The sequence below is a fragment of the Nelumbo lutea genome, chromosome 1 (genome assembly GCF_056320005.1).
Source record: "Nelumbo lutea isolate HS-2025 chromosome 1, American lotus-T2T, whole genome shotgun sequence".
Lineage (NCBI taxonomy): Eukaryota > Viridiplantae > Streptophyta > Magnoliopsida > Proteales > Nelumbonaceae > Nelumbo > Nelumbo lutea.
This window is the reverse complement of record NC_142684.1, coordinates 171,019,569-171,091,657: the sequence shown is the minus strand read 5'-3', so window position 1 is coordinate 171,091,657 and position 72,089 is coordinate 171,019,569. Positions and strand designations below refer to the sequence as shown.

The following is a 72,089-nucleotide window of genomic DNA, read 5'->3' as shown; positions in this document are numbered from 1 at the left end:
GGTGTTGGGATGGTTGGTGGGTGAGAGGTAGTAGGAGGGAGTGAGTTTGGTGGTCATCAAACCCTTTCGCACCTGCCGGAGCGGCTTCCAGGTGATTCTGCCATTTTCAAGAAACAGTCCCAGAATGAGGTGTGGGGGTAGACGGGTGACAGAACCGCCTCCATGGGGTGGGAAGAGGTCCCCTAGACATCCCAAGAGGAGGTAGAGATGCCCCGGGCCAACGGTGGGAAACAATGCTTTAGCAGAACCACTGTTGGGCCAATGGGTGACTAGAAGGTGTTAGGATGCTTAGTGAGAGAGTGACAATAGGAGGGAGTGGGTTTGGTGGTCATCGAACCCCTCCGCACCGTCGGAGCAGCCTCCGGGTGATTCTGCAATTTCCAAGAAGTAGTCTTGGAGGGAAGTGCAAGGGTAGATGGGTGGTGGAACCACCTCAACGGGGTGGGGAGAGGCCCCCTAAACATCCCAAGAGGAGGCAGAGATGCCCCAGGCCAATGGAGGAAAATGATGCTTTTGCAAAACCACCGTTGGCCCAGGCCGTTGGGCCAATGGGCGACTGGAAGGTGTCAGGATGCTCAATGGGTGAGTGGAAATAGGAGGGAGTGGGTTTCGTGGCCATCAAACCCCTCCGCACCCTCCGGAGTGGCCTCTGGGTGATTCTACCATTTTCGAGAAAAGGTCCCGGAGGGGTGCCGGGGTAGATGGGTGGTGCAACCACCTCCATGGGGAGGGGAGAGAACTTCTAGATGTCCCTAGAGGAGGCAGAGATGCCCCAGGCCAACGGGGAAGGTCAATAGTGGGAAATGGTGTGTGGGAAATGGTGCTTTTGAAGAACCACCATTTCCTACCGTTGGCCCAAGTTGTTAGGCCGATGGGCGACCAGAAGGTGTCAGGATGCTCGATGGGTGAGTGGTATTAGGAGGGAGTGAGTTTGGTGGCCATCAAACCCCTCCGCACCCACTGGAGCGGTTACTGGGTGATTATGCCATTTTCGAGAAGTAGTCCCGGAGGGGGGTGCGGGGGTAGAAGGGCAACGGAACCACCTCTATGACATGGGGAGAGGTCTCATAGACATCCCCAAAGGAGGTGGAGATGCCCTGGGCCAACGGGAAAGGCCGACGGTGGAAAACGGTGCCATTGCCGCCTCTCACTCTCTTAGTTTCAGTCTCTCTTCTTCTTCTTCTTCTTCTTCTTCTTCTTCTTGATTTTGGGTTTTTCTTTGTCCTTTGTAAGGCTGAGCTGAGTTTGAAGTTCGAAGTTGGCTCTCATCAACATTAATAATTGCATAGTAAACTCTGTCCCTATTCATTCTAATATCTAGTTTTCTTCTTTTCTCTGTATAAAATTTCCTGTTTTGGGTAAGTTACAGACTTACAGGGTTGCAACAGTCCTATAACCGATAGAGGTAACTTTTCACTCTTAATGTCATTCAGAGGTATGATCCTTTGAAAATATCCGCTTTAAGGCATCTTTTTGAAAAAAATATCAGATAAGGACACTAATATATGACATGTATTCACTGTATGACATATACATTGAATTTATACCATATACATTGAATTTATATCATACAAGACAAAATTTGAAAGGATGAGATATTTATCGTATGGATGCCTGAATCTTGCGGAATAGAATGGGAAAATTTCAAAAATTTCTCTCCATCCTACTGGGAATCGTATTCCCTATTTTAGAAAAATCATATTTTTCAAGGATCAATCTTGAACCAAGAATCGAACCAGATCTGAACAAAAATAGTAGGAGAGGGATATACCTAAAATGGAGAAATAATATCTCCCAACGAAGGTGTTCATGCCCAAGGAAGGATCCAAAGACTGCTCCCATTGAAGATGGCGCAATGGAGGTTGGAGCAAAATCAACAGTGTTCTTCCCAAGAACCTAATCCTTCGCAATAATTAGTAGGATGACACGTGAGCGCAGCTTCCTATCAATCCCTTCACAGGAAACTGATATCAAGATCTAATCTAGATTTCTCCCATGTAACTGGAGATCGAACTGGCAGGTGAGGCGGCAAGAAAGAATTTCGCAGGGTTGCTTAATTCTTCCTTCTGCGATTTCAGCTCTGAAGAGGATGTGAATGTATATCTTCTAAAGGCTGCAACCCCCTCCTCCTTTTATAACCTTAAAGGGATAAGCTCCTAATCCCATTAGGAGTTGATGATCCAAATCATATTTGGATAAGAATTCCCTTTAAGTGATAAAGGTAAACCCTTATCTTATCTACAGATTAGATCAACCTTCTCCTAATCTCATTAGGAGGTTTCTAGATCTGAATCACATTTAGATCTGGACTCTCTGAGTAGATAGGGTTAAGACCCTATCCCATCTGCTAATCCAATCCCAAAATTTGCCCCTTATTTAACTGATCAAATCAGCCCAGTTCGAAATGGGATTTAGGCCCATTAAAGTTATATGCTCACTTAGCCTACACATCAGCCACATGGGTTCAGTCCAGCCTTTGTTACAAGGCCTGGCTGAATACACTATTATGGATAGTGCACCCCCTGAAACCCATCAAATGGACTCTATGGGCCCAACACTTACCCTAAGTGGTCCCTGGGCCAAGCCACCTTGTAACACACAAGGACTATGGGTAGATGCAAGATTAGCCCATCAGGTATTACCCAAACATTGATCTACACATCAGGCACATGGGTTCAGCCCATCCTTTGTTACAAGGCCTGGCTGAATACACTGTTATGGATAGTGCACCCCCTAAAACCCATCACATGGGCTCTATGGGCTGAACACTTACCCTAAGTGGTCCCTGGGCCAAGCCACCTTGTAACACCTAGGGACTATGGGTAGATGCAAGATTAGCCCATCAGGTATTACCCTCAATGGTCTTACACTTAACCTCTCAGCCCATAATGATCAAACACTGCCCGACAAGAGATGACCTCTCCCTCGGCTGCAAGGAACAATGTTGCACTCTCTACTCACATGGATCCCGGGAATTAAAACCTTTTGCAAACGTTTGGAAACCATAATATATATACTTTTATATCTCATATAAAATATATTTTGCAAAACAAATCTCAATGATTGAAATTGGCTGCCAACAATCTTGGTTTCCATCAGAGAGAGTGCATCCCCGATCATTACCTTTGTCCGACAAAGGGGCTGATCCTATCACTATGATCATCCACTCAGATGAATTCTCAGACAGTCCCAACATACCCAGGTTTTGACCCCTGTTAAGGATCTCACTGATTGGCATATCAAAGACAACCAAATCCGATACCTAGTGCAGTATCATAATCGATTCTAGGGGTCAGGTGTAACTTTCCAGTTTTTCCCATCAATCTCCATGGTCCAGGGCAGTACTGGAAATTTGGCCCAGTTCAAAGATTCAATTAATCCTACACTGCATGTGCCTTGGGTCTCACCCTGGTGGCTGAGACAGGCCACCCCAACATTTGGTAGCACACTAGTGTCAGCCTTGGCAGGATAAATCTCCCCAGACTTATCCAATGGCTGTGAACATTCTAAACTAACACAAGTCTCATAAGTGTCCAGTTTAAGGGTATTACACAGAAACACACCACAGGAACATGAATCAAATATGTACTTTATTCATTTACAATAAATTCATAATGTATATCATTTTGATTGGAGCTAAGGGCATACAACTGTCTAACATCTCCCACTTGCACTTAGGTCCACTCTGGTACAAGTCGGAGTTCCATACTTTCCACGTGTCTCTCACACACTTTCTGTGTCAGTGCTTAGTCAATGGGTCTATTACATTCTCCGCTGACGCTACCTTCTGAATTAGGACATCCCCTCTACCAATAATCTCCCGCAATATGTGGTACTTCATCTCGATGTGCTTCGACTTCGAGTGGGCTCGTGGCTCCTTAGCCTGATCAATCGCTCCATTGTTGTCACACAACAATGGGATGGGTGATGTGCTGGATGGAACTACTCCCAATTCGTGAATGAACTTCTTCACCCACACAGCTTCCTTGGCAGCTTCACTTGTGGAAATGTATTCGGCTTTGGTTGTGGAGTCTGCTGTGGACCCCTGTTTGTTGCTTTTCCAGCAAACAGCACACGATCCTATCGTGAAAACATACCCAGATGTAGACTTTCTATCATCTGGATCCGATTGGAAATCAGCATTAGTATACCCCTAGATCTGTAGTGAGCTACCATCGAATACCAGACAAAACTCTTTTGTCCTTCGAAGGTATTTAAGTATGTTTTTCACAGCAGTCCAATGCTCCTGCCCTGGGTTGGCCTGAAATTTGCTTATCATACTCACTGCCTGAGCAATGTCAGGACGAGTGCACAGCATGGCACACATGATTCTCCCTACGGTTGAGGCATAGGGAATGTCCGTCATGCCCTCAATCTCCTTAGAGGTCTTGGTAGACATCTTCTTGGAGAGAGTGACTTCGTGCCTAAAAGGAACATTTCCCTTCTTGGAATTCTCCATGCTGTATCTCTTGACAATTTTGTCAATGTAAGCAGATTGGGATAATCCTATTATCCGCTTCGATCTATCTCTATAGAGTCGAAGACCCAGTATATAGGAGGCTTCTTCAAGATCTTTCATGGAGAATTGCTGTGAAAGCCACACTTTCGCCGTAGTCAACATTCCTACATCATTCCCAATTAGTAGAATGTCATCTACATACCGAACCAAGAACATAACCTTGTCCCCACTAGTCTTCTTGTAAACATAGGGCTCATCTGGATTCTGCTCAAAGTCAAACATTTTGACAGTAGAGTCAAATCGGATGTTCCAACTCCTAGAAGCTTACTTAAGTCCATATATGGATCTATTTAATTTACATACCATGTGTTCATAACCTGTAGTGATGAAGCCTTGCGGCTGCAACATATAGATATCTTTAGTAAGATCTCTATTTAGGAATGCAATTTTGACATCCATTTGCCAAATCTTATAGTCATGGTATGCTAGTATAGCTAGCAGGATCCTAATGGATTTAAGCATGGCCACCAGACGAGCTTTGTAGGTCTCAACCCTGCCATCGGGGCCTTTCTTCCACTTGTAAATCTATTTGCAACCAATCGCTTATACCCCAGGGGGTGGATCTATTAGAGTTCAAACTCCATTGGTCTCCATTGAGTCCATCTCAACTCTCGTGGCATCTACCTACTTAAGGTAGTCTATGTCCAACATATCTTCCGCATAAGTCACGGGATCCTCCTCACTAGTCAAGGCTTCCACCATGTAACTATCTTGGTCATAACCAAAATGGACTGGTGGTCTGGATACCCAGGTAGATCTTTCTGGTTGGTCACTACCTGGAACTTGTGGGACACCTCCCACTACATCTGAACTCTCCTCATCAAGAACAATTTCCTAACGATGATTGTCCAGGATGTAATTATTTACCAAGAATTGTGCATTTTGACTACAGAACACCTTTTGCTCACTTGGATCATAGAATAGATAACCTACAGAGCATTTTGGGTAGCCTACAAATAGACAATGACTGGTCTTGGATTCTAATTTGTTCGGACTTGTTCTTTTAACGTGTGTCGAACAACCCCAAATCTTCAAGTGTCGTACACTTGGTTTCTTTCCGATCCAAAGCTCATAGGGAGTCTTTGGAACTGATTTGGTTGGAACCTGGTTTAGCACGTATATCGCAGTCTCTAATGCATATCCCCAAAAGGATGTGGGTAACTCTGAACGGACGAGAAGTGACTGGACCATATCCAATAAGGTCCTATTCCTCCTCTCTGAAACACCGTTAAGTTGTGGTGTAGCAGGAGGAGTCAACTGTGATACTATCTCGTTGACCTTCAAGAAGTCCCTGAATTCGTCAGATAGATACTCACCACCTCGATCCGATCAAAGGGCCTTAATTTCTCTCCCTAACTGTTTCTCGACCTCTTGTCTAAACTCTTTGAACTTTTCAAAGGATTCAAACTTATGTCTCATTAGGTACACGTAACCATACCGAGAATAATCATCGGTAAATGTAATAAAGTACATGTGCTGGTTACGGGTCCTAACGCTTAGGGGACCACATACATTAGTATGTATAAGGTCAAGCGTGCCTGTACATCTTTCAGGCTTACTGTTAAATGACCTCTTTGTCATCTTACTCTGAAGGCAAGGCACACAAGTGGGAAGATCTTCTGCAGTTAGAAAATCCAAAGGACCATCCTTCATTAGTCTTGTGATTCGGTCAATACCGATATGGCCAAGTCGGTATTACCACAAGCACGTGGGATTAACTGTATCACGCACACTTTTCTTGGGGATATCAGCCGACGTAGTTTCGGTTATGTTAGTTTCTAGAGAGGGATTTAGAACATAGAGACCATTCTCCAATTCCCCATATGCGATGAATCTGTAGTTTCTTTTAATATTTATCGTATTACTGAAAAAAGATAGAATATTCATCCGCACACAGTTTTGAGATAGAAATCAAATTTAATCTTAAATTTTGCACAAAAAGACAATCTTTAAGTACAATATATCATTCTCTAAAAAATAACTCTACGGTTCCTATCGCTGTAGCTGCAACACTTGCAGAAGTCCCCAAGTAGAGCGTCACTTTGCTTTCGTTCAGCCTTCTGCTTACCTTGAACCCCTGCAATGAGTTACACGCATGAGTTGAAGCCCCAGAGTCAATACACCAGGACGCAGAAGCCACCAATAAATTGGTTTCTATGACACAAGATTCGGAATTACCTTTCTTGGATTCTAGGTATTGAGGACAATTCCTCTTCCAGTGGCCGGTCTGTTTGTAAAAGTGACACGCATCCGATGCCCTATCCTTCTTCTGCTTCTTGGGCTTGGCAGATTTCTTCTGAGGCTTCTTTGCCTTCCTCTTTTTCTTGCCCGATTTGCTAGCTTTAGCAAGCATAGCCATAGGCTCATCCTTCCTAATTAAATCCTTGGCCCTCTGCAACATGTTGTTGAGTTCCTGGACGCTGACATTCAGCTTGTTCATATTGTAATTCATTATGAACGGGTTGAAGGAAGGAGGCAAAGAGTTAAGGATGGCATCCACTTGCGTGCCAAGATCTAGCCCGGATCCAACGGCTTCAAGTTCGTTGATGTAACCCATCATCCGAAGACAATGATCATGAACCTGTTGCCCCTTGGACATTTGAGCGGTCATTAATTGTTTCAAGACCTTCTCCCGAGTAGAACGATTATGCTCTTCATACATTGTCTTCAAACTATCCAATATGTCCTTGGCTAGTTTGATCTGATTGAACTGCCTCTATATTGGATTGTTTAGAGAGGCAATGACATAGTAGCGGGCTAGGGAGTTTTTATGCTCCCAATCTTGGAATTCCCTCCTTCTGGCCTTAGAAACCCTGTCGCTTGGACGCTCCGGGGTAGGATTTTTAACTACCTTATCCAATTTTTCAGATGTTAAGACCAGCATGAGGTTACGGTACTAATCGGCATAGTTTGGGCCCTTAAGCTTGTTGTCGTCAAGAAGCTTTGCAAATTGTCCGTTTGCCATTTTTTGTTAAAACAACAAATATTAGTCCACAACCTAATTTGATTCATGTTCTTTACATAGATATGACTTTTAATCTATGTTCCATTCCCATTTATTCATCTCTGATATTTCCCTCCCATCTCAGTGACGGAGACAATGACTTGTCTCTAGAAATGTGGGAAACCACATAGGGTGCATGGCCCAGATCGGCTAGGGTTTCACACATATTCTCTTAAGGAGGTATGGAGCTCATCATTGAGGGAGCTCATCCAATGACCATTAGGGACACCATGGCAATGATGTGCATTCAGCCATGGTGTGCACAAGATCCACTATCGAATCAGCATGGGCCAAGCATTTATGGCCCATGAACGTAGCACATCACACATCCATACATCATATGCATGGAAGAATTGATCCAATCAATTAATATCTGTAAAGACCATTTTAAAGCCCATAATATCAACCATTAATATTATCTAGGTATATGGGCCGAAATTAGGGTTGATCAATTTTGGTCCATATAGCTTTAATTGCGAAGTGGGCTTTTAGCAGTTTTAACAAATTAAAACTAGGCCTTTACAGGTTGGGCCGAATTAAACTTTTAATTAATTATCAATCCTTAGGCCCATTAGTGGGAGAAAAAGGGTTGACATTCAGCCTTGATCGAACCCTAGATTCAGTGCAACTAGTTTGGACCAATTTGGTTCGAATGGGTCTAGGGTTTGATCTTTAATTAAAGATTTAATTCAAGAAATTAATCTAAAATTAAATACTGATAAAAGAAATTCAAGAATCAGTCAGATAGGGTTGTTCGTACAATCCATCATGCAAAACAGGGGTTAGATCACAGTTTGCAGTTTCATAAACTGCAAATCGCAGATAACGATTCTCCCATCTGCGAAATCTCCTTCCTTGCGCCACCATCTTCAATCCAAAATAAAAATAAATATAAAACCTAATTTCTATTATAATTACAACAGATCAAATGCCTATACATTCAGTCTAAAAAATAAAAAAAATATATTTTACAAACCAAATGTAATAAAATAATTAAGAAATTACAAAATAGCAGGTTCCCTACGTCAATCAAGATTTCGATCTCCAAGTGTACGAACATACCATAAATTAAGAAAATCATATAGAATAATTCTAAATAATAATTAGATTTAAAAAACTTAATTTCAGATTAATCGCCCATTAATTGGAAATAAATTTTCCAGAAAAACCTTATATCTGCACAAATCGGGTAGAACGCCTTCTGCCCATTTGTGTAGGTTCAGATTTGATCCAATTTGGTTCAAGACTTGAACCTGGCTCTGAAACCACTGAAGGGATGAGATATCCATCGTATGGACACTTGAATCTTGCGGAATAGAATGGGCGAATTTCAAAAATTTCTCTCCATCCTACTGGGAATCGTATTCCCTATTTTAAAAAATCATATTTTTCAAGGATCAATCTTGAACCAGGAACCGAACCAAATCCGAACAAAAATAGTAGGAGAAAGATATACATGATACGGAGAAATAATATCTCCCAACGAAGGTGTTCACGCCCAAGGAAGGATCCAAAGACTGCTACCATTGAAAATGGCGTGGTGGAGGATGGAGCAGAATCAACATTGTTCTTCCTAAGAACCTAATCCTTCGCAAGAATTAGCAGGATGGCATGTGAACACAGCTTCCTATCAGTCCCTTCACAAGAAACTGATATCAAGATCCAATCTTGATTTCTCCCACTTAACTGGAGATCGAATTGGCAGGTGAAGTGTTGGCAGAAAGGAGGCAGCAAGAAAGAATTTCGTAGGGTTGCTTAATTCTTCCTTCTGCGATTTCAGCTCTGAAGAGGATGTGAATGTATATCTTCTAAAGGCTGTCGCCCCCTCCTCCTTTTATAACCTTAAAGGGATCAGCTCCTAATCCCATTAGGAGTTGCTGATCCAAATCATATTTGGATCAGAATTCTCTTTAAGTGATATGGGTAAACCCTTATCTTATCTGTAGATTAGATCAGCCTTCTCCTAATCTCATTAGGAGGTTTCCAGATCTAAATCACATTTAGATCTGGACTCTCTGAGTGGATAGGGTTAAGACCCTATCCCATCTGCTAATCCAATCCCAGAATTCGCCCCTTATTTAACTGATCAAATCAGCCCTGTTTGAAATGGGCTTCAGGCCCATTAAAGTTATGTGCTCACTTAGCCTTCAAACTGCTGCCAAGTTGGGCTTCCTTGCATGGTATGGGACCCAAACATTGATCTACACATCAGGCACATGGGTTCAGCCCATCCTTTGTTACAAGGCCTGGCTGAATACACTGTTATGGATAGTGCACCCCCTAAAACCCATCACATGGGCTCTATGGGCTGAACACTTACCCTAAGTGGTCCCTGGGCCAAGCCACCTTGTAACACCTAGGGACTATGGGTAGATGCAAGATTAGCCCATCAGGTATTACCCTTAATGGTCTTACACTTAACTTCTCAGCCCATAATGATCAAACACTGCCCGACAAGAGATGACCTCTCCCTCGGTTGCAAGGAACAGTGTTGCACTCTCTACTCACATGGATCTCGGGAATTAAAACCTTTTGCAAACGTTTGCAAACCATAATATATATACTTTTATATCTCATATAAAATATATTTTGCAAAACAAATCTCAACAATTGAAATCAACTACCGGCAGTCTTGGTTTCTATAAGAGAGAGTGCATCCCCGATCATTACCTTTGTCCGACAAAGGTGCTGATCCTGTCACTATGATCACCCACTCAGATGAATTCTCAGACTGTCCCAACATACCCAGGTTTTGACCCCCACTAAGGATCTCACTGATTGTCATATCAAAGACAGCCCAATCCGACACCTACTATAGTATCATAATCGAATCTAGGGGTCAGGTGTAACTTTCCAGTTTTGCCCATCAATCTCCAAGGTCTAGGGCAATACTGGAAATCTGCTATGGTTCAAAGATTCGATTAATCCTACACTGCATGTGCCTTGGGTCTCACCCTAGTGGCTAAGACAGGCCTCCCCAACATTTGGTAGCACACTAGTGTCAGCCTTGGCAGCTCCCCAGACTTATCCAATGGCTATGGACATTCTAAACTAACACGAGCCTCATAAGTGTTCAGTTTAACGGTATTACACAGAAACACACCACAGGAACATGAATCAAATATGTATTTTATTCATTTACAAAAAATCATAGTGTACATCATTCTGATTGGAGCTAAGGGCATACAACTGTCTAACAAAATTACCCTCTCCATTAAAATCCTCATACTCTGGATTGTTCTTAGAAATTTGGAAATATACTTTGCTTTGTTCATTGGTGAAGGTGGTAATTGTTGGTTGCTTTCTGATGGCTTCCTGACATGGGTCTCTACTGCAAATCGGAAGCTTCTTCAATCACCTATTGCAACTTTACGAGCTGGTGTTGTGGTGGCTGCAAATGGGTCTGGTAATAACAAGACCATTTCTCAGGCGGTGGCTGCTGCTCCAAGGAGATTTTAGACAAGTACCCATAACTAACATCAGAGGGCTCACCAACGATCAAGCAAAGGCTCGAAATAGCAAACCTAGCAGTACTAGAGATTGCACTGGAAGCAATCTGATGGAGGGTGATTTGGCCCAACCTCATAATAAGGGGACACGTGGACATGACCCGACATAAGTGACAAATCAGCATAACGAGCTCAGTACGGCTCAACCTGACAACTCGTTCGAAGTGGCAGCTTGCTGCAAGATGATACTCCGACACCCTGAGCTAAGACTCCCAAGTAGGGAGCACCCCAAGCTGAAGACATCTCAGGTTAGGCTCATCAGCCCCCTAACTAGGATTAGTTCGCTCCCACCTAAACTTAGGCTCTCAGAGACCTGCCTCGGAGAAGCACCTTGGCGCATCACCAATAGCTCGGTGTAAGGTAGCTCGCGACAGAGCAGCTTGGTGTATCATGGGAGATTCACTGCCTGACAACTGTACCTGCCAGACTGCACCCACGTCTCTCGCCTGGCGGTGTCTGGCAGGACCGTACTCTGCAACGATTACCTTTGCCCGCCAGCATAACTCTGACAGATAACAGCTAGCCACGCTAAGCCTTTATTTGATAGAAGATCGCCGTAGCAGAGATTCAGGGGGTGGTTGCACCTGACATGTCAGAAGACCAGTACATAAGGATCCCGACCCCTAGGGGCAAAGGGATCGCGTGATCATCACTCTTAGCCCTTTCATTTCTCTGCACTCTCTCTCTCTTTTGCTCTCCCAGTTTACTGACTTGATCGTCGGAGTGTTCCCGCCGAGTGAACTCCCCCGAGATCCTTCATCTTCTTCCTCTTAGGTGCCTCTCATCCATCGCCAGCTAGGAGCAGAGCCACTTCCAGCTAGGGGTGACCAGATTGTGCACCACTAATTGGTGCCGTCTGTGGAAATTGCTTCGAAAAGCCTATCTCAGCAAGCAATTTTAGTCAAGTTTCCATGGCTTCCTCCTGCAACGCTAGCCGCAATGCTGACCAGAACACCTCCAGTGGATAACCCCAAACCCCAACGGTATGCATCGGCCAGTTCACCATACCCCTCTTTGCGGATGGAGTCCCTACTCTGATTGTGCCCCAGATCTTGGCGCCGGTAAATGCTCCACTCCCCCCTGTAGTAGATGCAACCTTTGCAGAACCGTTTGTTCCTGCGTTGGCTGGATAGAACCAGCTGGAAGACCTGATGCACTGCATGCGAGCTATGCAAGGTCAAATGCAGCAAGTCCAGCAGCTTCAGCTGTACTTGCAACAAATGCTGCACTATGTCCATCAACAACAGTACTAGCAATAGTTTCCATCACTACCCCAGAACTAGCAACAAGTTCCCCCTCGATACCCCACTGCGCAATAGGTCAAGCCCCGCCATCGCAGCGAGCAACCCCCTCGCCGGGGAGAGACCTCCCAAACTCAGAACCCTCTTAGGAGTCAGGCCTCATTCTGCGGGAGGGAAAGACAAGCCACTCCCCCCACCTCGCATCATGTAGTCAGGTCGGGGGACTCTCAGCCAACTAGACCCACATCACCTCGGCCTTCACATTTCAAGATCCCGCTCGTCGAGAACCAGTTTGAGGTCATGGCTGCGGATTATAGACAAGGCCCTTCGATCCACAGCCATTGGCAGCAGTCCGAGCCCCTCCCTGGGCTTACTATGCCCGACAACACAGAGGCCAGTAGCACCAATGCAAAGCCAACGAAGAAGCAGCGGAGATGCCGCCAAGCTACAGCCCAGCGTCTGCCCGAACTCCCCAAAGAAGAGGCAAGCTCGGGAGCGGTGAAAGCCACTCTGCTCCTCTCTGTACCGTTTCCTCTGGGTCCCAAACTCCTAGCCGTCCCACTGCCCAAAGACTTCAAGGTACCTCCCCTAGACAAGTATGATGGATCATTCGACCCGAATGATCACGTAGATGCCTTTCAATCGCAGATGCACTTAGCCGGGGCAAGTGAGTCCTGCACGTGTGTTGCCTTCTCCACCACATTCAAGGGAGTAGCTCGCACATGGTACAGGAACCTCGTGCCTGGAATGATCACAAGTTGGGCATAGTTCGTGCAGGTTTTCACCTCCGACTTTGTCTCCAGCAAGAGATGTCCGATGACACAAGAAAGCCTCCTCGGCATAGTCCAGAGGTAAGGGGAGTCCATCCACAACTACATCAAGATATTCAATGATGCATGCCTACAGATACCTGACCTGGACCCCGCGGTGAGGCTCACAGCAGCCAAGAGAGGCATAACACACAAGGAGTTCAAGTGGCACGTGGTTGTCAATAGACCTAAGGATGTAACTGAATTCCTCAAGCTCGCGGACCAGTTCACTGGAACGGAGGAGTAGGTGAACCAGAAGAGCGAGAACCTACCTGAGAAGAGGAAAAGAGAAGGTGAGTCCTCAACCTACGGGGACAACAAGAAGAAGAAAGAGCTAGCTCAGGGATGAAGGCCAGATTAGTCTTTCCGAGCTCCTCCAGCTGAAAGGCCGAACTACACGCCATTGAACGCGAAGAGCGAGCTACGCCCATAGAAGAGATGGTTACTGTACCTACTTCGTCAGACGATCCAACTCGGACTCTCCAGATCGGTGCTTCAATCGAGGAGCCTCTATGATCTCAGCTGGTAAGCTTTCTACTTAAAAATTTAGAAGTTTTTGCATGGTCCGCGGTAGAAATGCCCGGCATAGACCCCGAAGTCATTACTCACAAGCTGAACATTGATCCTATAGTTAGGCCCGTTAGACAGAAGAAACACAACCGAGGAGTGTCAGCTCGCTTTTGACGAGCTCAAAAGGTACCTCGCTAGCATCTTGGTGTTAACTTGACCCAAGGAGGGAGATGTTTTGGAGCTGTACCTCTCCGCGAGTGACGAGGTAGTCAGCTTGGTACTGATAAAAGAAGTAGATCAGGTCCAACGACCCATCTATTATGATAGCAATGTGTTGCAGGAAGCAGAGACGAGGTATCCTGAGATCAAAAAGTTGGCATACGCGCTAGTTGTTGTAACTCAAAAATTTTGACCGTACTTCCAAGCTCATACAATCGTCGTCCATACCAATAAGCCTTTGAGGCAAGCCTTTCTCAAGCCCGAGGTCTCTGGTAGATTGACAAAGTGGGACATCAAACTCAGTGAGTATGACATCCAGTACAAGCCGCGAACTACCATTAAGGCCCAAGCCTTAGCTGACTTTGTCGCAGAATGCACTTTCAGTACCAAGATCCCTGAGTTAGTTGAGCCTGAGCACAATGAGAAAGCTCCAACCAGCGCGGCTTCTCCCTGAAACCGACCTGGGATGAGGAGCCCTGAATCCTCCATGTGGATGGCTCATCAAATCAGCAGGGTAGTAGGGCTGGAATCGTTCTATATGGGCCAAGCGGTGTGAAATTGGAAGATGCACTATGCTTCGAGTTCTCTACGTCCAATAATGAAGCAGAGTACGAGGCATTGATAGCCGGGCTGGCCCTAGCAAGTGAAGTGAAAGCTAAGCATATCGTTATCTGCAGCAACTCCCAGCTCGTGGTCAACTAGGTCACTGGCGAATACGAGCTTGCGAGCCAACCATGGTCACCTACTTAGCCAAAGTCAGAAAGGCTCTGCTCAACTTCCAGTCCTACTTCATCAAGCAGATCCTGAGATCCGAGAACACTAAGGCCGATGCCCTGTCCCGATTAGCCAGCACAAGTGACAACACCGTGAGAACCGTGTAATAGAGAACTTGCCTCGATCTAGCATTCTCATGGGGGTAGAGGAGGTCGCTCCTGTCGTACAAGCAGAGCCGAGATGGATTGATCCACTCGCGAGCTACCTACTACACGGGACCCTCCCTGTAGATCGTAATGCTGCCAGAAGGGTAGAGCGCCAGGCAGCCAAATACGTCATGATAGACGGACGACTGTACCAAAGATCTTACATGCTCCCTTATTTGCACCACTTACGACCTTCTGAAGCCGAGCTCGTGCTCCGTGACACTCATGAGGGTCTGTGCGACAGAAACATGGGGGGCAAGGCTCTCACCCAGAAGGTGCTATGACAGGGATATTATTGGCCAACAATGAAGGAAGATGCAATTGAGTTCGTCAGAAGGTGTGACAGGTGTCAGAAGCACGCCAACATCCACCACCAACCCGCTTCCGACCTCAAGTACCTCACCAGCCCATGGCCCTTTGCACATTGGGATCGATATACTCGGACTGTTTCCACTAGCGACAGGACAGAGGAGGTTCGTAGTGGTAGCAGTTGATTATTTCACCAAGTGGGTGGAGGCTGAACCTCTCGCAACAATCACAGTGCGAAGTTGCAGAACTTCTTCTGGAAGAATATAGTTTGTTGTTTTGGACTACCCCTAGTGCTCATCTCTGACAACGGAAAACAATTCGAGGACATCAAATTCCAAAATTGGTAACAAAATTTCACCTCGGTGGCACACCCTTAAGCAAACAGTCAAGCAGAGGTCACAAACAGAGCCATTCTCCGTGGACTGAAGGCACGCCTAGCCTGAGCTAAAGGGTTGTGGGTAGACGTACTACCCAGTGTACTATGGGCTTACCGAACCACTATGAAGATCGCGACGGGTGAGACTCCCTTCAACCTCACTTACAGGACAGAGGCAGTCATCCCAGCTAAGATCAAGGTCCCTACACTACGCCTGGAAGCATACAACGACGAAGCAAACAAGGATGAACTATGCACCGACCTCCACCTACTTGACGAGGTACGGGACCTTGCATACATTAGGACCATGACCAACCAACAGAGAGTAGCTCGGTACTACAACACCAGGGTCAAGAAGTGGAACCTCCACGTTAGAGACCTGGTTCTTCGTAAAGTCATGGTACCTGAGCCCGGTGTTGGTAAGCTCGGGCCAAATTGGGAAGGACCCTATCGAATAAAGTTGGCACTTGGGGAACAAACATATGAGCTTGAAACCCTAGAAGGGAAGCATGTACCTCGGGCATGGAATATTGTCAATCTAAGGCAATATTACCTATAATTACCGAGCGGAGTGGACCTCAAGTCGCTCATCGAGCCTAAGGGCCAAAGTGCCGAGCTAAACCTTGGCACCATATAAGACCCAATCACCTCCTTGGCATGGGCAAACTCCAAAGCGGAGTGGACTTCGAGTCACTCCCACAGCCTAAGGGCCAAAAGTGCTGAACTGGCAATGACCTCGGCACTATAAGACCCAGTCGCCTCTTCGGCATGGGCGAACTCCAAAGCGGAGTGGACTTCGAGTCGCTCTCCCAATTTAAGGGCTAAAACGCCGAGCTAACAAAAGTCATCGGCATCCAGTCAGCTCTTTGGCACGGGCAAACTCCAAAAGAGAGTGGACTACAAGTCACTCTCCTAGCCTAATGGCTAAAACGCCGAGCTAACAAAAGACCTCAGCACCTAGTTAACTCTTCGGCATGGGCGAACTCCAGAAGTGAGTGGACCACGAGTCGCTCCTTGAGCCTAAGGGCCAAAGTGCCAAACTAATAAAAGAACCTCGGCACCATATAAGACCTAGTCGCCTCCTTGGCATGGGTGAGCTTCAGAAGCAAGTGGACCACGGGTCGCTCCTAGAGCCTAAGGGCCAAAATGTCAAGATAATAAAAGAACCTAAACACCATACAAGACCCAGTCGCCTCCTCGGCCTAGGCGAACTCCAGAAGAGCGTGGACTATGAGTCGCTCCCCCAACCTAAGAGCTAAAATGCCGAGTTAACAAAAGACCTCGGCACCACCAAAGACCTAGTCGCCAGTTCGACATAGGCAAAGTACTCTAAAAATGCCTAAGGAATAGGTAGCTCGGGTATGAGCACCTATGATAGCTCGGGCACTAGGCAGTTCGACATTGGCGAGGTAACTAGTGCGCAGATAGGTCGGGCATACACCCTACAATGTCGCTCATTTTGGCGTACACCTAGTGAAGTTGCCTCTAAGCACCCAGTGACAGTTCGGGGTAACAGCTAAGGAACCCCTACTTCGGTCATATAGCTCGATAGTTCAACAATTTGGAAAAAATCACCCTGGCTAGAAGATCAATTGCATAACACTTAACAAAAATTGTATTTCATTATAAAGAGTTCATTACAAAAGGGGGAAAGGAGAAAAAGAAGCTGAGCTTGCAAGCTCACAATGCAAAAACTACTTGGGAAACTCGTTGCTCTTGCCCGAAGCCTCGGCAGAGGAGCCAGCCTTGTCATCGGCATTGGTCCCTGCAATGTCGTCACTGTCGCTCTCCGCTTCTGAGTCTAGGTCTTCAGCAGCTTCAAGGGCTACCTACTTTGTGATATTGAGGTAATGATGGCACTCACATCGAGCTGCGGGAATTAATGCTTGATCAGCCACCTACTGAGATTGAAGCCTTTGCGGTAGCCCTCCGCCCTAGCCTCGGCCAACTCTCCCTTGAACTCCTCCGAGCTCTTATAATCTTGGACGGCCTTGACTTTGGCCTCCTCCATGGACTAAAGAAAGATTTCAGTCTGCTCCTTGACATCCAGCTTGAGGTTCTCTACTTGGCGCCTCAGACCTCCTTTATCTGTCTCAAGGTTTTCCACCTTGCGTAGTAGGTCTTCCTTCTCCAACATTAGCGACTTGATTAACTCTTTTTGAGCTAGTGCATTGCTCTCTAGCTGGTGAATCTGGCCGCAGGCTAATTTCAGCTCGGTATGGGCCTCACAAGACGAACTCTTGGTAGCTAGGGCCCACTTTAAGTGCTGCTCAGAATGGTAGGTCAGGGTGTGCACGACGTTGTTCACCTGCCAAGAGTGTTGGTTAGTACCAGAAAGGCTACACATGCAGGAATCAAAGCTTAAACAAGACTTACTACCATGCAGTGGGTAGCTGCTCGAGCTTTGAATGGAGTTCGGGTGAAGTTGGTCTATGGTGACGTTGAAAAACTTTAAGACCTCTATGATTAGGGGGTACAGAGGAAGACGAAGCCCAACCGCAATCTGTTCTCCGAAAATCACGATCTCATCGTGACCGTGTTCCCAAGGGAAGTTACCCGTTGGAAGATTATAGAAATACTCCCTTGGAAGATTATATTGACGTATCAGGGCCCTAAGTCTCTCTACGGTCATAGTTGGGGACCGAACTTGTTCGGTACCTGAACTCGATGTGAGGAGGACACTGGGTTATCCGAGGCCTCCCGTGTCTCATAAGTTGACTGTTCTTCAGAGACACCTAATTGAGCCGAGGTGCCCACCTCGGGCTCATCTAGAAGACTATCAAAGCTATGGTCTAGCATAACTATGAACTGAAACGAATTGGAAAAAACAGGAGATAGGGAAACTCACCAAGGGAAAATGACCGAACTAGGAAGTTGACAAGCTGGAGAACCCAAGCTGAGGATTTTAGGCACGACCTCCGAGTGAACGCTAGTGAACTTATGGTGGAGAAAATGACTCGGGTCCCCCTATTTATAGCCACTATATCCGAGAATCAACGGTTAGGATCAAGGCGATCCAACGGCTCTCAAGAAAATCAGCTACGTGATCCCTGAGGTGAAATCAGTTTAGCGCATTTTTTAGCATCCGCAGAGTCTATAGATCACGTGACGTCTGCGCGTGAACTGTACAGAATCCGGGTTATCCTTGATTGAGCCAAGCAGCGAACAAGTCCGACCAGCGAACTATCTGACTAGGTGACCTGGACTTCGAGCCAAATCCACCTGTCACGTCATGAAATCCCCACACTAGGTCAAGACCCCTAGCCTAGGGAGCGGGGGGCAAATGATGGAGGGTGATTTGGTCCGACCTCATAATAAGGGGACACGTGGACATGACCCGACATAAATGACAACTCAGCATAACGAGCTTGGTACGACTTAGCTTGACAGCTCGCCCGAAGTGGCAGCTCGCTGCAAGATGATACTTCGACACCCCTAGCTAAGACTCACAAGTAGGTAGCACCCCGAGCTAAGACTCCCAAGTAGGGAGCACTCCGAGCTGAAGACACCTCGGGTTAGGCTCATCAGCCCCTAACTAGGATCAGTTCACTCCTGCCTAAACTTAGGCTCTCAGAGACCCTCCTCGGAGAAGCACCTCAGCACATCACCAGTAGCTTGGTGTGAGGTAGCTTGCGACAGAGTAGCTCGACGTATCATGGGAGATTCACGGCCTGAAGACCATACCTGCCAGGCTGCACCCATGTCTCTCGCATGGCGGCGTTTGGCAGGACCGTACTCTGCAACGATTACCATTGCCCGCTAGCATAGCTCTGATAGATAATGGCCAGCCACGCCAAGCCGTTATTTGATAGAAGATCGCCGCAGCAGAGATTCGGGAGGCGGTTGCACATGACATGTCGACCCCCAGGGGTGAAGGGATCGTGTGATCATCACTCTTAGCCCTTTCATTTCTCTACACTCTCTCTCTCTTTTGCTCTCCTAGTTTACTAACTTGATCGTCGGAGTGTTCCCGCCGGGTGAACTCCCCCGGGATCCTTCATCTTCTTCCTCTTAGGTGCCTCTCGTCTGTCGCCAGCTAGGAGCAAAGCCACTTCCAGCTAGGAGTGACCAGATCGCGCACCATCACAAGCCTTGCCTACATCAAGGAATGGGGGAGACCAGTGGGATACATCAGTACATCACCCACATCGTCTATGTCTCCTCCAGCGAAATCAGATTACCAGGAGGAGACCTCTACCGGGTGAGCTCGCCCTACGCAGTGACATCGGTCGTGTAATGCTATACTTTCTTGGCTGTTATGGCAGCATCACCGGCCTTCGCGTGGCCAAGGCTGATGTCACGAGCAACAAAACTTGGGCAGGTTTTTACATCATGAGCAAGGCTAACGCCCAAAAATTCACCGTCGGGAGCTTCTTGGGAAGAAGCTCTTGGATTGCAGCTGCCAGAGTTTATTAGCAACAAAAAGATGAACGGGGTTTCATACGAAGAATGAAGGGTATAATAGGGTTTATTTTGAATTTTGGAGAGAGGATTAAGATTTTTTATAATTTTTCATTTCTTTAGGAAGAAGAACAACGGGGTTTCAAAAGCTTCAGTCGATTAAGAGGAAGAGAAAGACGGAGAGATTTCTTTGGGTTTTCGATACATTTTGCTAAAAAAGAGGAAGAGGGGCAGTTTTGTCATAAAAAATGCATCAAAGGCATTTCCCCTACGGCGGATGCACCTCATGCTTTACTGCCCTTTTGTGATATTACCTTGCAAAAGATGCCTTGTCTATGATATTTGTTGTTGCTAATAGAGGTTAAAAGTTACCTCTTTGTGCTATAATCCCTATTTTTTTTTCTTAAATAGAGCCTGAACCGAATCGAGTTTTTTTTTTTTTTTTTCTTAAATAGATGCCACAGGTTCATTACAGCTCGAGTTCGAGTTCGAATAGGCTCGGATCATTATTGAGCTTGAATATATACTTTTTTCATTCGAGCTGATTTTGAGCTTGCATTTTCAGTTTGAATCGAGCTCGACTTCGAATTTGAGGTTTGTAATTTTATATCGAATTGAGTTTGAATATCCAAATATTTGGCTCAGTTTGGCTCGTATCACCCCTATCCCGGGGCATCTCCGCCTCCTCTGGGGACGTCTAAGAGACTTGTACCCACCTCGTGGAGGTGGTTCTATCGGCTGTCTACCTCGCACCCCCTCCTGGACTGCTTCTTGAAAATGGCAGAATCACCCGAAGGCCGCTTCGGCGGGTGCGGAGGGGTTCAATGGCCACCAAACCCACTCTCTCCTACTACCACTCACCCACCGAGCAGTCCAACACCTTCCGGTTGCCCATCAACCCGACAGCCTAGGTCGACGGTTGGAAACGATGGTTCTGCAAAGGCACCATTTCCCACCGTCACCCTTCCCCGTTGGGCCGGGGCATCTCTGTCTCCTTTGGGGATATCTAGGAGAACTCTCCCCACCCCGTGGTGGTGGTTCCGCCGCCTGTCTAGCCTCGCACCCCCCCTCTGGGACTACTCAGAAATGGTAGAATCAATTGCAGGCCACTCGGGTAGGTGCAGAGGGGTTCAATGGCCACCAAACCCACTCCCTCCTACTGTCACTCATCCACCGAGCATCTCAACACCTTCCGATCGCCCATGTCGACGGTGGGAAACATTGGTTTTGCAAAAGCATCATTTCCCACCATCGACATTTCTCGTTGGACCGGGGTAGGGGTGGAAACATACTGAAATTTTCACGAACTATTTGAGCTCGGCTCAGCTCAGACCAAGGTGAGGTCCGAACCGAATTTGAGCTCCATACATCGCTTGTATCTTATTCGAGCCAAGCTCGCGAGCCTAGTCGAGCCTATATAAAAAATCTTATTGGTGTGGAATACAGATGTATGGTGGTCTCATTCACATTCTAAAAACGCAATTACCAAACCACAAAAAGAGAGAAAAAAATGAAAAATCAATCGAACGAAAACCATTGTTTCAACTTTCCAACCCTGCCTCTCCCTGCTCTACGACCTGCGACTCTACGAGCTACGAGTCTGCGACTGCGAAGAAAACCCTTGTTCGGAAATCGGAACAAGCAAGCATTGAGCGAAGAAAAGTAGAAAACCCTTGTTTCAACTTTCAAGTTCAACCCTCCCTCTCCCTGTGCTGCGACTGCGAGGCTGCAACTCTGCAACTGCGAACCGACGGTACTCTTAATTAGCTGACGCCCGACGGACCGGCGGTACTCACAGGCACAGTTCTCAGTCAAGTCTCTTACCTTCTCAATCTCTCACAGTCGACGGTATTGTCACCTCACTCTCTTAGTTTCAGTCTTTCTTCTTCTTTTTTTTTGATTTTGGGTTTTTCTTTGTCGTTGGTACAGCTCTGAGAGTTCAAACTTAAAACGACTGATTGGCTCTCATCAACATTAATAATTGCATAATAAACTCTATCCCTAATCATTCTAATATCTAGTTTGTTTTTGGAAAGTTAATGGGGTTGCAGCAGTCTTATAACCGATAGAGGTAACTTTTCACTCTTAATGTCATTCAAGGTATGATCCTTTGAAAATATTAAGGCATTTTTTAAAAAAAAATATCAGATAGGGGCACTGATATATGACGTGTATTCACCGTATGACATATACATTGAATTTATATCAAGACAAAATTACCCTCTCCGTTAAAAACCTCCTACTCTAGACTGTTCTTAGAAATTAGGAAATATACTCACTCTCTCTTCATTGATGAAGGTGGTAATCGCCGTTTGCTTTCTGATGGCTTCCCGACATGGGTCTCTGCTGCAAATCGGAAGCTTCTTCAATCACCCAGTGCAGCTTTACGAGCTGGTGTTGTGGTGGCCGCAGATGGGTCTGGTAATAACAAGACCATCTCTCAGGCGGTGGCTGTTGCTCCAAGGAGATTTTAGACAAGTACCCAGAACTGACAACAGAGGGCTCACCAACGATCAAGCAAAGACTCGAAATAGCAAACCCAGCAGTACTGGAGATGGAGATGGCGCTGGAAGCTTCTTCAATCACCCAGTGCAGCTTTACGAGCTGGTGTTGTGGTGGCCGCAGATGGGTCTGGTAATAACAAGACCATCTCTCAGGCGGTGGCTGTTGCTCCAAGGAGATTTTAGACAAGTACCTAGAACTGACAACAGAGGGCTCACCAACGATCAAGCAAAGGCTCGAAATAGCAAACCCAGCAGTACTGGAGATGGCGCTGGAAGCAAGCCTTGCCTGCATCAAGGAATGGGGGAGACTAGTAGGATACATCAGTACATCACCCACATCATCTATGTCCCCTCCAGCGAAATCAGATTACCAGGAGGAGACCTCTACCTGGCGAGCGAGCTCGCCCTGCGCAGTGACGTCGGTTGTGTAATGCTATACTTTCTTAGCTGTTACGGCAGCGTCACCGGCCTTCGCGTGGCCAAGGCTGATGTCACGAGCAACAAAAACTGGGCAGGTTTTTACGTCATGAGCAAGGCTAACGCCCAAAAATTCACCGTCGGGAGCTTCTTGGGAAGAAGCTCTTGGATTGCAGCTGCTGGAGTTTACTAGCAACAAAAAGATGAACAGGGTTTCATACGAAGAATGAAGGCTATAATAGGGTTTATTTTCAATTTTGGAGAGAAGACTAAGATTTTTTATAGTTTTTCATTTCTTTAGGAAGAAGAACAATGGGGTTTCAAAAGCTTCAGTCGAGAAAGGCGGAGAGATTTCTTTGGGTTTTCAATACATTTTGCAAAAAAAGAGGAAGAGGGGCAGTTTTGTCATAAAAAATGCATCAAAGGCATTTCCCCTACGGCGGATTTACCTCATGCTTCACTACCCTTTTGTCATAACTAGAATCCCTATTTTTTTTTTCTTAAATAGGACCTCAACCGAATCGAGTTTTTTTTTTTTTTGTCTTAAATAGAGCCTGAACCGAATCGAGCTTATTTTTTTTTTCTTCGAGCTCGAATATATAGCTTTTTCATTCGAGCTGAGCTCCAACTCGCATTTTCAATTCGAATCGAGTTTGAGCCCGAGTTCGGAGCATTGTAATTTTGTATCGAGCTGAATTTGAATACCTAAATATTCGGCTCGGCTTGGCTCATATCCATCCCTAGCCTGGAGCATCTCCGCCTCATCTGGGGACGTTTAGGAGACTTGTACCCACCCTGTGGAGGTGGTTCCACCAGCCGTCTATTCCCGCATTCCCTCTGGGACTGCTTCTTGAAAATGGTAGAATCACCCGAAGGTCGCTTCGACGGGTGCGGAGGGGTTCAATGGCCACCAAACACACTCTCTCCTACTACCACTCACCCACCGAGCAGTCCAACACCTTCCGGTTACCCATCAACCCGATGGCCTGGGTCAACGGTTGGAAACAGTGGTTCTGCAAAAGCACAATTTCCCACTGTCAACCTTCCCCGTTGGCTCGGGGCATCTCTGTCTCCTTTGCGGACATCTAGGAGAACTCTCCCCACCCCGTGGTGTGGTTCCGCCACCTGTCTAGCCTCACACCCCCCCTTTGGATTACTTCTCGAAAACGGTAGAATCACCCGATAGCCACTTTGGCGTGTGCGAAGGGGTTCGATGGCCACCAAACCCACTCCCTCTTAATACCACTCACTCACCGAGCATCCCAACACCTTCCGGTCGCCCATCAGCCTAATGTCTTGGGTTGACGGTGGGAAATGGTGGTTCTTCAAAAGCACTACTTCCCACCATTGACCTTCCCCGTTGGCCCGAGGCATCTCTGCCTCCTTTGTTGACATCTAGGAGACCTCTCCCCATCCCGTGGAGGTGGTTCCGCCGCCCATCTACCTCCGCACCCCCCTCCAAGACTATTTCTCAGAAATGGCAGAATCACTCGGGCTGGTGCGGAGGGGTTTGATGGCCACCAAACCCACTCCCTCCTACTGCCACTCACCCACCGAGCATCTCGATACCTTCCGATCGCCCATCGGCTCGACAACCCATGTCGACGGTGGAAAATAGTTGTTTTGCAAAAGCACCGTTTCCCACTGTTGGCATTCCTCGTTAGCTTGGGACATCTCCACCTCCTCTAGGGATGTCTAGGAGTCCTCTCCCCAACCTATGGAGGTGGTTCCTTCGCTTGTCTACCCCTGCACCCCCTGGGACCATTTCTTGGAAATGACATAATCACTCGGAGGCCACTCCGACGGGTGTGGAGGGGTTCGATGGCCACCAAACCGACTCCCTCCTTTTGCCACTCACCCACCGAGCATCCCGACGCCTTCTGATCGCCTATTGGCCTAATGGCCCGGGGCAATGGTGGGAAACAGTGGTTTTGCAAAAGCACCATTCCCACCATTGGCCTTTCCCGTTGGCCAGGGGCATCTCTACCTCCTCTGGGGACGTATAGGGGACCTCTCCCCACCCGTGGAGGTGGTTCTGCTGCCTATCTATCCCCATACCCCCCTCAGGATTGCTTCTCAAAAATGGCAGAATCGTCCGGAGGCCACTCCGACGGGTGTGGAGGGGTTTAATGACCACCAAACCCACTCCCTCCTACTGTCATTCACCCATCGAGCATCCCGACACCTTCTGATCACCCATCAGCTCAACAACGAGGGCATAGAGGCAGTCGGTGCCTTTAGCCTCTCAAACATGAAGGAATATGGTTTTAAATAAGAAGGAGCATTTTCGTACAAAAGTATGTGACGTATACACGGGGTGGAGTTGAAAATAAATACTGATTTATTAATTGGATTTAAGTGGATTTCAGTTTTCGTACGAGGTTAATGGCAATATTGATTTCTCGGATGGAGAGATCGATAAAAACTCATTTATTATAATATTTATTAATTATATATAAATTTATATGATTATATTTAAAATTATAATATTATATTATATATGAATTTATATATCTAATAAATTTAGTATGTTAAGTCGATAAGTATTTAAAACTTTTTGACATTAAAAAAAAAAGATCAAAGTAGAATCAAATCGAATTAAATCCGGATCCGATCCGAATCCATTAAGATTTGAATTTGAATCCAAGGTCTTAAATTCCGATCAGCGATGCACATTTTGATGAACCCGATCTGAATCCAATCAATTACATCCCTAATTTTGAATCGATATCTATCAAATATGTATGTAGAAATTTAAACTTCACTGCCCATGAACTAGCATATAAAACTTGTGAATATATATTAGTAGATGGCAAATGTTAGCAGCCAAAATGTATTAGATGCTTTAGCTATGATATCTAATTCATTTCTCTTTTTTTTTTTCGAAAAAAATGTTCTTTTTAGATGGGTGGATGAGTTATAACCCGTGTTCAAAAACACCAATTATTGGATTACTTCATCTAAGCATTGAATAAATGCTGGATTTTCTTTTGGCAACAGAAAATTACAGATTCATACGTGCACCTTTAATTTATAAATTATTTTACAAAAAAAATAATAATTTACAAGAAAAAATCAAAAGACTAAGTTATGGGCATGTGAATCATATATCCAAAGTTTTGCATAAGTGGTGTTTGGATCAATGAGTTTTATTTGGGCATTATGATCAAAGAATTGAGAGATAACTGACGTATATCACGTCTGCCAAATAGAGGGGGTTGCAGTGGTATTTTGGTTTTAGTACTGTTTTTAGCGATTGAATTTTCAACGGAAGGTTTTATTTTTGTGAGAGAGGGTCAAAGTCATTTTCCCATTATTATAATAGCTGTGACAACGGATCCTTAGCTAATTATGTATTATTCCCTCAACTTCATTCTTGTCTATTTTATTTTTATAGAGGTGATGGAATGGAAAGGACAATCATCAACCATAAACTTCATATAATAAACAGGTGAGGATTTTTTTTTCTGTTTAATGCTAATTATTTATAAATTAGAGTATTTTCTTTTTTTTTTTTGTTTTTTAGTAGGAAGAAGAGAGAGCAAAAAAAAAAAAAAAAATCAAAAGCAAAATGAGGGATAGTGCAGCCCAGCTAGATATCAATCGTAATCCATGCATGGAATGGAAATGAAAAGTAAACGACCACACCAAATTGGACCAGGGGGATAGGCTCATGGGCTGGCGGCTCTGGTGTAGAGCGTGTTCTCTCAACCACCCCAAAAGTCCAAAGTCCAAAAACATTAGTTATGGCCCATAATAGATGCCATTACTAATTTCCTCGAACCTCATTGCAAAGGTATTGATTGAGCTATATAATTATAATATATAACTAATGTATATAGAAAAAATAAGCAGTTGGGAGGACAGAGATCATTATTAGAATAATTAAACTATGAATATTATTCAATTCATCAATCACCACCATGCATAAATATATTTGGATTATACATATGGCCCCATTCAGGGGAATTGAATGCGGTGAATGACTCAGATTGATCATGACCATGTACAACAGACACCTTACTTGAAGTCAACTTCTATTACAAGTAAAAACGGCTACGTATTTGCTCGGTTCACACTGAAAAGCACCACCTAATTTTTCTATCACTAAGAACTGGAGGTGGGGGGGTTCTCTTTTTATCGATTATTGTAAGAATATAAACTGAACAATTCAAACAATTCAAACCAAGAGATAATGACGACTTCACAATCTCACACAATTTTAGGGCTGGTCATGACTCATGGATACTAGTAATGAATCGGTGGAGGCGGAGGTGGTGGAGGAGGAGGCGGTGGTGGTGGTGAACACCCGAATGAATCGCAATGTACAGGGTGGTCAAGGAAAGCCTTACATTCCTCTGGTGGCCGTTGCTTTGGTCGATATGGAATACAGTTCTTCTTGTCGTCCTTATGCTTTAGCTTGAGACAGAGGTGTGGTTCACTGCAGAAGTAATTATCCGAGAAGGTGAAGTTCTTCAACCTCGGCAAGGCACATATGCTCTCCGGGATCTCACCGATCAGTTTATTGTGAGCCACGTTCAGATGTTCCAGTTTCTTCATCTCTCCTATGGTCTCCGGCAATGGCCCCGTCAAGTTGTTAAAGCTAACGTCGAAAACCGTTACGTTCTTCAGATATCCAATCTCCGGCGGGATACAAGAACGTAGACCCATATTCATGAGAATAATCTGATCGAGCGTTCCAGTCATATTGCCCAAACTTGAAGGCAGGCAACCGCTAACTTGAATATTCGCCATGACAAGCACAGATGCCGGAGAGTTACCAATGTTTTTCGGAAGGGTGAACTTAAACCTGTTGTTGTTTATGAAGATTGCATCGAGATTCAAGTCGAAGAGGCGGGTGGGAACTTCACCTTCGAATTGATTGTATCGGATGTCAAGGTATTTGAGTGAAGGGAGGCAAAGCACCACAGAAGGGAATGGACCTGTGAACCAGTTATTGCTAACATCGAGCTCGTAAAGGAGATGCATGTTTTTAAAGCTCTCGGGGATGGTTCCGCAAAAGCGATTGGAATTGATGTGGAAGAGGGCGAGGTCGGTAAGAAGGCCGAGCTCCTCCGGCAAGGAACCAGCGATGTCGGCATGGTTGAGATCAATCCCAGCAACTGTTTTTATATAGGGATCATCTGGGGCTGGTGCACAGAAGACGCCAGTGTAGTTGCAGACATGAGGGCCATACCAATTTGCAGTGGAGTTCTTTGGGTCCGACAGAATTACATGTTTCCATGCCTGGAGAGCCGTGTAGGCATTCAGGAGTCTTGGGTTTGGAAGAGGTGGAAGGCCTTGCTGATGAGATGGGCCAGAGAAGAATAGAAGCAGAGACAAGAGAACCCAGAAGGCTAAACTCAGAGATCTGCTTCCCATTTTGGTGGCTTGATAACTGCGGAGAGGGATTGAGCTTTATATATATATATATATATATATACTAGCAATTAATGATTAATTATTAGACAAATCATTGTCATTAAAAAATAAAACCTTGACTAAATCTCTTTCCCATTTTAAAAATGAGGGGGGAGGGGGAAACAGGGATAACAACTGCTTGGGGACTAAATCTGCTCTTGGGTTGTTGGAATAAAGAAATTTTGACTTAGATACAATCAACAAGGATATATAACACCAATTGGGTTTTTTTTAGGGTTTGGAATTATCATCGACTAAGTAGAATTTTCCTTGTATGCCCATTTGCACTGGCATGATAGAGATTGCATATATGTTAGAAAGCTTATAGCATATATCATTACGTTCATCGATATCTCTTTCCTTTTTTTTTAATAAAAAAAGAGAGTGGGAAGGAAATGTGGCTTCTACCCTCACCAAAAACGGTATTACATTTGTTGTATGTTTAATTATATTTCTTCCATGGGAAAAGCGGGCTGATTTATTTTAAGTTATAAACAAAGATTTAGGCCATTGTGGGTAATGGGTCTCTCTCAAGTCTCGTCATTCACAGAGGATTAATTCCTCTTCCGCACCGATGATGAAACTCTTCATTTACAGGGCTCACCATTTTATTTTATATTAGAGATGGTATGGTGGTTGAAATTCGAATCATTATTCCCCCACAGAAACAGAAAGGGCAAATATATCTATATAAAAAAGAAGGTGTCGAGAAGCCCTGTGCATGAAATGGAATCGATAAAGGTCTGCTAAATTCTTGAGGCAACAAAACAATTCATTCTGAACTAACAAAGATTTTGGGATTAAACTATACTTAGGAAGAGGCGAAACTAAGATTACACTGGACCTACATACATCATCTAATTTGTTGGGGTAAGTGCAAGATGAGGCAAGTTCAAGAAGTTGTCAAGACTCAACTACTCGCTGCTGTGCTGTGTCCTGTGTGGTGCCTGTGGTCCATTATTCCAGCACCGATCCTTGTATAGTTGCATACAATTTCTTCTTCCTTTGATCTTTGTTTTGCTTGTGACGAAGATACTTGTTTAATTTAAACCCACTTGAATGAGGAGATATGTTTAGGGTGGGTGGGCCGGCCAAGTAATTAGAATTAATCAAATAATTAATAAAGGAAAAAAGTGGCTTGACCCAAAATGGTAGAACAAGAAAGAGGAAACCAGATGAAACAAGAAAACATAATTAAGGATAGTTACAGTAATGCGGAGAGGAAAAAAAAGTAAACAATAGCAGATAAATATATACAAAGAACTGAGAGCTAAAAATATTGAAGAAAAGCATGTGGTAGAAAGATAACTTAAATGATAATTAAAATAGTTTTAGAATGTTTGGGAGTGCAGAAGTCAAATCACCAAATTAAACTTTGAGACCAAATTATTGATAAGAAGCACTATTTAACATACTGTTGACGTAGTAAACGTCCACCTATTGGTGAAAAAATAGGCTTATTTTATTTTAATCTCCTTATTAGGTGGGTTGAGATTGAAGTTCAAACCACAGGAACCTCAGAGCTGATGAGCCAAGGGTGATGGCATATTTAGATACAGGCTCGACATCAGAAAGTTGGTTGACAACCACCAAGCATGGTTCTGCATAAGGCCGAGGATCGTGAGCCAAAGTTCATGTTTCTGGACTTTTGGGTTTGGCCTATACCTACGTTGTTTGTATTTCTACATATTTATATATGTTTGTTGTATTATTTTAATTAATAGTGGTTAGATGAAAGGAAGATGTTGTTTCGTATTAAAAGTATTTAAATTGTATATTTATCTATTACTGATGGTATGTTTTCGCTTTCTCGATGAATTTGAGAGTACAACAGATGGCAAATTAAAAGAAACGTATATTTCAACTTCTATTGACATGGAGTAGACAGCCAAACTGAAATCGGCGGTTTAGTCTCGTTTGATCATTTCTCAGACCTTATTTTTCTGGTTCGGTCTGATTTTCTGAATTTCAAAAATCAGACCAGACTATGAACCAAATTAAACCGAATTAATAATCTGTAATTATATATACAACAATAGTATAATATATAGTACTCGTTTAACATTTAAACATATTACATTACTTTTGGTCTTTCAATAAAAAAACCATGGTCTGTTGGGTTCATAGTCAGAATCAGAATTGGAACCGAAATCCCTTAATTGGAACCGGAATGGCTTATCCCAGTCTGTTTGGTTCAAATGGGAATCAGAATCAAAGTTGAAATCGGCTGGAATGAATTCACATTCTTAAGGGAGGGGGAGAGAATTACCATTACCTCAAATGGGGGAATGCCATTCTGCTAAAAATAGGAATAAGATTCTGATTCTGCCCAACCAAATGGTTGGAATCGGAATAGACCACCCTGATTTCAATTCCATTCCATACCCCTATTCCCACAAACCAAACAGACCCTTAGTCTTTAATTTATAAGATTAAGTAAATCGATCTAATAAGATTTGGAACTTGATTAACCATTAAAAACCGGGAAAATCTATGATGCTGAAAAGATATGGTATGGGAAGAGTTTTGACCAATCAAAACCCACCCATGAATTTTGATAAATAACACCTGATTGGCTACCATGTTTATGATTCCAGTTAACTGATCATAAGTTTTTCAGATATCATATCTTTTCCATATCATAGTCGAAAACCTAATCAAACAAAACAACTAATCAAATATAATCTCTAGCAAAAAAAAAATGTAGTTGAACTTCTCTTAAACTCTCTTAGACTCCCAAACCTTTTTAGAAACCAGACTCCCATGATAAAAACAATCTGATTTGGTTTGGTTTCTATACTAAAATGGATAGGTTTGGTCCGGTTTGGACCAGACCGTGAGCACCCCTACTTGTAACCAATAAATTGGTATCACAAAAATGATAACCAATCAGTGGTATTTATCAAAGGCACAAATTTCTTAAACTACACTTATGTCATAGTTAATTGACTAACTTTACCCTTACTGTTTACATATTGTCAAAGTATCCCTATTGTTTCCAACAATTGACATCGTCAGAAAGTGCTAATGGAAAAAAATGAAATATCAAATTTACCCTTCACTGTTCTTCAAATTTTCAAAATAAAACCCAAGTGATGAAAAGTTTGAGGAAAATGAGAATGTGGCCAACAATGTGTTATAGTTAGTAGATCCAAACTGTGTAAATGTGGCCAACAATGTGTTGTGGTCATCAAATCCAAACTCTTTACGACATCCTTCTTTTATTTGCCTAGCTGTTTGGATCATTTTTAGACTTATAATTTGTACTAACTTGGACACTAACTAATTTGAGTTCATCAAAACTCATGGGGTAGTTTCAATCAAATTCTGAAACCTAAGATATTCCCATGTGTCATACCCAACTGCTCTTATGCTTGAGAGTTCAACTGCTCTTATGGTTAATGTACATTTCCTAGTTTGAGCTTGGTTTAATTAAATATTCGATGAATTTGAGTTTGAATGAAAAGTTTGAAACTGAATATAATTTTTATAGGGTAAATTTATTAAACTATCTTTAGCATAATGACACGTGGTATCCCTATTGTTTAACTATTGTTATCATTGCCTTAAGTGCTAAGGGAAGGAAACAATACGTCAAATTTTCCCTCTTCTTTCTCTTCAATGGAGCAAGGTCTCGACGGAAATTGGGACTCTTCTTCGTCTTCAATGGTGCAAAATATCAAGGAATGGGAAGCCAATTCTTCCCCAAAGGTTTGCACCAGTGATGCCTTCTTTCCCGGAGGCTTCCAGTTTCACCGTTAGGCGAGGCAATCGAAGGCTAGGAAGGCTAGCAGGTCTGTTTCATTTCCATTGAGACCGGTGCCGATACTGGTAGCGGCAGTGGCAACGGAAACAACAACAACAACGGTGGCTGTGGTGACATCTATGGGACGCAATACCGTATTCAAGCACAGACATGAGAGAAGAACAACTGCATAGACTGTAAATGACAAATGCATCACACAAATGGGGAGGAGTTGTTCCACCACCTATATACCTTCCCTTGTTTCAATTGCCATCACTTGCAGTGGCGGATCTACACAACGGCGGAGCTCCACCTAGACCGGACTAGAAAGGGCGAGGATTGGCACTTGTCTGCAACTGCCCTAAACTTCTTTAACAAATGGAGTTTGTGACATATCTCTGATCTTTCTTTTCAAAGTCTGTCTCTATTTGCCATGAGAAATGAAGAAGATCTCTACTGCAGCCTGACTCCTTGACGAGGAAGATCTCTACGGAGGGAGGAAAAATAGGGGAGATAAGTTACATGTTTTGAAAAAAATAATCTTTGTGGAGAATCCTCTCTCATTATGCAAGGCACAACCATATATATACACATACAATCGACACCTGAAATTTAGGAGCAGGAGACTCACTTGTAGTAGTAACCTACCTACTAATCATAACTAGCTAAAGACACCTAGGGAACTACCAGAATTTGTGCCTAGATACATGCTTGTCCAAAATTTCCTAGTCCATGACGAATTCCAATACTCCCCCTCAAATTGGTGCATGAAGATTCCGAATGCCCAATTTGCCAAGGAAATAGGTGAATTTCTCTTTGCCAAGAGCCTTCGTCAAGATGTCAGCCAACTGCTCTATGGTTCGAACATGCCGAGTAACAATGTTCCCATGCTGCAGTTCTCGCGAACAAAATGACAGTCGACTTCAATATGCTTTGTCCTCTCATGGAACACTGGATTCATGGATATATGCAGGGCTGGCTGGTTATCACAATATAAGTGCACAAGTTCGTCATGCGCCACTCCCAAGGACAATAAGAGTTTCTTCATCCACTTCAATTCATAGCATGTCGCAACCATCAAACAATATTCTGCTTCTGTCGAGGAGCGCGACACAATGTGTTGTTTTTTTATTTTTCAGGAAACTGGTGACTGCCCCAGCAAAACGAAATAGCCAGTCAACGATCGTCGTGACAACGGGCAGCTTGCCCAGTCAGAGTCACAATAAACATACAAGCGCAGATCGCTATCAGAACGCAATACTATACCTTGTCCAGGATATCCTTTCATATATCACACTACACGCAGAGCTGCCTCCCAATGTTCTTGCCGCGGGCTTTGCATGAATTGGGTCAGAATATGAACACAATAGCACAACTCAAGTCGTGTGATGGTTAAGTATATCAACCTCCCTACTAGTCTTCGATACTGATTCGGATTGTGCATTAGAGCACCCTTGGCCAGTGCAAGATGATGATTCTGTTCAATGGGCACTGACGCTGGTTTGGCTCCCAATAGTCCACATTCCAAGATAATGTCCAGGGCATACTTCCGTTGAGATAAATATATTCCATCAGGACCACGAGCTACTTCAATACCTAGGAAATATTTGAGTGGACCCAGATCTTTCATATGGAAGCATCGACTGAGATACTCTTTGAATTTCATAATGGCTACAGTATCATTTCCCCCAACAATCAAATCATTGATGAGAGTAGAATTTATCATATTTTTATCCCCAATTATTGTCTTTTATACTAAATTAGCACCTAATTGGACTCATATTTCTGTTCAGGGCATGAAAGAAGGCATCAAGAGCAAAGAAAGACAAATCGGATGATTTTTCACAGTTTCGACATCGTTCAACAATCTGGGCCTAACTCGCGTATTCGAACTCCGAATGGGCTGATTCAAGATCCACTGGAAAGATAAGAAAAAAAGGCCACAACTTTCATGCTTTGGGCTTTCGCAGATTCAGCCTGCATCGAAGTTAAATCCGGGCCCGAAGTCGCGGCAATTTCATAGGAAGGTCCAATCCGCAGCTGAACCCCAACTTGCAGAAAAGCCTGGCTGAATCCCAATTCGCAGAGGAGGTCTAATACGAATCCAAGAACAAGAAACTGAGAAGAGTCCTTCCAAATCTAAATTCTTGATGTAATCTTAGAGAGATAAGAGGATTGAGTTCATTAGATAAAAATACAAGATTAGAATTATGATAGGACTTTCTATTCTTGTAAAGATCAACTTCAAGAGGAAGTAGGAGACCACCCCCTCCCCTTTAAGCTTTATAAAGGAGGGGAAGGACCAGCTTTAGGCATCACTCAATCACTGAATCATTCAATTTCTGATTTGAATCAAGAAGCAATGAGCAATCAATCAAGAAGGGTTCAAGAAAGGTTCAAGAATTCAAGAAACTTCAAGAAGAAGGTGGCAGCAAGAAGAGGAGATCTCAGCACCATGGGCGAATTCAAGAGTTCTTTCTTCCCCTTTTTTTTGCTTTAATTCTTACATCATGAATTGATTTGTTTCTTGCTAGGGCTATGGAAAGCCTAACCATGTTAATGAATATATTTTTATCTTCTTGATTTATCCAAGATTGTGATTTCCATATAGTCTATGAATTATTGTGCTTAATGCAATTAAGATCTTGGCCACCTCTTAATTGATTTGGGTTATGTGAATGAATTGAGAGAGGAATTTACATAATTGACAAAATAATTCATAGTGTGAATTGAATGGTATATATATACATGATTCATCTGAATTTAATGGTTTTCTTAGACTTAATGCACTTCCATCTTGAGAGCTCTACTCGAGAGATCGAAGGGTTACTTGATGGGCGTAGGTTTAGTATATCTGGAGAGAGAATATTAAATAAATGTGGAAAAATCTTAGCTTATGGGAATGGCAAATAATCATGGTTAATCGAATCCATTAATATTCATTACATTGGTTAGGTGGACCTAAAGTACTAACGATTTCATCCCTTGCATATTTGGTTAGTGATCACCCTTGCTTCTATTTTCTTTTTCTAGTTTTTATTTTTAGTAGTTCTTACTCTTAAATCTAAATTTTGATTTTCCAAATAATTAGGGAAGGCTGTGGTTCTAATACTTATTTTGTTAAATCCCTGTGGGAATGATATTTTTTATACTCTTTGATAACTAATGCATTTGCTAGAGTTATATTTATAGCTATCAATCATCAACATATATCAGCATGTGTAGACGAACATTGTGTTTGAAATAAGTGAACAAAGAGTAGTCAGGATACGATTGAACAAACCTGAACTGTATCAAGGTTGCTGTTAATTTCAAGAACCAGCATCTGGGAGCCTGACGTAATCCATAGAGAAATTTCTTCCGTTTACACACTTTTGTTCGATCCTTAGATGTGAAACCTGGCGGCAATTGCATGTATACCTCCTCATCCAAATCCCCATGTAAGAATGCATTATGTACATCCATCTGATGCAACTCCCAGTTCTTAGCGGCTGCCATGGCTAAGAAAGTGCGGACTGTCGTCATTTTGGCCACAGAAGTGAAAGTCTCATTATAATCTAACCCCTCAACCTGTCTATTCCCGAGAATAACTATCCGAGCCTTATGTCGTTCAACCATCCCATTTGAATTATATTTGATCTTATAAACCCATTTACTCCCTATTGCCTTTTTCCTAGGATGTAGAGTTTCCAATGTCCAAGTACCATTATCCTCCAGAGCCTAGATTTCCTTCCTCATAGCTTCCCTTCATTTCTCACTTTTCATTGCCTCTGAAAAGTTGGTGGGTTCGGCTCCTGCAGTGACTGCAGCTGAGAAAGCTTGATGTCTAGTAGAGAAGTTAGTACATGTCACATAATTTGCTATGGGATAGGGAGTCGTACCTGAGGACTTTGATTCAAAGTTGGCTTGAGTGTGAATGGGGTTTTTCAATCATCGAGAAGTGTAGGTTACGTAGGGCTTTAACAAAACAGGCTACGTGCGATGCCAATGTCCCCTACCAAGTTGCTCTTCTGGTGCCGTTTGTGGTGCTGGATCCACATTAATTCTGTCCTCACTGCCATTCATTCCTACTTCCTGCACACTCTCTTCTTCTCCGTGTTCCTCTCTTCCATCATCATTATTCTCAAGGCTCCCCCTATCACAGATGCCGGCTGCATCACTCCCCTTATCTTTATTCCCTCTGTGGTTGTGTACAACATCATCATTGACTGCGGCATCAACTGGTGCAATGGCCGTGCCAGGTTTGTCTCCCAGAGTGGCTTCTAAACCAATGACATATGGAAATATATTTTCATGGAAGACTACATCACGGAAGACAAAGTATTCACCTCTTTCAACATCATATACGTGCCAACCTTTCTTTCTGTAGGGATAACCCACAAAAACACACTTCCTACTCCTTTCTCCAAACTTATCATTGTCTCAAGGACTCCAATGAGCATAGCAGAGACAACCAAATACTCTCATGTGCTCGTATTGAGGTGGCGTCCCGAACAGTACCTCATACGGAGTCTTCCCGCCAAGTACAGAAGAAGGTGTCCTGTTTATCAAGTATCCGGCGGCTAAGGCACACTCCCCCCAAAAACCAATGGGCAAGCCTGCTTGAAATCTCAATGCTCTCGCAACATTCAAGATATGCCTGTGTTTTCTCTCTACTCGACCGTTTTGTTGCGGTGTCCCAATGCATGAAGTTTAATGCAGAATGCCATGAGTCTCAAAGTATGATTTCAAGCTTTTGAATTCTGTTCCATTATCACTTCGAACAGTCCTGACTTGCTTGCCAAATTGACATTCTGCCATGGCACAAAATTTCTTAATAATATGTGCTACTTCACTTTTGTCCAGTAACAAGTAAACCCACACAGCCCGGGAATAATCATCAACAATGGTTAGAAAGTAAACTGCACCACAAGAGGCAGGTACTTTATAGGCACCCCATGTATCACAATGAATTAGAGAGAAACAATCATCAGCTTTATGTTTACTTTTAGGAAAAATTTCCCATGTTTGTTTTGCTCTGTAACAAACATCACATGGCTTATCTCCTTCAGTTCTACTATTTAATTTATCTACTTTAGGAAGAAAAGATAATATCTGTTTAGACGGATGCCTTAATGTACGATGCCATAACTCCCATTCATCCATACCTCTTGTTCTATTCACCCGAACCGGTGCTGCTCCTCTAAAATTATAGACCCCATCACACTGCTCACCCACTCCGATCAGACTCCTCAGGGTTTGGTCCTATATCACACATAGCTTGTCAGTAAAAGTGACAGTACAATTTATCTCTCGCAACAGTTTTGCTATGGAAATAAGGGTGCAGTTCATTTTTGGTACAAAAAGCATATGATGTAGATAAATATTTCCACCCAAATGTAAAGTCCCTTCCTTCACTGCAGTGGTTTGCTTCTCATTGGGAAGTCCCACCGGACATGGTGTAATATTCCGTACATCCATCAATAAGTCAATTTCTCCAGTCATATGGTGCGACGCCCTGAAATCAATTATCCAATCAGTAGAATTTTTCTTACCAGAGAGTTTTTCATTAGTCATGGTTTTGTAAGCATCAAGCATGTTTACGAGAATCTGCCACTGCTCGTCATTAAGCCCATTTAGTCCGGTCCTGTCTCCGTCAGTTATGGCTGCATTAGCAGCCACCTCACGCCCTGCCGATGACTAAGCAGCATGAGTTTTTGCTGAAATTCGGTCACGTCCGCCAGAAGGTCCAACATACTTGCTCGAACTCTCACCGTTCCTACTGCAAATGGCCATCGCCGTTTCCCTCCCTGACATCATGAAAGCGTCAATCCGTCCAGACATTGTCAACTTCGTTCACATCAACGTATCAAAAAAAAAGGAAAGACAGCCATCAGCAAGTGCGCCGCCCATCAGACCTCTACTGAGTCATGGGGTACTGGTCGTGCGGTCCAACGGCAACCAATAGAGGTGTTAGAGGTTTTTCTTCCTTCTAATTTCGACTTTGCGGCGGGAAGAGGAGTTGCAACGACAAGCTTTCTCTCTTGTTCTCATCAAATTCGATGAAGCATCGGTCCTTCGTATCAAATTCCGATTCCCGAGTTTTGATACCGTTTGGGGACAAGGGGTCTCAGTTTTCTTATTCCGTCAATCGATTTCAGACAACAACAGAGGCAATAGCAACAACAACCAATCCACTATTCATTAGCGTCTTCTTTCGAACCCGAAACCGGGGCAATGGTGACAAAAAAAGGAATGCACGATGGAGCAGCGTTTCTCATCCTCTTTGTGTTCTTCCTAGAAATCGCGACACTGTTCATCGTGTTGAAAACCAGAGTGGCAGTGGATCTGAAACCGATGACCCACGGGCGTTGAGAAGACATCTTCCGTGATCAAGATCCTCAAGCAGGTCGGTGCTTATCCGATGTGGATAGCCATGCGATCCAACCAGGAAAGGGTAAGATGAGGTACCGTCGATACATTTCTCGCAAAGTTCCTCTCATTGTTTATGGCACTAAGGGTTCCAAGATTGTGAAGGCTTTCCGCAACATCCCCGGTGTCGTTGTTGCCAGTGTTGTAGTTGCCAATGGGAGAGAAGAGGAGGAACAGTTCTTGCCGCCGTTGGTTCTGCTTGAACAGGGAGAGAAGAGGAACAGTAGCTTCGCCGCCGCTCTTCTGGGTTGGGTTCGAATGGAGGGGACGAGCTACAGTGCCGATCTGGAAAAACTGGAGTGCAAGGTCTGGACTCTGCCGGCACCAAGCGAATGCGGTGTTGCTCTCAGCAACTTCATTATGGCTCTAATACCATGAAAAAAATAATCTTTGTGGAGAATCCTCTCTCATTATGCAAGGCACAACCATATATATACACATACAATTGACGCCTGAAATTTAGGAGCATGAGACTCATAGTAGTAACCTACCTACTAATCATAACTAGCTAAAGACGCCTAAGAAACTACCAGAATTTGTGCCTAAATACATGCTTATCCATGCTTATCTAGAATTTCCTAGTCCATGACGAATTGCAATATGTTTAAAGAAGAATGGGAAAAATAGGGGAGGTGAGCTATAGGTTGAGGAAGAATAGGAAAGAGAGGGGTCTAGTGAGGAGGTTCTATCCAAATCGTCGTTGCAATGACGATGATAGGGGAGGAAAAATGACTTAAATCAACAAGTGTATGGATGCCACTGGCGTGGTTATTGAAAATCAATGGGAACTGACGGTGAGGGAGAGGGAGATCTCCAAACAATCCTTGATTGAATTGGTGAGGCCAAGAGACAGGGTTGAATCGGTGGAGACCAGCAGCAACAACCCTGTTATAGGAGACAGGGTTCTTACTGCAATTCCACCATCCACTAGCTTTGATTTGATATTTTTATAAATTTTTTTGTCACTAGAAAATCCAAAAGATCTATACGACAGGTGCTGGCGGTGCTGCTAGCGGTCGCTCAAAACCATTGAATTTAATGGAGTTCAGACCCATTTGGACTCAAGGGAAGTTGAGCTCAGATGAGAAAAGAACATTTCTACCTCCATTTCCATGGCTCCTTTGTTATTGCTCTTGTTTTGCTTCTTTGCATTGTCTTCACCACAGAGTGGAGCTTCTGGGTTTGAAAGGTTAGGGTTTTGATGAAGTAGAATTTCTTTCCCTTTTTCTCTGTTTTATTTTGAAAATTTGAAGAAGTTATCGACAAAAGTGGTCGGATACAAACAACGACAGTGGTGGCGATGGTGGTGGAGAAACAGGGAGTGGAATGGTTGCAGAGTGGTTCACTATAACTACTGCCGGGGAGAGGGATGGTGAAGAAGAAGGGAGAGGAATGAAGGGCAAAATTGGATTTTGAAAAAAAATTATACATCACGTGGTGCTACGTGTGTATGAATTTCGATGGAACATTAACGGATATTAACAGTAGGGGTAGAGCTAGTCATTTGTTAGAAAACTTAAGGGTATTGCAAGACAATAGCTAAACAGTAGGGGTACTGCGTGTCATTACGCTAAACAGTTGGGGTAGTTTAAGAGATTTACCCATTTTTATATTATATATATTATAACATGTAGTATTGTTGACACAAATTTCGCGCTAAATTTGGAACACAAAAAAATGTAGACAAATTAAAAGAAATTTAATTATTTTATTTTTGAGAAATGTAAGCATGAACACAACCTGGACTTGTATTTGTAGGTTGTGACAGACACGATCCAAAAAGCTTGACAACTTGTAGTTGTAGAAAGAACTTGCAGTGATCAATTGTATGTGAACAAAGTTTTTGTTCACATTCAATTGTTGATTTGAACGTGAACCGCAAAACCAACCTTTACCTATAGGAGATCCTTCAATTGTGGTGATTTGATGAAAGCTTTCTTGTAGCAACAACTTGATGACTTGAATTATTGAGTTGATAATTGCAGCAATTTAATTGTAGGCATCTTGATTGTACCAATTTCAAGATGAAAGCTACAACAACTTAGAATGGGAATAGCTCCGCCGGTGAAGCCCTCTTCTTCTTCTTGCAAGAAATGTTTCTAGTGAGGAGCTGAAAGCCGAATGAGGAAGAGCCGAAAAGGGAGCCCTTCCCTCTTGTTTTTTCCTCTATTTATAGAGGTTCATCATTAGACGATGAGCTGGTCCAAAGATTTGAATTGATTTGAACCCTCTCATCATAGTTGCTATTCAATTAATCACCATTTAATGCTGATTGACATGGGACCCACAAATTGATAATGCGGTGACCATATTGTTGACCTAGTTAAGATAAATAGGCCCTTTAATTGAAGTTAAATTCAATCCCTAGATGTACTTGGAACCAAATGCCACTTGGCACATGGTTGGATTTACACATAAAAGGAAATCCAATTGACTAGTTGTAACATTCCTTCTGAAATTACATTAATTCGGATACCATTGAGATCAAACAATATTCAATTTAAATGGTCTTCTCTAGACTGAAATGGCAAGTGAATTGATCCACCCTTAATTAAGGGGCCATGCTAAACTGATTGGAAAATCATTTATGAAGAGGCCACTTGGCAACTAGGTTGGTCAAGATCTAACTAGCATTTCTTCCCCCCTCTTTTTGTTTTTTCATATTGTGCTCCAACACCTTGGGCCAATATGTTAGAGGGCCCATACATGGGGTCCCACTAAACCTTCCATCCCATTAGGCCCAACATGCCCTACTTAATTTCACATCCGTCGGGTTGAGACATGAACCCATCCAATCCTTGTTGTTTGGCTTTCCCTGAGCTCTCCTCTTTCATCTGTTTATTGTTATTATTTTTTCTCTTTTTTTTTATACACCAACAAGTATATTCTTATATTACATATATAATATAAAAATATATTTTTATATTTTATAATACATGTATGTATGTATGCAAGTGTAAATTGAATCAACTCACTAGCTTTTGAGTTGAACTTTCTATTGGTCGATCTTAAGTTTGAATAACCAAGCAAGCTTACCTCGATATTCAAACTCAATTCAAGCTCTATTAGAATAAAACTTGAATCAAGCCTAATCAAACTCGAACGCAACTATTTGACTAGAGCTTGGTTTGATTACAACCCTGGTATAAATTGGTCATAACCACTCCATGAGTTTTGATGAATTCTCATTGGTTAATGTACAACTTAGGCCATGTTTGGGAGTATTTATGTTAAAAATACGTGCTTATTCGAATAAACACTTATTTGCACTTGACACCCAACTTTTTCAAGTGGTTATTAAAAAAACACTTATTTCATATTGGGTGTTTGGTTGTCTTTTTCTCCAATAATCACTTAAATAAGCATTTGTGACTATTTTGTCCTCCATTTTCTTTCAAATTTTACGAAAGCACTTTTATAAAAGTACTTTTATACTAACACTTTATAAAAGTACTTTTATGAAAGCACTTTTGTAAAAGCACCTTTATGAAAGCACTTTTACGAAATCACTTTAGTGAACTTTTACAAAAGTACTTTTAAGCACTTTTATAAAAAATACTTTTACAAAAGCGCTTTTACAAATGTACTTTTATAGAAACACTTTAATAAAAGCACTTTTATGAAAGTACTTTTACGAAAGCACTATGAAAGTACTTTTATAAAATTCAACTAGGGATAATTTTATAAGTGGTATTTTAAAATTCAACTAGGGATCATTTTCAAAGAAAAAAATTGAACTCGAGTTAGATGGTTAACCCGACTTGGGTCAAGTATATTCGGGCTAGGGTTTTGATTCTTCAACTCGAGTTAGGTTCGGGTTTTGTCTAACTTGTCTTGATGGGTCATGATACCTTGCATATATTCAAAGTATTCTTGTAATTTTTCAACTTCTAACTATGTAACATTAAAGTTTAAGATTTATTTACGTATTGATTTTGATTTTCCTAGTGGCACCTTAAAATCTATAAAACAATTTTCTAACTTAAATTAATGGATTTTATGTCTTCAAAACATGTTTAAAACATGCAATTGAAATGTTATGGGTTTGGTCGGGTTGGTATCGGGTTAAGACTTGGAAACGGAAATGTAGTTTTACCCTTCTATTAAATCCTGTCCATTTTTCCTCAAAATATTGGCGACTCACTCAGACTTGCAAACTACTCAAGACTCCCCTATTGATCTCCATTGAACCGGAAGCCCCCTCATGTGCCCAAACCCCCAGGTTAGACAACTTTTCCCGTCCTTCCCCGGCGGTGGCGCCACCAACTTCCCCAAACCTGTGCCACCATCTTCGGCCTCAAGATCACAATTTGGTCTGAACTTGGTGGTTCTATAGGCGATCTCAATACTTACATTCTCAACGTTTTTGCACCTGAAAAAACTTTGAAAACATTGGCAGCAATGATCACCGTCGAGTTGATGGTGGAGAAAGCAAAGGGATGAAATGACAGCAATGAAACCCCTTGGGCTGTATGGAAGAAAAGGTGATCTTGTGCTATACTTTGGCGATCTCTTTCCTAGCGAGGCACACAAACTCCCATCATGTCCTAGATCACATTCCGTGAATTGAAAGGGGAAGCCTACTCATCCATCAGCTCCTCTTGTAGATGCGGTGTAGCTTTACGAACCGTCTAAGCGTAGTTCGCTCGTGTTGATCAATCAAGAGTTTTGCTGCCACTCCTTAAAGAACCACGGGCAGAGGAACGCAGCTTTCCAAGAGGCAGTTATTCCCTTGTAGAGGCGATACAAACAGTGGTTTCTCTCCAAATCCCCTATAGAGTTCAGTGACACAGGGGAATCGTCTTCACGTAAGGGAATGGGCTAGTACAAACAGAGATTCCCTTATATAGGCGGCACGCATGATACCACCGATGCCACCAGCCCTTCCTGGTAAAGGGCAGAGATCGAGGCTTCCGTCCATGAGGGATGTCTAGTGGCCATCTCAATCACCATACACCCAAGAGCTCGGGGCTTCCGTCCATGAGGGATTCCCTATTCATCCACACGAGCAACTTCAGGTGCCATGAAGACCGGTACTGGGATGAAGGGAAAAATAAGGTTTTAAAAAAAATTATAATTTTAGCGGAACATTAATGGACCTTAATAACAAGGGTAGAGCTAGTCAATTGTTGAAAACTTAGTTGAGGTGACTCATATGTGACAACACACCTCTTACCAATTGTATTGATCAATTCAAAACTTTGAAGTAGAAACAACAATGCCCCTATTATTAAAAGGGGCATTTTTATCATATTCAAGTGCTGGTAACTTTCTCCCTGGGTGGGAAAGTTATTTACCCACCTAGGAGATGGGTATCACTTACTTGAATAAGTGATATTCAGGAAAATAAACTTTCACTGATCTTCACATAAATCTGAAAAAAAAGAACATGATATTATTGGTCAATAAGAACCAAAATCCCATTGACCAAATTTCCCCCTCTCAAAATTCAAAAAAAAAAAAATGCCCCCTAATTAGAAAACAAATAAAAATTTGTGGGATGAAGTAAAACAATGATTTCTCTCTATTATAAACTACTATATGGTATAGCGCAGATGATTTCTCTCTATTATAAATTGCATTTATCTTTTAGACATCAGACTAATCCATTGCTTATCACAGCTTCAAAGATTTCTGTCTAAAGCTTTCCAAAATTTACATTATGGCTACGATTTAAACAATTTCAAGTATATTGGATGCATCAGGGTTTGGGCTTTTTAAAAATTTAACAAATTCTCGACGCAAGTTTCACCTATAGTCCAATCCAGATCCACCCAGCCAAATTAGATTGAATTAAATATTAGAAAGTGACAACTCCATACATTCGGTTGGATTAGGGCTGATGCCTCAGGTAACCGACCCAACCTAAAACCGGGCTAGGCTACCTATCATGAGTGAACACGCCAATGCTTACTGTAGACCCATCTGTATTAAACACTCGCATATTCAGCTGTGATAGGTAGCTCAGCCCGGTGTGTATAATTTTGTCACCCAACTTAGCTAGGGCTTAAATGGTTAATAACTAGACAAATAACCCATTATTTTGAAGGTCAATATTTTTATTATTGATGAAGGATGATTTGACCCAACCTATGAAATGGTGACACGTAGACACTGACTCGGTGTAAGCGACAGCTCAGCATTGTGGCCCAGTATGACAAAGTAATGGGCCCAGAAAACAGCTCGCTACATCGTAACGCGCAAAAGGAGGAGCTCGCCACAACGCGAGCTCCGGGTTCCCTGAGCTACCTCTAAAGGGATATTCCGAGGCAACTTTAGCTTGCGAGCTAAGAAAACAAGCTCGCCCGAGCTCCCAAGCAGACAAGTCATCCCGAGGACCAATTCTACTCCTGAAGCATTCCGAGCTCACTACAAAGTAGCTCACGAATGGGCCGCACGAGCATTCCTCTGGAAGATTCTATCTGACAGGCCGTACCAATGAGACTGCACCACACCCCTTACTGACGACGTAGTCCCTGTCCAACGTCCCTCAGCAGGCAGAGGCGTGCTTGTCACTTAGGAGACGTGCCACTCACCCGGGCAAGGAGTACGTCCCAACGGCCACCTGCACAGCCTTGGCAGGTAACGACTGTGGCAAGAGCTCGGTGGCGGTTATGCCCGATCTCACAAGAGCGCCCCTATAAAAGCCCTCAGGGCAGAAGAGAAGTTCCTTCTTGAGACCTCTAATCTCTCGAATATAGTGATAAAGCATGACCTACACTCTTAGCCTTCGTTTTCCCTTTGCTCCCTGTATCCAATACTAACTTAAGCATCAGAGTATTCCCACCGGGTAAAATCCCCGGGAATCCTTATTTTCATCTTCTCAGGTGTCTTCCGTTGCCAACAAGGAGCTAGTCAGCAGCTAGCTAGGAATGCCTGGATCATGCCGCATCATTTGGCGCCGTCTGTGGGAAGCGCTTCAAAAGGCCTTTCTCTCTAAACTTTCTCAGTTCTTATCTTCCTGGAAACAATCCAACGCTCATGGCTTCCTCTAGAAACATCGGACGAAGCACGGAAATAGACAACTCCAGGGAACAACCCCAGCTTCCTACTATCTGTATTAGACAGTTCACCGTCCCCCTCTCTGCGGACGGAATCCCCAGCTTGAATGTGCCCCTCACAATGGCACATGTCGTCGCCCCACTCCCTGCTACAGTTGGAGCGACGTTCACCGAACCTTCGGTTGTGCCCCCAGCGGCCAACTCAAACCAATTTAAGGACTTGATGCAGTGCATGCGGGCCATGGAGGCCCAAATGCAACAGTTCCAGCAACTTCAGCTCTATCAACAACACGTACTGCACCAGGTCTCCCAGTATCAGTGTCAGCAGTAGTTCCCCCAGCTGCCTCAACCCCAACTTCAACAGCCGCGGTTCCCGCCTCGGCACCCAGCCTCGCAGCAAGCTAAGTCTTGCCGCCAAGGAGAAGTCCTCCAAAACCTCCCAAAAAACCAGGCCTCCCCCCGTAGCAGACGAGAGAGACCGGCTACTTCGATCTCACCGCGGGTAGACAGGTTGGGAGGACCCTGGCTCACCAGGTCTACATCACCTCGGCAGTCGAAGTTTGAAACCCCGCTCCTTGAGAACCGGTTCGAGGTTCTGGCAACAGATTCCAAGTAGGACCCCTCTGTCCGCAGCCATCACCAGCAAACCGGGCTACTTCCTGCACAAACCATTCCGGACAGCGCAGAGGTGAGCAGCACGAATGCCAAGCCCACCAAGAAGCAGAGACGCCGCCGCCGAGCTCACCGATCTGTCACCCGTGATTTGCCCGAGCTCATGGGCAAAGAAGAGGTAGGCTCGACCGAAGTCAAAGCTCCCCTCCTCTCGGTTCCATCTCCCCTGTCTTCTGAACTCCTGACAGTCCCGATGCCCAAAGGCTTTAAGCTCCCCCCTCTTGACAAGTATGACGGGTCATTTGACCCAAATGACCACGTAGATGCTTTTCAGTCACAGATGCACCTAGTGCGAGCTAGTGAGTCGTGCATGTGTATGGTCTTCTCCACCACTTTTAGGGGAGCAGCCCACACATGGTACCGGAACTTGGCACCCGGGTCGATAAGAAGTTGGGCGCAGTTTGCACAAGCCTTCATGTCCCACTTCGTCACCAGCAAACTATGCTCGCGAACTGAAGAAAGCCTCCTCAACATAGCGCAAAGAGAGGAAGAGCCCATCCGAGGCTATATCAACCGCGCCTGGACCCCGTCGTATGCCTTGCAGCAGCCAAGAAGGGCGTGACACACAAAGAGTTCAAGTGGCACATGGTCGTCAACCAACCCGCAACCATAACTGAGTTTCTGAAACTTGCAGACAAGTTCATAGCCACCGAAGAGGAGATCAACCAGAAGGGCGAAGGCGCACCCGAAAAAAGAAAGAGAGAAGGAGAGCCTTCCAGTCAGGGGGGCAACCGAAGAAAAAAGAAAACGATTCGGGGGGCAAAGCCCGGTCAATTGTTTCGAGCTCCTGTAGCAGACCGAGCTGATTACACCCCACTGAACGTGAAGTGGGCCGAGATCTTGATGGCGATCAAGGATGCCCTATATGTGAAGTGGCCACCCCGTTTGAGGGGGAATTCCAATGAAAGAAATAAGAACCTACATTGCAGTTTCCACAAAGATCACGATCACAGTACCGAGAGCTGTAAAAACCTCCACGGCGAGATAGAGGAGCTCATTTGTCAGATATTTGAGAAACTTTGTACAAAATAATAATAACAATAGTAATAAAACAGGTCGGAAAGGGGAGCACGGTAAGGATGCTCCCAAGTCCAGCAGTAGGCTGGCCGAACAACTACAGAGGCAGCCTCCGGAGGACAGGCCAGTTCAAGGAACCATCCACATGAAAGTGGGAGGTTCAATCGTTGCGGGTTGCACTTCAGCGGTAGCTCAGACGTCGGTTCGTGATGCCACCCGGGAGGAGCAGAACCCCCAAAAGCGGCCAAGAACAGAAGAGTCAATTTTCTTCACAGAAGATGATGCACGAAGAGTCTACTACCCCCATGATGACGTGCTCGTGTTAAAGCTAAGAACCAACAACTTCGAGGTCAGGCGCGTACTCGTCAACTCAGGCAGCTCAGCCGACATCCTCTTCAAAGTTGCGTTTGACCACCTTCAGTTGCAGCGAGGCGACCTGAAGCCTATAGACACCCCTTTGGTGGGCTTCAGCGGAGAAGAGGTCTGGCCCCTCGGGAAAGTAACAGTACCTGTGGAAGTTAGCACATGGCCTTGTGTGGTCAGGTTCAAACACGACTTCCTGGTGGTCACGACCCCCTCCCCCTACAATGCCATAATAGGTCGACCGATCACCCATGTCCTGCGGGCAGTGGTTTTCACCTACCATCTGGCTATGAAGTTCCCTACAGATTTCGGTGTGGGGGTAGCGCGGGGCGACCAGCTCGAGTCCTGCAAGTGCTATGTCGTCGCCTTGAAGGGAAAGACCAAGGTAGCCGATGACCTCGAACTGAAGCGACCTACGGAGCAAGGCGAAGAACGAGCTGCACCCATAGAAGAAACTGTCGCAGTCCCTACCTCAGTGGCAGACCCAGCTCGGACGCTTTAGATCAGCGCTTCCATCCAGGAGCCTCTACGATCCAAACTGGTAAGTTTTTTACTTCAAAATTTAGACATTTTTGCATGGTCCGCGGTAGAGATGCCCGGTATAGACCCCAAACTCATAACTCACAAGCTGAATATTGATCCTGTAGTTAGGCCCGTTAGATAGAAGAAATGCAACCTAGCCCTGGAGCGGTGGAAAGCGGTCGACAAGGAGGTCGAAAAGCTCCTCACAGCCGACTTCATAAGAGAAGTCCACTACCCGAGTTGGGTAGCCAACCCTGTCTTGGTAAAGAAGACCAACGGCAAGTGGCGCATGTGCATCGACTACACCGACCTACCCAAAAGACTGCTTCCCGCTCCCCAGAATTGACCGATTGGTGGATGCAACCTCAGGACACAAGTTGCTAAGTTTCTTGGATGCCTATTCGGGCTATAACCAGATCAAGATGGACCCGGCGGATGAAGAAAAGACTGCCTTCATCACAAAATTCGGTCTGTACTGTTACAAGGTTATGCCCTTTGGTTTGAAAAATGCAGGGGCAACCTTTCAAAAGCTCGTAAATAAATTGTTTGCGCCGTTAATCGACAGAAAAGTAGAATGCTATGTAGACGACATGGTCGTCAAAACTCAATTCTCACATGACTTAATACCAGACTTGCATTTTGTTTTTGAAATTTTGTGTAAGTTTAATATGAGATTGAACCCAAACAAGTGTATGTTCGGTGTGACATCGAGTAAATTCCTAGGATACATCATTAACCGGCGCGGCATTGAAGCCAACCCGGATAAGGTTAAGGCCATCTTACACATGAGACCACCCCGTAAGTTGAAGGAGGTTCAGAGGTTGAATGGTCGCATAGCCGCCTTGAGCCGCTTCATGTCCAAATTGGCGGACCGCTATTTGCCGTTCTTTAAGGCGATCAAGAGCAAAGGGTTCGAGTAGACCCAAGACTGTCAGCTCACGTTTGATGACCTCAAGAAATACCTCGCTAGTGCGACGAAGTGGTCAGTTTGGTACTAATAAAGGAAGTGGATCGGATCCAACGGCCCATCTATTATGTTAGTTAAGTATTGTAGGGAGCAGAAACGAGATACCCAGAGATGGAAAAGCTAGCATACGCACTGATAATCGTAGCTCAGAAACTCCGCCCGTACTTCCAAGCTCATATTGTTATCGTCCTCACCGACAGACCCCTGAGGCAAGTATTGCCTAAGCCCGAGGTCTCTAGTCAGTTGACGAAGTGGGCCGTTGAGCTCAGCAAGTATGACTTCCAGTACAAGCCGTGAACTGCCATTAAGGCCCAAGCCTTAGCAGATTTCATAGTCGAATGCACATTCAGCTCCGAAGTCCCCAGGTCGGTTGAGCACAAGGCTCCCAGCTCGGGTGAGCCCGATGCTCCTAGGTCGGTCGAGACTAAACCTCATGAGGTAGCAGCCAGTGTGGCATCTCTCCTAGTTCGGCCAACCACGAGCTGGGATGAGAAGCCTTGGATCCTTCACATAGATGGCTCCTCAAACCAACAGGGCAGTAGTGCTGGAATAGTTCTACACAGCCCAAGCAGTACAAAAGTGGAATACGCGCTACGCTTTGAGTTCGCGGCGTCTAACAATGTAGTAGAGTCCGAGGCGTTGATAGATGGACTAGCCATAGCCAGAGAAGTAAAAGCAAAATACATTGTTATCTGCAGTGACTCCCAGCTTGTGGTTAACCAGGTCACGGCGAGTATGAAGCTCGCGAGCCAACCATGATAGCCTACTTGACCAAAGTTAGAGAGGCTCTGCTCGACTTCCAATCACACTTCATCAGACAGATCCCTATGTCGGAGAATGCTGAGGCCGACACCCTGTCCAAGTTAGCTAGCACTAGCGACATCACCATGAGAACCGTGTTCATAGAGGACCTGTCTCGGCCTAGCATTCTTAGGGGGGCAGAGGAGGTCACTCCCGTCGTTCAAGCAGAGCCGAGCTGGATTGACCCACTCGTGAGCTTCTTGCTACATGGAACCCTCCCTGTAGATCGCAATGCAGCCAGAAGAGTGCAACGCTAGGCAGCCAAATACGTCATGATAGATGAGCGGCTGTACAGGAGATCCTACACGCTCCCTTATCTGCATTGCTTGCGGCCTTCCGAAGCCGAACTCATACTCTCCGACACTCATGAGGGGTTGTGTAGCAGGCACTTGGGGGGCCGAGCTCTTGCCCAGAAAGCACTTCGACAAGGGTATTATTGGCCAACAATGAAGGTAGATGCCATTGAACTCATTAGAAAATGTGACAAATACCAGAGACATGCTAACATTCACCACCAACTCGCTACCGACCTCAAGTATCTCACCAGTCCATGGCTCTTTGCACAGTGGGGCATCGATCTACTTGGGCCATTCCCGCTAGCAACGGGTGAAAGGAAGTTCTTAGTAATAGCAGTGGACTATTTTACCAAGTGGGTAGAAGTTGAACCCCTCGTAACGATAACAACCCGAAATGTCCAAAACTTCTTTTGGAAAAACATCGTATGCTGCTTCGGATTACCTCGGGTATTGATTTCTGACAATGGAAAACAGTTCAAAGACATCAAATTCTAAGACTGGTGCCAAGACATGGGAATCCGACAGAACTTTACTTCAGTCGCACACCCTCAGGCAAACGGTCAGGCAGAAGTAACGAACAGAGCCATCCTCCGAGGATTAAAGGCACGGTTGGACCGAGCTAAAGGATTGTGGGCAGAAGAACTACCCGGTGTTCTATGGGCATACCAGACCATGGAGAAGACCGTTATGGGAGAAACACCCTTCAATCTCACCTATGGCACCGAAGCAGTGATCCCCGCAGAGATCGAAGTACCTACGTTGTGCTTAGAAACATATAGTGATCAAACAAACGAAGATGAGCTACGTACCAACCTCGATCTACTCAACGAAGTAAGGGACCTCGCATACATTAGTTCCGCAACCTACTAGCAGAGAGTAGCTCAGTACTATAACTACAAGGTCAAGAAGCGAAACCTCCGCATTGGCGACCTGGCCCTTCATAAAGTTATGGTGTCTGAGCCCGGCGCTGGCAAGCTCGGGTCCAACTGGGAAGGTCCTTATCGAGTGAAATGAGCGCTCGGGGAAGGAACATATGAGCTCGAGACCCTCGAAGGGAAATAAGTACCTCGAGAATGGAATATTGTCAACCTAAGGCAATATTATCTGTAAGAATCGAGTAGGCCACGAGCCACTCCCAAAGCCTAAGGGCCAGAATACCGAGCTAATATGACCTCGGCACAACAAGACCCATTTGCCTCTATGGCATGGGCAAACTCTGAGAGTGGGCCACGAGCCACTCCTTCAGCCCAAGGCCCAAAACACCGAGCTAACTAAGACTTCAGCGTGAAGAAAGACCTAGCCACTTCAGTGGTGAAGGCAAGGTATGAAATATCAAAGGCGTAAGCAGCTCGGGTTTAAACCCTACGAAGCGTAGCTCATCTCAATACGTTGGTTGAACTGAGGAATAACCAATCAATGCATAGTTCGGGCATATATAGTAATCACTTCGCGGTATGCCATAGAGGCCTTAAATGTTAAAGGACAAATCGGGTTAATGACTATCGAAAAGTCCTACTCCGGGCATGTAGCTTTAATAGCTTAAATGATCTCTTTAGCAAAAATAAAGGGAGTTCATCATACTCAGAAGAAGGAAAAAACTTTCATTGTCAAAAAAAAAAGAGAAGAAAAGAAAAATAACAAGTGCAATAACCGAGCTAAACAGCTCGAGAAAGGTTCGATTATCACAGGGCACAACCGTCCGAACGAAAACTTGTGAAAAATCGGGTTTACGACACCCAGAAGCCACCAGAAGCCTAGAGAAGCGCCGCATCAAGGATCCGCCTCCTCATCCTCTGGAGAGTCAGGCTCCTCTTCATCCGCTTGGTCCACTGTCTCAGGAGACAGACCTTTCATAGTGATGCCATCGATGTTGAGCCCGGAGAACTTCTTCCGGACTAGCCACCGGCAAAGCTTAAACTCTGAGCGGTATGAACCCGACCCATACTCCGCCTGGAGGTCCTAAAATTCCTAGGAGTCTTTAAAATCCCAGACCGCTCTGTCTCGCTTAGCCTCCACCATCTGATCAAAGTTTTGAGTCCAATTCAGAAGAGTGGACTCCAAGTCCCGCACCTGCTGCCTAAGGAGCTCCCTCTTCGCCGCCATCCTCGATGGTTCCTCCCTATAACGTGCACTCTCTTCAATAAGCCGGACGATTTGAGCCTTATGGTCTTGGACGAGCAGCTCCTGAGACTCGCTCCCCTTGCGGGTGTGATGGAGCTCACCCTGGAGCTTCTGGTTGGCAGCCCGCTAGTCGAGGGCGTCGACACGATGGATGCACATTTGGAGAGCCATGGCATGGATGGCGGAATTTACCTATCGAAGAAAAAGAAGATCAGAAGATAGTGGAAAATGGAAAAAACAAGAGAGAAAAAGGGAAAAAGGTCACTTACCACCATGCAATGAGCGGAGGCGAACATGGAGAGGTCCCAGGGCTCCATTTTTCCCCACTGGGCGATCTCGTCATTAGTGATTTCCTTCCGACTCCTCCGGCGAGCTACCAGATAATCATTTACCCCTTACCAGTTTCCCACTGGGAACCGGGGGTAAGGACGGGGCTGAAGGGGGTTACAGGGGGCCTCCCCCGGGCCTCCCCCGGCTGAGGGAGCTCGTCACCCCCAGGGTTAAGACCGGCTCGGTAGACCCGAACTCAGTGCTTCCCGAAGGAGAGGTCCGGTCGGGGAGCGTCCTCTTCGCATGGTGCCTTTGACTACTTGAGAGAAGGCGGCATGAATCGGCACTGGACATGATGGCTGCCAAAAGACCATAAGATATTAGTCTGACAAGGAACAAAATACATGTGTACACAATACTGTCACAAGGCACTACACGACCTAGAAGACCGACCTATCAGGGCTCAAGCCTGCCTGCATGAGCTTCTCCTCAGTCAAGTAGTCCAAGCAAAGGAAGCCTACCGACGCCTAGGACAGCATCATTTTCCGAGTCTCAGGGTCCAGCTCGACCCTGGGGTCCTGAATGGCGCCCCTCCAAGCAGTGGGGAAGGACCACCCCTCGGGATTACGGACCTCAAAGTAATCCCGCTTCCAGGCGAGAATCTTATTCGACAGCTCATACAAGAGCTTATAGCCGCGTCAGGGAGAGAGGTAATAAAAGCACCTCTCCGGAGGAACCTCAGGAGCAACGTTCTTTATACAAAGGATAGAGACAAAAATATCAAGGTCCAAAGGAAGGCAGTACTTGTAACACAGGGATATAGTCCCAATCATGTTTTGAATGGCGTTGGGATGAAGCTGGTCAATGGTGACGTTGAAGTGATTTAACACCTCCACTATCAAGGGGTGCAGGGGAAGACGCAAGCCAGCCTTGAGGCGAAAGTTGCGGATCAGAGACTTGAGTCTCTCCACTGTCATTAAGGAAGGGCCAAAGGTATCAGGCTCCCTCCCCCTAAAAGTAGACGCCATGTCGCCAAAGGCCTCCCGAGCCTCTGGGATATGCTCGTAGGCTCCCCCCGAGCTCGAGGGAGCATCATCATCCTGGCTATCGCCCCTGTAATAGGTATGGTATGGGTACCCAGACATGGTTGACAGCGGTTGGGACTCACCAGAGTAGACGGAACGGAGCAGACTGAGGAACTTGGGTAGACTAGGTGAAGTGCACGACCTTAGAATCCAAAGACAGCAAGATGGCGTGGGAGAAAATATGGCCTGAGGGGTCCCCCTATTTATAGTCTCCATCCTTTCAAATTGACGGCCCAGATCAAAGTAGATTCAACGGCCCGTGGGCGCCATGACCGCACGCATTCTTAAAATTGAAGGCAATTGGCGGCACATCTTCCATAATTAAGGTAGTCGCAGCTGCACGACGTTCGGAGTTAAAGGCCACCTTAGCACGTTTTCAGAATCCAAAAGTCAGGTAAGTCAGAAGATCTCTTGATTCCCACAAATGCATTTAATGAGGATAGTCAATCAAGTTTGAATTTCGGTCAAATCATTCCATTGCACTTCATAAACTCTCTGTGCTAGCGGTACTCATAGTTCGAGGAGTGGGGGGCAATTGATGAAGGATGATTTGACCCAATCTATGAAATGGTGACACGTAGACACTGACTCGGCGTAAGCGACAGCTCAGGATTGTGGCCCAGTACGACCAAGTAACGGGCCCATAAAGTAGCTCGCTACATCGTAGCACGCAAAAGGAGGAGCTCACCACAATGCGAGCTCCGGGTTCCCCGAGCTACCTCTAAAGGGATAATCCAAGGCAACTTTAGCTTGCGAGCTAAGAAAACAAGATCGCCCGAGCTCCCAAGCAAACAAGTCATCCCAAGGACCAATTCTACTTCTGAAGTATTCCGAGCTCACTGCAAAGTAGCTCGCGAATGGGCCACACGAGCATTCCTCAGGAAGCTTCTATATGACAGGCCGTACCAATCAGACTGCGCCACATCCCTTACTGACGGCATAGTCCCTGTCCTTTCGACAGTCTGCACCCACGTCCCTCAGCAAGCGAAGGCGTGCCTATCACTTAGGAGACGTGTCACTCACTCGGGCAAGGAGTACGTCCCAACGGCCACCTGCGCAGCCCTGGCAGGTAACGGCTGTGGCAGAGGCCCAGTGGCGGTTATGCCCAATTTCACAAGAGCGGCCCTATAAAAGCCCTCAGGGCAGAAGAGAAGTTCCTTCTTGAGACCTCTAATCTCTCGAATATAGTGATAAAGCGCGACCTACACTCTTAGCCTTCGTTTTCCCTTTGCTCCCTGTATCCAATACTAACTTAAGCATCAGAGTATTCCCACTGGGTAAAATCCCCGGGAATCCTTCTTTTCATCTTCTCAGGTGTCGTCCATTGTTGACAAGGAGCCAGTCAGCAGCCAGCTAATACCCGGATCGCCGCATCAATTATTAATCAGGCTTATCGAGTGCAAACCAATAACCTTGATTATTAGTTTGGTAAATACTTGGTTCCAGCCTATGCCTAAACGGTTAACTAGACAAAGAACCTATTATTTCTATTATTATCAAGCTTATGGAGTGTAAACCAATAATTAATCCCTGATTATTAGCTTGGTAGGAAGGAGATAAATGGACTAGGACTAGAATTATTTATTGGATGGTCATCATGTTACATGATGTGAAACCAATTAAGGGAAGTATTGAGCATTATATATATTAAAACAACTCGCAGAGAGAAAGGTTTATCCACCAAACACTGACCAGGTCTCCACTTAGAGAAAAAAGGGTTATATCTAACAAAGCCTTAGAGCGCAGGACTTGTTCAAAGACGTGATTAACCTTTGAGAATTAGAGGGGCACTCAACCGACTTTATGTATATCCACACAAACACCAACCCTTTTTCAGTCAAGCTCAGACAGACTCAAGTGCAAATGCAGATATGTAAACATAAGATTTTGTACTGATTTGTGCGCTAACCCGAAAGGACCATAGGATCATTCTTCTTCGAGGAACAAAAATTCAAACAAAGTTGGCAAGCTGAGTTTTTTCTGAGCATTTCACATTTGGACGAGAAATATAATTAATTAATTAATTATGGGCTTAATAATTAGTGGAAATGTTCTAAACTGTTTGCCTTCTCCTGGTCTAAAACTCTCAAAAGCATTTAGCCATGGTAATTTATGCCCCCAAACCGAAGACAATCCTCTGAATAATGCCCGAAAGAAATTCTGCATGGATGCTTAATTATTAAAGCTGATTCTCATTACATACATCACATGAGGATTGAGGAGGGCAGTCACCAGCCACCACTCACAAAATTCAAAAAAAAAAATAAAAAAAACTTAAACTAAATTACAAGTATGTATAAGATTTCCTACACATTACAAAAGATTCGTAGAAGAAAGCCTCGCGATCGAGTTCTACAGAATAAGGTGTCTTTGTTTTAAATCAATTTCCCTTCCTCTGGCTGGATGTGTTAATCCTCAATCCTCATTGATTTAGATGCCATAAGCATAGCCACGCACGTATTGCCGTGAACCCCGAATAAATCTAGGCAATTTGCTTCGTCTTCACACATTGTTGTCAGTTGCAGGGGCTGGCTTGCATGAGTGAAGGATGAAGTTGCATGCTCCCACTGCCTCTGCAACCGTTAGATAGACCCATTCCTGGCCAATTTCATCGAGGAACTTGGACTTGTCTAGCTTCTTCATTACTTCACTTCCAGGGTTTGCTAGAACCAGCTGCTCCATCCACAAAATTACAACATAGTTAATTTGCACACACAGAATAGTAAGCCCAAATGTAAGAAGAGAGGTTGGGCGTCGGGAATTGAAAAGTGGAAACAAAACTAAGAGACTGTACCTTGAGCCCTCTTCTGTCAATGATCTTTTTGACTTCTTCAAGCATGCTGATCCCGCTTGTATCGATGTTAGCTACGGCTGTGAATCCAAAAAAAAATTGAGTGTGAGGTGAATCCTGCTTATATAACATAATTTTGTGTTATCAAATCCATGGTTTTCGAATTCGGACGGTCGAACCATTTGGCCCGGGAACCTTCAGATGACCGATTCTGTTTTACCCCAAATACAGTCCCTGGTCAAACATTTTCTTATTTTTAAATATATATATATATATATTTTTTTGTCAGAACAGGCCGTCCATTTGGTGGCCAGAACAATGATCAAAACACCACAAATAATCATACTTACAGCCCATATCAAGTATAATATACTGTAAGCTGGCTTCTCCTGATGATTTTAGCTTGTCTTCCTCCTCATCTATCCATCTCGAGATCCTAATCAAGCCCAGAATCGTGAATCCTGTGAGTAGTCTGTCTACTAGTGGTGACTGGTGAAATCTCATATTATTTAGTTTGTGCAAGTTCTATTATACGATTTATCTCTGTTTGTAATGGTTTTGAGTATTACCTTTCTCTCAAGTAGCTTGCATTGGCAAAGTAGATGGGGGCATCAATTCTAAGTATGAGGACTCCTGGAACACTATCTACAACTGGGTATTGTTCAACACTTCGGTAAACCATGGAGTTTGGGATATTGCCCAGAACAGTGGTCCTTGGTCTTGCTACGAACAAAAGTACTCTAAGCACTGAGAGTGCGACCTGCGTTCACATAAACATATTATACACCTCATTTACAATACAAGCAAGTAGCTCAAGTATGAACTCCTGAGTCCTGACCAGTGACCACTCTAGGCCGATGCTAAATTAAGCCTGGACACTTAATGGGCTAATTTGAAAGCCCACTTAATCCAGCCTAGCCCAATAGTTGTCCCGGGCCCAGTTGTGAGACTGAAAGAGAGCAAGAGAGGCAGAATCAGGGATACCCTGGATGATTGACTGACTGAGTGTTAGTCCCGTTAAAGTGTTAGAGAAGTATAACATACCGCAATGACTAAGCCGATCTCAACACTGCCAAAAACCACACCGATGTATGCACTTATGCACACAACGAAGTCGAACTTGTCGACCTTCCAGAGATGGAGGGCAGCTTCATAGTCGATTAAGCCAATCATTGCAGCAATAATAATGGAGGAGAGCACCACAAGAGGTGTGTAATGGAACAATGGCGTTAAGAACAACAGTGTTATCATCACTGCAGTGGCCATCACAATGTTGGAAACTGCTGTCTTGCATCCTGCGTTGAAGTTAACTGCCGATCGCGAAAACGGCCCTGAAAAGTTCCAATTACGCTCCAACAATGTTAGTAAATCCCCAAACAAACCAGAAATGCTTTTTCTTTTCAGCTTTTCCATGCCTTAGGCTACTATGATACCCTTCTCGACAGGGTCTGCAGCTTGGATTTGGCCAAACTGAACCCAAGTACCCAACATATTCGAAGATAGCCGAAGGAAGATAGGATTGGGTTGAAAAAGAGGTCATGGTTAAGGTTGGAAAATGCTAGCCAAATTTAAAATCTAAAATCTATTTTTTTTTTGGTAAAAATAGGAGAAGCTAGAAATAGCTTAGCCCCAAGCATTACAAAAACAAATAGAACTTAAATCCCTCAGAAGAGCAAAAATTAAGAGTGTTAATAGGGGTTGAAAGAACTTGGTTCACCATGTGGACTCTCTGAAAAAGTGACTCCACAATCCAAATCTGATCTGATTTATTATGGTTGTTCATTGGAATTCTTGGAAAATAAGCAATCGAGTTGGCGAGGGATTGGAGAGACCGAGAGAGGATGACCTAATTTAATTATTTATAATTGTTGAAGCTTGGCCTATATTTCAGGTCTAGATATGGGCTGGGCCAAGGCAATTACCCATGTACCATCTCCGCATAAAAAGTGTGTATGGTTCAGTTGTTGTGCGCATTTAGGGACTTGTTTGTGAATATGTGGCTAGGGTTCCAACCTGAAACCCATCCAAATCCATTAACTGATTGGGTCAGGGTTGAAAATTTAGCATGATAGGGGATTGACATCAACCAGGTCCAATTCGAGCCAAGCTGGGGGATGAAGTGACGGGGAAAATTCACAAGCAAACTGGAAATAGAGAAAAACCTGTAGTCAAGTAGCAAGAAGTGCAAGAACCAGCGATGTTCATCATGCCAAAAGCAATCATCTCTTTGTTCCCATCAATATGATAGTTCTTGAACATAGCGAAGCTTCTCCCCACAGCGATTCCTTCCTGTTTTTCATTCACCACCACCACAAATTTTAGTTTTATTCACCAACAAATCTAATTTAGAAAGCGATCTGTAGGGTGCAAATTTGAATAGCCCAATCCGAAACCAGACTAAGCCGGAATCAACGCTGGAACAAACCAATTAACACACCAACGAGCCAGTCCTAAGTTGGTTGAGGCTATGATTTCATGTTCTATAAATTATATAATTCTTACACTACAAAATTTGTTTTTTTTTCTAAAAAACCATTATTTTGATGGTTTTAAAACCATATATTATTTAAAATAAATTAGAATTTGGTAATGTGATTTTTTTAGCAAATGAAAATGAAAATAAAAAACATTCATGTACTAAAACTCCATAATTATTTGTACCAGACCAGACTCGTACGTGGAAAACATGTTATCCATGTGAATGTGAATGTGAGGCCGTGCAAAGCGAGGCAGAGTCAGCCAGTCAGGGTCACAGTCTCACAGACAATCTTCCTATATTGTTAAATATATATTTATTTTAAAATCTTAAAATTAATCACGTGACTAAACGGCTTTAAAGTTCAAACATCCGAATCTTGGTCACGTGCAGCTGCTAAGCCGCGGGACCCACCACAAACGTGGGCAGGCAGGACCGGACGATTCTGAAATTAGTAAAGTATGTACTAAAGATTCGTGGTGGTGTCTGCTGTCATGTGTGGTCAAGAAAAGTCAAGCTTCTGGTTTCTCTCGTTGAAGTGAACCTGAACGGCTGAACCTGAGGGGAATAATTTGTCATAATTTGAGGAGTGAGGGGGTCAGGACTCAGGAGGCGACGGACGGAGTACTTACGGCGAGAGCGATGACACCCGTGACGATTCCGGTTTTCATGGCCAACGTCAGATACTGCGACCCAAAAGCCAGATCGGTCAAAGACGGTGGGTTCAACCCTTTCTTCAAGTGTCCTATCTGTTTCAGACATGACAAAAACATACAGCGTATCAATCGCGTTTACGTTACAGTAGAAAACAATACAATCTGATCACTATTATCCTCCAATCACCACCATCCGTAATTCTATTTTGTCCTTGGCATTTGTCCTAGGCAGCAAGCCCATCTACACCAACCCGTTTTTGATTTTTGATTTTGTATTTGGGTCCTACCCGGTTACTAAGTAGTAACCTTAAAACCCATAAAAATTTGGCCGGTAGCCAAGGCATGAGTGGCCATACATGTCATCATGTGGCCCCACTTGTTGCTTGGCACTTCCACTGATCAATATTATTTGGCTAAACCCATGAGATGAGCCAGACATATAGTAAGAAAAGATTTTGACTACTGTTGGGAGTGGGGATGGATGGGAATTGGGATTCCTTACCACTTGGACCCCGTGATTTTCAGCATGGGTGAGATAGACGAGGAGGCTTCCCAGAATGACAGAAGTAAGCGGCGCCATGGCTGATATCCAGAAGAACTTTGGTCGTCTCTTGCTCTGTTTGTTGTCAAAAACATCACATTAATTTGATTATCTGAATGGAACACTTGAACTTAATTAAAATTCCTTTTGCCAAGAGAAATGGGAAATTAAAATGGATCCAACCAGTACTAAATAAAAGGAAAAAAGAAGTTTTATTATTGGGAAAGGAAAAGCCGACAAATTTACTTGGTAAAACTTCCTAATCGATCCGAGGTCATGGTTTTCACGTAGAGGGCAAGAAATTGATCCCTTTTATTTAGTACTACTTAGTCAAACAAATTAAGATGAATGGATATTTCTTACTATTGCTCACCTCACTGATAAGTTTGGAACTGTAGCAGAGATAAGGAAGGGTTAGCTAATAGCTAGAATTGAGTAAGGGAAGAACGGTAGATCAAGTGAAGTTCAGAATCTTCATAAAGTCCGTTTTGGTTGCTTGGAGACAAACCCATTTAATTGTTAAATTGTCACTGTTGTTGTCACTTTTTGGCAGCAACAAATGGGATATACGACAAGTGAGGTTGGGAATACAGTTGCATTTTATTTACTTTAAGGTCATGTAGCCTGCAATATTTATAGTAATTCGTTCTGTTTCACTATAACTGAGTAAGCTACAGCTACAGCTACAGCTAGCGTTTCAGAAGAATTAATGAAGGGGGTACTTGAATTTACTCACAATATATCTAGTGAGGATGAGGAAGAAGAGGAAGCAACAGCCCAAGACACCACTTTCCCATCTCCACTGTAACAATCAATCACAACACAACAATGAATGATCATCAGAAATAAAGAGTAAAAAACGAATGAAGCCTAATGCCTTTCTTTACATATTACTCATGACCGGAAAAGTTAAAAACAAAACAGGACAAAAGCTTTGTTCTTCCATTTGCAAAATACACTTGTTCATTTTATTGTGGGTGGATCATTGATGGTTTTGTGGTGGAACACGGTTGGTGATGGTAATTCATGTCATAGTCATTCCCGAAAACCTGGTTGTTGATTTTTCTGCTGAATAATTTTGTCTTTCGAAACACAAGACTGAATTTTAAATAATTCTCTCGAAGAAAAATAAAGAAAAACCACGGCATTCTCTTTCATGATAGATTAAGCCTCAAGTTGACTGAGAATGGTGGGTGAGCTTCTCAAAGAAATGCAAAACTATCGGTATCAAATCAGTAAAGGTTATTGGGTGACTCTAAAACAAGACCCATAATACGTACCCGTAGTTACGAATAAAAACTAATTGATAATTAATTATGAATTGAAAGAGATTTTCAAATAGGAGGAGCTTCAAAAAGAAACCTGGTGTGTTTGGGTGAAAACAGAACGCATCACAGAAACAACATCAGTTCCATGGGTGAAACGCTCCAAACCAAGGATCCCTTTCAGCTGTTGAAGACAAACAACCGTGGCTGCTCCGGCCATGAAACCCACTATTGTTGCATGCGACAAGAAGTCCACAATAAACCCAAGCCTGCACAAACAAATTAAAGTTGTATTCCGAACGTTTAAGACAAAATTAAGGACAATAACTATCCGCTTTCTCTCACTTATCGATCATATCTGTTACCTTATGTCTCTCTACCCGGTATCACTGATTAAACATGCAAAATGAGAAATGACAAACCCAAACCCGGGAAAATTGACAATCCGCATCCCAACACACAAGATGACACGAGACAGACAGAGAGGTCGCAAACACGCAACGCTAATCTCCCCTTTTTAAACTTTCTAAGTCCGTCGTATCAGACCAAAATTGAAAGAACAAGATGTAGACTGAATTGGATTAATTTGAGCATAGGAACCCATCTTTCCTTGTAACTTTTAGCATATGTTGCTTCGTTGTACCAACCTTAGGATCCCCAAGGTAGCTTGAAGAACTCCGGCGAAGAATGTTGCCGTGAAAGCGAGGTGAAGATACAGAGTTGGATTGTCATTAGCATTCACCTCGCTACCCAACATAGAAGCCGTAAGGAGTGATGCGACAGCCACAGTCCCCACCGCCAAATCTCTTGAACTCCCCATCATGGCGTACACCAGCGGCGGGACAAAGCTCGAATCTGCATTGCCCACGATAAAACTTTTTAAGAATTAAAAGATAAATAAATAAAGAATCCAGTTACTCGTATCTCTATTTTCACTCAAATAATCCTTGTGGATTTGTCTTAGTCTGACGACCGTCGAATACTCACACAAACCAAGGATGGGCGGTAAGTTGGCCAGTTGGGCGTAACTTATCCCTTGAGGGATGGCAAGGCTGGCGATAGTGATCCCGGCGATAAGGTCGGCTTTGAAGTACTGGAAAGTATAGCGGGGAGCCCATTCGAGAATGGGTAGGAAGTACTGCAAACCCAATATGAACTTCCGAGAAGGTGGTTGGTTCTTGAATTGGCGAAGTGGGTCGTCTGGGAAAAAGGTCTCTTTCAAGGATCTCTTGAGTGACTTATAAAATGGCTGTGGCGGTGGTATCGCCACGTGATGAGCACAGTCGCCTTTAGAGGGGAATGCGTAATCGGAATTACCCATTTCTGGTCACCTCAGGCCGTGTTGGTTGCTAAACTTAGTAGTAATGCTTTCTTTGTGAGAGTAGGAGGGGGGAGGGGGGGCTTGTGAGTTGCACTGTATATACTTATAAAGATGGCTTCAAATAATGTGAAGCTGATGATGATAGTGCGTGTGCGAACTTATAGAAGGTGGGTAGATATAGCTGGTGGGATGTTGTTATCTTCAGCGTAGTAGTGAGGGAGGTGGCTTCTGCGCTCTGAAGTTTATAGCAGCAGAAGGTGGTGGTGGCCGAAGTGGAAAAGCAGGCGGCCTTCGGGCGAGAGCCGAGAGGCGATGGCGATGGGCGATGGGCGATGGGCCATGGGCGATAGGGGTGGAGTGAGACTGAGGGAGGGAGGGACTGGGGGTTATAAAGAGGAGGAAAGGAGTGTGGGTGGGGGATGTTTCATATCTCCCTAAGTGGCTAAGTGCGTTGCGGGTCCTCCAAACTCCAATTTCCATACGAATGGACCGACACGTGTCTTTGAATTTCGGCAAAACAGGAAGCAAAATAGCAATAGCTTATTCATGTCTCGGATGAGGTCTGACGCGTGCCAAGGGCTGTCGTGGCATTCATCACTTCCAACCACTTGGCAGGTAGATGCTGATTAGACGCGTAAGTAGAATCAAATTAAGTTGACATATATACAGTACTTGAAAATTAAGGCTATAATATTATTTCCTCTTAAAAAAATTGAGGCTTTATAATTTATATACACTACTTGTGCGTATTATTTAATTCTTTTCGATGACTGTACTCCTTAGATGTATTATGGATCCTTTACAGTACTTCTTAATTGCCCCCACCTTTTTATATTTATACAGCCAAAATTAGATACGTATTGATGAAGCTAATAACGCGGGTGTTATCATTTATCAGTGTTGCTTCTGAGTTCTGAAATTAATTTACGGAATTAATTAATTATTATTTATTTTCCTTTTCTCTTTTCACCTGACGCTACCTAACCATGCTCTTGTATTTCACCTGCCAATAGAAAAAAAAAAAAAAATATATATATATATATATAATTAAAATAATGAAAGGTATTTTTGTTTGACAAATGATTGGTAAATAACATTAATTGTTATATGAGGCTGTGCTTATTTATATATATAAAAGGCCCACTTTCAAAGTTCCAACCCTGGAATTTAGGCTTTAGATTAGGTACTTAATATATACAATTCAATTCAAAGCATGGGCTGCATGTCTAATAGCTAAAAGCCTAAGTCTCCACTGTGTATGAGGAGTGAGGGCCTTCCATCAATAAGCCAATCTGAGTTTACTTAACTCGTGTTGTTTATATATGCTTGGACGCAATTTCTAGCTTGAAATTTATGTAGGCCAATTTCATTTAAGGGAGGATGTCTTGGCCTCTTTGGGTCTACTGCACCATAAAGACTAAAGAGCCAAAGAGGGCTTGGAAATGATGAATTGGGTCAACACTCCACCTAACCAAATTGGTCTATCTACGTTTCATACGTTTTTGATGTTGGATTATAACTTATAAGAGTCAGTTTTCTACTTTTCTTTGGATTGGAAACCACACTGATGAAGGCGCTGGAACTGAACCTGGGGTCGAGCTCAAGCCGTCCCATTTGATTGAAACAAGAAGAAAGCTTACGCAAATGAATACATCCATGAATCCATCCCAAATAACATGTTTGGAAGGGAGAATCCATTTTACTAGCTAATCCATTAACATGTCCAATTATCTCTCACTTTTCATTTCCTGGAAATTATTCGTAGATAAATACTACTTTTGGATAAATATCGCTTATCATCCGATATATTCAACCAATTTTTAGCCTTTACCGTGTATCGGCCCCTGATACCGATTTATCATCCAAATTCCAAACTTCTCGACGACGCCCCGCCTCCACATTCTTGAGTCTTGACCTCCAACGTCCACGCGTTTATTTCAGAAATGAGAACCAATCCAAGAAATAACCCAGGGAAAGGAACCCAGCGGAGTTGGTGGGTGGGGTCAAGAATCTTCACAAGGTCCCACTACTAATCGTTTCTGTTTTCCTTTTTTGGGTTATTAATGCCTAATGGGCTAATGCCCAACCCTAAATTACTGGTGGGCTTTTTCCTGTTTCCAAGTAATTTCCAAAACGGTCGCTGGATGCCGCCGATGCACTCAGATTCAAAAACGTTTATCTCGAAATAATCAACGTTGAGTTTCTGGTTTGAGGGGATGGACTGATGGAGCAATGAGCATGATTGATGGGCCCGTTGACGGGCTGCCTCATTTTGAATCACTTTATGTGGCCCATTTTTACTGATTTGTCCATTGGTCCCGAACACGCGTCAGTCTCTCGCTCTATTCCTTGGTATCTAGCGATCCGAGAGGCAGGTTCCTCAAAGGCAAAGCCAACCCCACCCACAAAGTAAATAGTTGAGTAGTTCAGTTGGCCATCACGTCGAAGCTGACTCTTGTCACTCGGGCCCGTTTGGTATAACGGCTTAATTGGCTGAATTGATTGACTTATTATTGGATAATATAATTAAATAATAAAATCTTTTAGGAAATAATAATAAACACTTTCAACTTAAATCGTTAAATAACTCAGTGCATAACCTCAGCAAAAGGCCATCTGTTAGATAGCAAAAAAACACTTGAACTGAGTGATAGATATCAATTCATCATCAGTCGAAAAGTAAAAGAAAGTTTAATTTTCAATTTATAATTAAAACATCTTTGGTAAGTATTATTAGTAATTTACTTGTAACTGATGATAAATTATAAGTTATATGATAAGTTTACTTTTTTGACAATTAAGTAGGTTACTGCAAACCTATTAATGAACCAAATGCCACCTAGAGTGACGTTAGATTTATAGGATGTTTATTATGATACTGTCAATTAAAAGACAGTTTGGATCAAGTTTGCAATGTTATTATAAGCAGGGTGAGAAAAAAAAAATCAAAAAATCGAATCGATTGAAACCGAACAAAAAAATTGGTTAATTGATCAGTTCGGTGTTTTTAAAAACTGAAGGTATCTGTTCAATTTCAGTTAACCAATATAGAAAACCGGCAATTAATCGAATCGATTGGTATACATATATTTTTATATATATTATATATATTATAAATTAATAAATATCTATTATATATAAAAATATATATTTATAATATATGATAAATGATTTATTATTTAAACTATAATATTATATATATATATATAATTTTTATTATATATTTATATATATTTTATAATATATATATATATATATATAATAAAAATAAAAAATGATGAATCAAACCAATTGGCTTCGGTTCAATTTCGGTTACCAGTTTTTTAAAAACCGGTAGGACCGATTTGGTTAAAAAAAACCATGGTTCAGTTAATCGAACCGTGAATACCCCTAATAAGCATGTTCAATGAGCACTTGAAAATTTGTTGACACCTATCCTTAAAATGCCTTCGCCCCACCCTTGAAAAAGATTAAGGGGTTTTTTATGATTCAGCCCACCCCTAGGTGGAGCTAGGTCCTAGGGGTGCACAAAATCCTACCTGTGGATTGATGCCAAATTCAAGATGTGGTTTATAGGGGGGCTACTAATAAACTAGGAGGGGGCTGCAAAAAAAAATTTCTAATGGGGATTGCAGTCCAAAAATCCCAAAGATTAAAACCCTAAAATACTTACCAAGTACTCATTCAACGTGCTTACTTATGTTGGGCAGATTATAAAGGGTAATGTGGAATAATTGATAACTAGCAGAGTGGCCTTGCTTCACAGGGGCTGGAATGGAACTGTCAATCTGTTGATTTGTTGACCCTGTCCTTGGCCAAAATCATTTGAATCGGTCAATGACCTATTGACCTAAGTAGTCGAACCATTGGCCTGTTGACCTGTTCAATGGTTTTTTGTTGTTTTTTTTTTTTTTAATCGGCCATCCAGGCAACCGATTCCGTTTTATCCTAATCTTGGTTCGTAGCAAAAAATCGTTGAATCGACCAATGACCCATTGACCTGGGTGGTCGAACTGTTGACCCGTTCAATGGTTTTTTGTTGTTTTTTTATTTTTTAAAATTTTTATTATGAGAATGGGCCATCTATTCAAGCTGAACAGTTGAAATGTTGACCCAAAAACCAATGGCCAAAACGGTTCCATTTTTAGGTTGTATAAGTCACACACTCCAATGACATAACACGTATGGTAATGCTTAATGGACCTCACGCACTCAATATTTTGCATGTAAATTTTGTTGTCAAAATGGGTCATCTGTTTTTTTTTTTTTTTTTTTTAATTCAAAACTGTCGGGGCAACTAGTTTTGTTTTACCCCAATCCTAGTCCCTGACCAAAAACCATTGAATCGGTCAATGACCCATTCACCTGAATGGTCAAACCGTCAACCCATTGACACATTCAATGGATTTTGGTTGTTTTTTATTTTTTCAATTTTTGTTGTCAAAATGGGTCATCCGTTCGAACCAGACGGTTGAATCGTCGACCTAAAAACCGGTGGCCAGAACGGTTCCATTTTTGGGTTGTATGAGTTACATGCTCGAATGACATAACATGTATGATACTGCTCAATGGACCTCACACACTCAATTTTTTGCCTGTAATCTTTGTTGTCAGAACAGACTGTTCGTTCAAATCGGACGATCGAACCGTTGACTTGAAAACCAGTGGCCAAAACGGTTTCGTAAATTTTTGCTTATAATTTTTTTTGTTTTCAGAATGGGTCGTCCATTCGAACCGAACAGTCGAACCTTCAATCCAAAAATCGGTGGCCAAAACAGTTCTGTTTTCGGGTCGTATGAGTCACACACTCAAATGACATAACATGTATGATACTACTTAGTGGACCTCACAAACTCAATTTTTTGCCTATAATTTTTGTTCTCAGAATGGACTATCCATTCGAACCGGATGATTGAACCGTTGACCCGAAAACTAGTGGCCAGAATGGTTCTGTAATTTTTTACTTGTAATTTTTGTTGTCAGAACGGGCCATCCGTTCGAACCAAACGGTTGAACCGCCAGTTATCAAAACGTTATTAACAACATTTATCAATAATAATAAGTAATTGTACTATTTAATTAAATAATCATTAATGATAATTTTAATAATATTATTTAGTTATTTTTAATATAACAGTAATTATTAAATTTATGAATATGATTTATTAACAATATTTATTAAATTAAGAATTACCAAAATTAAATTAAATTAACAGTATTTATTAGTAATAGTCAGTCATTTTCGGTACCTCTCTTACGTGTGCACATAGGCACGAGCGTCCAGAAATGGTGTTTCAAGTTATACCTTGAAACTGGGAAAGACGTGGCTTGGAACAATACAAAATTTAGTCGTTACTCTTAATAGGGACATGAGGCGGTAGTGACAGAAACATAACATCACACTTGATTTGATAATAGGTAGTGCTGAAAACATTTTCTGAAACTTTAGTACCAAATAGAAGACGTTATTGTTGTTCCACGAAACGTTCTACCTGAAAACAACATTTCCAAAAAAAAAGACATGTTTTTCTCAAAAAACAGTGTTTACAACCCACGCATCAGTGCTGTAACTGCAGCATCGATGCCAAACCTTGCAATATTATTCATTACACACTTATGAGCGCATTTACTGCGTATACTACCCAATACAAATCGGACAGCTTGGCCGTTACTAACTTGTTGGTCGAGGATTCAAGCCAAAGATATAACCCGGGCCCTTTGACTCTTTTCTTCCTTGCAGCTCCGAGCTGAACCTGAGTTCCCACTGAGACATGATGATCGTTATCAGGATTCAGGACCTTTGTTCCAGTAGTGATGAGATGGAGGCACAGACAGCATTTGAAACCTTTAAATTAATTCAGTGGCGTGTTTGAGGGAGATGCATGCACAGAAAATTAAGATCAGTAAATGTTCTGTTGGAGGAAAATTCAAGTCTTTCTTGGTAGTACGTATCAATTACTATATGGACGAAAGCAGATGACTTTTGTTGAATAGGTCGTTTGTCCCGAAGCTCGTTCCACTAACATTGCTCAATTGCTCAGAGAAGAAATAGAAAATTATTTCAGACGTACTGTGCACTGTGCAGCTCCACCATGCACCTATCATATGAATTAGAGCGTTTACTACGTTAATATATATGATGGAATGGGTGAATGAACAAATTAAAGGAGATCAGCATGGGACTAGAGCTCGAACAGTGATTACAAAGAAATTTAGCTGGGTGTGAGGGTTAAGCATGTCCCACAAGATAGGATATGTATCTGTAGCCCGTGTCGTGGTCAGGAGATAGACCCAACGTCTCAGTCTGAGCCACGGGAATGGCCAGTGGTTTTCCCACATCAAAGTCAATTAAGCTTTCATCAGTGATGGATGGTCATAGTTTGGTGCCTTGCTAGACTACCCAACCCCCCCTTTCAATCCATTATTGTACGTACGTTATTAAAAGGGTCAGCATCATCCTTGCTGTATAATTGCCAAAGCCTACACTACTCGATCGATCACACTGCCAGAGGGCCTTCCTTACTAATTCATTATTGACATCCCTCTCCAAACCCAAGCATACCCAAATGCTTTCTATCTTCTACATGCACCCTCTGGTTTATTCCAAGCTGATCGCTTCTTCCACAACCGACCAATCAATCAACATATAACATTATCCCATTGAATCATTTTGGGACAAATAATGCCAAAAGAAATAAAAATACAAAACATCGAATTTGTATTTTTCTGTAAACCAAGACCAAGAGTACTTTTAAAGCTAGCTTAAGATTTATACAAAAATAAAAAATAAAAAAGAATGAATGAAACAGAGATTATAGAAAATCTCATTGTAGTACTGAAATGTCCTAGTATTTCATTATTAATTAATGCGGTGTCTTATTTTCCCTTGATGATCATGGCAATAAAATAGCCACCCAAATTGAACAGTTAATGCTGAATCATGAAGGGAGAGGACAATTTTACTTTATTCGACTCATGGGGTGAGATGATCTCTATTCCAGTGAAAATTGTCATATTTATATATATAAGAAGGGCGAGGAGCTAATAAGGTTTTGGATCCGGCGCCCAATAATGCACGAATTGTCAATAGCTCCGGGGTAAGTTCATTAATTCCTTGTTAAAAATGGAGCAGGATATATTAATATATCCCCCATAATTTGATCTATATTATACTATATAGATAGGATTTCCTGAAATTAGTGGATGCTGGATATGATCATGATGGTGGCTTAAGAAAGGATGTTGGATCCAGGTATGAATATGGGTAATCCAGCAACAGTACTATCCGGATCTGAATGAATTGTCTGTTAAAAACCAAAAGTACCCCTGATGGTAGCTTTTCTCCCCCCCCCCCCCCCCAATTGTCTTCTTTTGAATAAGAATGCATAATGATGTCTATGGAATAATTCAAATTGGAAACATTTGAGGAATAAGTCTTGTAGGAAGGAAAACAAACAGAAGATGACAAGGAAACAATTAAAAAGGCAAGATCATCAGTTTCGTCTCCCCAAAGGACAGAAAAAACGGGCTAGCTGTGTAGACATGGATAAGATTCAATGTCTCTTAGGGTCTTGGATCGGCTGATCACCCAAGAACTACTACTCTGCAACTTACATTACATTAATGGTGGAGATTGATGAATCAGATCCGATACACGACATCCCCAGAGTGTTTTGTCTGTCCAACTGTCACGGGCATGAAGTTCTCTCCCAGAAGACAAAACCTGGACAACTCATCTACCGTTACGTACAAATGGTAGCTGCATGGAAGTAGGGGATAAAGGGGGGCTTATAAATGGAAATGGGTACGTAGCTCACACTCAGACAAGTCAGTCAGGCGGGTTTGGGTTTCAGAAATCATAAACAAAATGGTGTTTAACAAATTTTAGAAAATGGACTGTATTTGACAAGTGGGGACCCGGGTTATTCGAACCTAATGGGCTAACGTCCATAATCTGTACTGAGATGGGAGCTGAAGTTGTCTGTTTCTAAGTGTAAACACAATTGGACGTCTAAGGAAAACAGGTTCAAACTTGTTTTCTTCTGAAACAGGCTAAGTTTAATATCCATCAACTAGTTAATTTGATCCGATTTTCTATTGGCAACACTTTGACCCATTTTCAAAGGGACGGTGTCTTTATCAATTTTACTTGCGACGATTATCAGAAAATCCAAAGAAAAGAAAAAAAAAAAGATTACTTGTATTAGCTGGATTGAACAAGACAGATCATACTATATAGACGACTGTTGCTACTTGGAAAACTTATTCAACGTTGAAAGCCTTGGATTTCCAACTCCAAACGTTTCTGTGTTGAAAATACTAATTTGTCAATTTCAAAATCCAAATGATTGCTTAAATCATATTAACCATGTCAAAATGGATCCTTTCTTTTTTATTTTTTCTTTTGCCTACTACTGTGGAGGGCCAACTTTTGATCAGCACTCGATTGGTGGAGCAGTTGCACTTGCACATATATGGATTCCATTGTTTGGGTATAATTTTCTAGAGTCATAATTAGGAAAATAGAATATTTTAAATGAATTTGAAGAGAGAGAGAGAGAGGAGATTGTTAATCCTCCTTGACAGTAACGATCTAAAGGTATGCATAGATGGACCCCTATCTAGATTCTCTTCTATCTAAACAATCAAGAACAAATAATTCATACAAATAACATAATAAAGAGAGCAATGCTACTAAGAGCACTCCAAAAGGTTCTCAAACAAATTAATTGGACTTGTTTTAGATGGGTTCCACTAAAAATACATGTTACTAGAATTAGAACAAAAAAAAGTGTGAAGGACTGCAAATGGTATCTATTTGTTGACATTATTCCGTTTGGAACTGATATGTCTCTACTACTATCCAATCTAATATGATCTGATTCTTTAGGCTTCCATTTGGAAGGAGTACAAATACAAATATGTACAGTGCAAGTATATACAAAATAATACAAAATATAAGGTTTCACACTCTACAAATTTGTATTTGTACTCATTCCCAACTGATCCTTAATATTTTAATGGGTCATTTACATAGACGCCTCTATAGCTTCACATATTTATTAAAACCTACCCTTTAGTTTTCATATTACTATGACACCCTTATTGTTTGTAATTGATTATTTACCACTTTTTTTCTTAGATATGGGAGTGGGAAATAGTTTTTTTTTTTTTACCCTAACGTCCCTTCAACTAAATTAATAGTAAGAAAAAAAAAATTATTTTGCCCCTAGGCAGGTTTTCTTACTAAAAGGTTGATAGGAGAATTGCTAGGGGTATCCATGCCCTTTCACATTTTTTATTTATCTCAAAAGGTCATGTGGCCTTGTTTTTCTTTTTCTACATAAATTAATGTTGTTTGTTTACTAAAAATCATATATAACTTCAAAACTGATAGAAATTATTTTCAATTTATTTATTTTATTCATGATATATGTATAATATTAAAAGTTATTTTTTATCTTCTTTATATTATATCTAATGCAAGGGCACATGTTATGCATATGTGTAAATAAAGGGTAAAGATACAAGTTAACATTATATGATGAAACTTCACTTTTATGAGCTGCACGAATACCAAAGCAAATATATATATCTGCTTCATAATAT

The 72,089-nt window shown here is 43.1% G+C and overlaps 1 protein-coding gene, 1 long non-coding RNA gene and 1 pseudogene across 2 annotated transcripts; 1 reads left to right on the top strand and 2 right to left on the bottom strand.

The window, feature by feature from the left end:
• Nucleotides 1-21,265: 21,265 nt before the first annotated feature.
• On the top strand, nucleotides 21,266-23,243 carry LOC148879159 (uncharacterized). The gene is made up of 2 exons (XR_016104138.1): nucleotides 21,266-21,665; nucleotides 22,116-23,243. It is a non-coding gene; the product is annotated as an uncharacterized LOC148879159 (long non-coding RNA).
• A 3,402-nt stretch (nucleotides 23,244-26,645) lies between these two features.
• LOC148879158 (leucine-rich repeat extensin-like protein 6 pseudogene) lies at nucleotides 26,646-28,120 on the bottom strand (annotated as a pseudogene).
• A 27,452-nt stretch (nucleotides 28,121-55,572) lies between these two features.
• LOC148879157 (sulfate transporter 3.1-like) lies at nucleotides 55,573-62,842 on the bottom strand. Its single transcript, XM_088960588.1, has 12 exons — nucleotides 62,147-62,842; nucleotides 61,807-62,014; nucleotides 61,257-61,428; nucleotides 60,631-60,696; nucleotides 59,856-59,969; nucleotides 59,330-59,446; nucleotides 58,384-58,510; nucleotides 57,266-57,552; nucleotides 56,791-56,981; nucleotides 56,572-56,657; nucleotides 56,225-56,301; nucleotides 55,573-56,103 (listed from the first exon to the last, which is right to left on the bottom strand). Exons 1-12 carry the CDS (start codon nucleotides 62,478-62,480, stop codon nucleotides 55,933-55,935), a joined length of 1,950 nt encoding a protein of 649 aa, XP_088816714.1. The 5' UTR covers nucleotides 62,481-62,842; the 3' UTR covers nucleotides 55,573-55,932.
• Between the last annotated feature and the right edge of the window lie 9,247 nt (nucleotides 62,843-72,089).

Bases quoted from the DNA above. Each gene is read 5' to 3' on its own strand.
- LOC148879157 (XM_088960588.1), bottom strand. From the start codon at position 62,480: ATGGGTAATTCCGATTACGCATTCCCCTCTAAAGGCGACTGTGCTCAT. The intron at 60,697-61,256 runs GTTTCTTTTTGA...TGATTGTTACAG, and splicing joins TTTTCACCCAAACACACCAG to TGGAGATGGGAAAGTGGTGT. The intron at 56,982-57,265 runs GTATGTTATACT...ATGTGAACGCAG, and splicing joins AGATCGGCTTAGTCATTGCG to GTCGCACTCTCAGTGCTTAG.